At 39.4% G+C, this 72,089-nt stretch overlaps 3 protein-coding genes and 1 long non-coding RNA gene across 7 annotated transcripts in view; 2 read left to right on the forward strand and 2 right to left on the reverse strand.

Annotated features, from left to right (window-relative positions):
• The first annotated feature begins 4,571 nt into the window (after positions 1–4,571).
• On the forward strand, positions 4,572–8,845 carry LOC145423241 (PAN2-PAN3 deadenylation complex catalytic subunit PAN2-like). The gene is made up of 12 exons (XM_080295501.1): positions 4,572–4,755; positions 5,163–5,718; positions 5,848–5,990; positions 6,169–6,275; positions 6,372–6,470; positions 6,568–6,696; positions 6,961–7,098; positions 7,187–7,246; positions 7,337–7,585; positions 7,730–7,873; positions 7,972–8,299; positions 8,661–8,845. Exons 2-12 carry the CDS (start codon positions 5,639–5,641, stop codon positions 8,843–8,845), a joined length of 1,662 nt encoding a protein of 553 aa, XP_080151627.1. The 5' UTR covers positions 4,572–4,755; positions 5,163–5,638.
• Positions 8,846–12,797: 3,952 nt separating this feature from the next.
• Positions 12,798–39,317, reverse strand: LOC113019085 (adhesion G protein-coupled receptor F5-like). The gene is made up of 19 exons (XM_080295312.1): positions 38,615–39,317; positions 37,791–37,946; positions 37,527–37,694; positions 37,035–37,064; positions 36,349–36,504; positions 36,069–36,236; positions 35,279–35,940; positions 35,118–35,170; positions 21,065–21,177; positions 20,722–20,940; positions 19,759–19,962; positions 19,428–19,556; positions 19,155–19,333; positions 16,356–16,532; positions 14,939–16,252; positions 14,803–14,844; positions 14,279–14,329; positions 14,092–14,158; positions 12,798–13,857 (listed from the first exon to the last, which is right to left on the reverse strand). The coding sequence occupies exons 1-19, from the start codon at positions 38,928–38,930 to the stop codon at positions 13,799–13,801; spliced, it is 4,263 nt and encodes a 1,420-aa protein (XP_080151438.1). The 5' UTR covers positions 38,931–39,317; the 3' UTR covers positions 12,798–13,798.
• A 19,807-nt stretch (positions 39,318–59,124) lies between these two features.
• On the reverse strand, positions 59,125–62,061 carry LOC145423156 (uncharacterized). 4 transcript variants are annotated; one of them, XR_013904263.1, is made up of 5 exons: positions 61,407–62,061; positions 60,798–60,918; positions 60,439–60,546; positions 60,212–60,333; positions 59,125–60,091 (listed from the first exon to the last, which is right to left on the reverse strand). It is a non-coding gene; the product is annotated as an uncharacterized LOC145423156 (long non-coding RNA). The 4 variants fall into 4 exon arrangements; XR_013904261.1 differs by having other exon boundaries at positions 60,439–60,918; XR_013904262.1 differs by having other exon boundaries at positions 59,125–60,135; positions 60,439–60,918.
• A 3,346-nt stretch (positions 62,062–65,407) lies between these two features.
• LOC145423148 (gonadotropin subunit beta-2-like) overlaps positions 65,408–72,089 on the forward strand; it is a 7,436-nt gene continuing 754 nt past the window's right edge. The window contains exon 1 of the mRNA XM_080295342.1: positions 65,408–66,480. Coding sequence (XP_080151468.1) covers positions 66,463–66,480 — 18 coding nt within the window. The 5' untranslated portion in view covers positions 65,408–66,462. The remainder of the gene's footprint in view (positions 66,481–72,089) is intronic.

Below are 72,089 nucleotides of genomic sequence, written 5' to 3' on the forward strand. Positions count from 1 at the left end.
AAAAACTGATTGCGGCTTCTACCTTGTTACACGAATGTTGTTTGTGGCTCAAGATGACTTTATGTCATCCATGAGGGATGCATTTGACATATGTTTCACATATTATAGCCCAACAAGTTACTTATAGCAGTTTAAATACGAGCAATCAGTTTTTGGCAAATACCGGAAATCAGTTTTTGGCAGACAATCACTTTTTGGCACAACACCCGCCTGTCTGTGCAAGCAGCCCGCTGTTTTCCAGCAGGGATCAAATGTGGAGCAAGGGCGCCACCCGGTGGACAAATAAAAAAATTACAACTCTAAGGCCTCTTCTACAAAACAAAAACGAAACCTAAGCCGTCACCCAGATGTTAACGGTAATAATTCTGCAGTGAAAAATAGCGTTTATAATGGAAGTCAATGGGCCAAAAATGGTCCCTAGGGCTCTAAGGGGATGTGTATTGTTAGCTTAGCCACTGAAGCTAATTTTAAGGAAGTCAGACTTGAATTTTGAAATGAAATTATGCCAAACTTTTTTTAGAGAATTTGGCTATATTCCATTCAACACAGTGCAAATGGCTTGTAACCGAAAAACTAAAGGGACCAAAAATGGTCCCAGGGCCTAAGAAGGTCTCCCAACGTGCTTATTTATTGGTGTTGCTGCTGAATCTGGTTCCACTCACCAAACGACGGCCATTCTGGATTTTATGATCACTTGAAATCCCTCCTCCCGTTATCTTATTTCACCTCTACATCATCTCTCCCGCCAGCTACTTCTGCTCTCCTTTCACTTCCGTCACATCACTTTCCCGCCTGCTGTCCAGTCACAGCCTAACCGGCCAACCGCGCCCCTCCCCCTCCACTCCTGCTCTGCTGTGAGTTGTTGTTGTGTGGCCAAGAGACTAAACAGACGCCTTTGTTTGTTTGTTTTTGGTTTACAAAACTTATAGAGACAGTGTAAACAGGTCCGTACAACAAACCTGCGACATTACCCACAAACTGAAAGGTTAAGAAATACACTTTATTAACCTTGTTATTGATACAGTATTTATTACAGGTGCTCCATGCATTCTCCTGCTGTATATCATTAAGCAGGGCTGCCCGTTTGTCACCTATTCTGTTCGTAATTATTTTTATGGACAGAATTTCTGGGCGTAGCCAAGTGGCGGAAGACTTTCACTTGGGTGGTCTCAAAATCTCATCTCTGCTTTTCGTAGTTGATGTGGTTCTTTGGCTTCGTCGAGTGATGGCCTCTGGCTCGCACTGGAACGGTTCGCAGCCGAGTGTGAAGCGGTGGGAATGAGAATCAGCACCAAATCTGAGGCCATGATCCTCAACAGGTGGTGTGCCAAAAAGTGATTGTCTGCCAGAAAGTTGCTTATAAAGCTGCAGCGCCCAGATTACGCACGTTGACAGCTACTTCCGTGCGACTGATTATGAAAAAACAACAACATTTATGCATTTGTTATTAGACACAGGTATGCAGTTATGAAACTTTAACGTTTCTTGTAACCGAATTATGACGCTTGTCAGAAGTTTGCTTTCAGTGTGTAGCGCAGTCACGAATAACTACACGCATGAAATAATTAATGCCTACAGGTTTAGTATATATACTCTCGTTTATTATATTTGTTTTAATATTTTATATTTCATATGCATTCATTTTGTTTTCTTTGTTCTTTTTAAACATACTGTAAGAAGTTTGTAAGAATAAATCATTCCCATTGCCATACACGGGAGGTAACTCTAAAGGTGGTGGAAATTACGGCGGCTGGCTCGAGTACATAATGTCAGTGGCACAGGAAGGGCGACAGTATTGAGTGACCTCAAAGTGATAGTGCAGTAATGCGCCGAAAAGGATGCCAGTTGCCATTAAGCACCGAAGAAGAAGGGGGGAAAAACACTCGAGTTGGTATGAAGGAGCAAAAATGTCGCGATTAAGAAATATTTTTTCTTATTCTAAATTGAAAGAAAACATGTCCAAAAGAACTCAAAGACAGAGAAAACTTTCCGGAAGCTATATAGAAGGGTAAAATGGCCTGGGTGTAGGACCAAGTTCGTCTAGAGCCTCTAAACAAGAGTAATTCACTTTTTTTAAATAAAAAAATGGCAACTTTGCTAAAGCTAAGTTTCGTCTTTGTGTTAATTATTTTTTTAATTATATTATAATTTAAAATTATTGTTTTTGATTGTCAAAAAGACTTCTGAATTATCAGTTGGTTTCTTTTTACTCAGTTCAACAAACTTCACTATTATTCATTAAAGTTCTGCATTCTACATTTATAAAATAACTTTTATCCTCAAAGTATGCAAGGTTTTATTGTTATTAATTATTATTTTGGGGGCGGGCGGGGGCTGAAAAACGCAACACTTTTGTACAAACACAAACACTGCAAGAAATCTACAGTGAGGGGAAAAAGTTTGACTGGAAGAACCTAACGCTAGAGTTGTAGAAATATCTTGGACTTCTACTATACATGGCTGTCATACGGCTACAGATATTTTGCTACGTATAACGTTAGTGTTTCTGAAAATCCTAAAAAAAATCTATTTATTAACAAAATAAACTAAAAATAGACTTTATTATATTTTATAGTTTTAAAATTGGATAACAACTGACTTGAACATAATATGAAAAAATGTGTTTTCACCATGGGAACACTGGGAACATTGATTGCTTTAATAAAGTTATCTATATTTTTATTTTCGTACTTTCCATTTGTATTTAGATGGGGCGATGCATGGCAGATTCTCTGATGTTTCTCTGTTTCTACCTGTACTGATGCTAGCACGACTAAAACTAGCCAAGCAGCATTAAATATGTGAAGCAAGGCAGAAGGATATACTCATAAAATGAACAGAATCATGAGAATATAACACCACAACACTGCAAATGTAACAAAAATATGTCAGTATCAACTGCTATGTTATTTAAAATCTATATGAACACTCAACAGCTTATGCTCCGCGGCTGCTGAGTGACCCCTCATCTGGGACTCTCCTCAGCTCTTTCTGGGATAGTGGTGCTGCAGCCCCTCTTTTAGTCTTCCTTGGTCTCTTGTGTTCTGAGGGCCTCTGGATGTCTGGAGTTTTGATCTCCTCCATACCTGCTTCATGCCCTGGTGGACGGGGCTGTGGCCCCCCCACACCCTCTAACAGATCATTACATGGAACCTTTTAAATACAAGCGCGCTCATGCTCACAGGTGTACACACGGGTGCTCATACACACAAACTACACCCTTTTTGGCTCCTACCTTAAAGCACACTGTGCGCTGTCGATCTTACGTGCTGCACAGTAATGTTTAACATTTAGTATTTACTGTTATATTCCCATAGATCATCGTGATGTTGTTTATTCTATTGCTCTAGTCTTCTTCTGCTTCTTTTCTTTTTTCTTTCTCAACAGGTGATCCAGGAAAAGAAAAAGAGAAAAAAAAGGACACAAAGACAAAAGTGATGAAGCAGATTTTCATTGTCTTTTCTCTCTATCTCTTTTCTCCTTTTTCTTTCCCTCTCCTTCTGTTAACTTTCTTCTGAACTTTTCTTTTTGTTTTTCTTTCCCGTCCACGAGTCTGGCCTGATTACAATAACTTAGAATAAAAATAAGTAATAAAGATCAAATAAACTATGACAATCAAGTGGACCAGTATAGCAAAAGGCCCACTTGGGAAAGTAAATCTGTTGGGCATTTTTCTTGGCCTTCAGACAATAATTCTGATTGCTACAGTGCCAGACAGGACACACACACACACACACACACACAAAAAGACTATGACATTAGAGGTTTTGTGCTTTGAAGTGATTGGTTACATGTCAATGGAACAGCCTTTGAGCTTTAAGTTATCTCATGTGATGCCATCACAAGCTTTTCTTTTGATGTGTGTTGATTGGAAGTATTGCAAAATAGTTGATTATATAATTATATAATTATAAAATAATAATTGTCCAGAAATAGGCTTTTAAAGGCTTTTATTTTTTTTAGTATATGCTGAATTAACAGTATAAGAGCCTCTCTACCAGAGTATCACTAAAATATAAAGCAAAATAAAACGTTTAAAGGAAAACATGAGGTTTAATAAATGCTTAGGGTTCCCCCCCCCCCCCCCCCCCCCCAATTGAATGCTTTCTTTTAATGACATCGTTAACATTTCTCAACAAAAACACATGAAAGTATCACGGATAATTCAACAATAAAATCGCTTCATGTTGTGGCCATCACACAGTGTTTTCCAAAGTGATTCACGAGCTGAAAGTGCGCAGATTTAACGTATATAATCCTTTGTTAGGTTTATTATTTTCATTTCACACGTAAAACACATTTATAGATTCATCCACCACTCCACCACTGTTAGTTTTGGATGCGCTCGGCTCCAACCAATCAGACCAATTTATGCAGACGGCGCACTAATCCCGTAACTGCACACTACCCATAATCCTCAAACGCCGTTGCTATAGAAATGAAGATAACAACAGCTTGGTGCTACCCGTTATTCCTTTATTTACTCTAAAATAATAACCAGCGATAATACGAAAATAAACTGGCCCAGTGTTTAATTATGTAATTACAAATTGCAAATTTTATTTTTTTTATTTTATTTTTTACAAATTGCAATATTTATCTACAGCGCGCCTTTAGTGACATGTCAACAGATCTTAAGCAAGGCGATTGGATGGTTTTTACTGCAATGCATCTTGGGAGTCGTAGTAAATGTATCTTTCAACTCACGGTCCTGCAGCGAATCTTTCGACTCGACACGAGGCAGATCCTAGCTAAGTAAGTTGTAATAAACTGTGGGTAATTTGCATGTTAAACTGATATTAAACTTGAAATGTTTTCACAGAGCAGTCTGTGTACCAAGAGAACTACTTCTGCAAAAGTTTATTTAATTTTTTTTGGTGATGTATTCTCATGTGTAAGACACTTGCTTGGCCACCCAGCTAATGTTAGTGCTGCTCGATTTTAGCAATGTATCTTTTCTGTAATCAATTCAGTTTTTTTTAACCCTATTCACGTAATTAACTCAATATTAACGACTTTAATCTCGTAATTGATTTTTTTTCTAAATATGGTGTAATACTGCCTCGTAATATAAGTTATTTCTTTGGTCATAAATTATTTTTGTAATCATTTCACCAAAACAGACCTGAAATAATCCCTACATGTTCCATTTTCATTTGCAGAAATGACAAAGCCAAAAACCAAACCATGCCCTTCCTGTCAGGCTCCAAACACCTGCAACAGGAAGACATGCAGTGGATGTCTGGGCAGCCTGAACGTAAAGGAGGGATTGAAAAAAAACAAGAACAGTTTAAAAACAGTAACTGGGCTGCCTCTGTTAAAAACAACAGAAATGCGAGCAGGGTGGTTAATTCAGCCCAGTTGTCAGTAAGTTTAAAAGTTCTGATCTAATAAGTGGTTGGTCTGCTAGACAATTCTTTATTAATCACAGTTGTCAATGTTTTCTTGTATATCATGAAGTAAGAAACTAACAAGGCATGTATATACGCATAAAATATTAATTTATAAAAGAGCATAAATAAAAAAGTTATTCACATCAGAATAACATCATCACACTAAAGACATCAAACTAGAAAAAACTTGTTAAAAACTATGAGGAGACGACAGGAACAGTCAAGCTAGGTCGCTTAATCCAGAGATGGAATCACTTCATCCTCTACCAGCTCTTCCAGGAGACACAGGAGCAGGAGGATCCACGGGCCTACAGGACGACCAGGAGTAGGTAAAACACATCGTTGTTGACCTGCATTCTTACTGGACACTGTCCCAGTCTTATCATTATGTTTGTTTATAAATGCAGAGTTTTCCTTCTGGTTTCTGAAACTGTGATTTGTGTTTGTGTTGCAGTTCTCTGGGCTCCCCTGGCGACTCTGTCATTAGAGAGCTGTTTTGTTCTGAAGTTGAGAACCGCAGCCCGTGTCTCTGTGGCATAGAAACAGTCTACTCCTCCCTCGTGTTGCTGTTCAACATGCATTACCCTGACTCTCAAGGTGAGTCTGAGAGCACTGAGAGCATGGATATCTGTGACTGTGAATTACTCTGTCTTTGAAACTTGAACTATTAATGATTACATAATGGTTTGAATTAATTTAGTTTTTGAATGAGCAGAGGGAAATATCTGCTTGATTTGATGTATACACTGATATTCATTGTACTTTGACACTTCAGGAGAAAGAATAAAGGAGCACGACTTTGCTGAGATCCTGAAGAAAAGCATCTGCCTGCAGCAGAGATCTCACACATGGTGTGGAAACTGTGACAAGTATCAGCCCACAGTGAGTTACAGCTTTCATTCACTCATAATGACAATTCATTTATGGTTGATTGTTACCTGTTGTGCAGGGTAATCATTTCTTTGTGTTACACTGTAGGTGCAGACACGCAACATTCGACGTCTCCCAGATGTTTTGGTGATAAACTGTGAGGTGAACAGCAGCAAAGAGGCCGAATTCTGGAAGGTTCAGGCCGAGGTAAGCCACTGATTCACTGTGTTTAAATACAGTTAAAAGAAAGTAATGATTTATCTGTTCATTATTTACATGATTGCCCATGTTTCTGTTTTTATAGTACACCTTCAACAAATCCATGCAGAAGACAGATCAGGATCAGCGTCACGTGTGGATCCCCGCCACTCTCAAGATGTCCCTCAGCAAAAGTCAGAGACTGGAGATCAGCAGCTGGCCTGAGGGCGAGGAGGTGAGGACTTTAGATTTTCAGCTGATCTTTGCACTTGAAGAAATAACTGAGTAACTTTTCATTACTGAGTTAAAATTTCACTTCAAAATTAAATCCATATTTCCAGGAGCAATATTTTTAAAACATTATTACACTAATCTGAAGCATTGTAGATATTGAACTATGGGTTGGTTTTAGTGTTTTTGTTTCTGTAACACATGAATTTCTCAACTTTTGTGAAATGAAAAAGTTTATCTTACAATTATTTGCACTTTCTGTTACTAGTTAAGTGCTGCTGAACAGGCGGAGGGAGCTTCTCTGTATGACTTGGTGGCCACGGTGCCGCACATCCTGGACGCTGGCGCGGGTGGTAATATGGTCGCACACATCAAAGTGGGTGAGACCTACCATCAAAGAAAAGAGGTGAGCGACGCTTAGATAAGAAAAGTTTGACATCTGCTGACTACAAAAAGTTTCATTTTTAACATTCAAAATGATTTTATTATTTCAGGGAGTCTCTCGCCAGCAGTGGTACCTCTTCAATGACTTCCTCATTGAGCCGATTGAGCAGGTAAGGATCCTAGATAAGATTCCTGCTTGTTTATTCATGCTAACTTTAATGTGTGCAGTCATTTAAAAATGTTTCTCCTTTTGTTTTCAGACTGAGGCTGCACAGTTTGATGTGAGCTGGAAAGTGCCAGCCATCCTGTGTTACGCCAAGAGAAACTACCACACCAAATACGACCTCCGCAGTGAGTGTCAGCACAATCAGTCTGAAGTCAAATCCGACTTATATCGGACTGAGAAGCATAGCAAGACAGACGCCACTTTCATCCCACTCACAGTCAGTGAGATGCCGCAGGCTGGTGACCTGGTGGGGCTGGACGCTGAGTTTGTAAAGCTCAGTGAGGTAAGTCTGGCTATGATACCATCATTTATTATAATATAGGATCAAAAACAATTTTAAATATTCCTAGTACATATTTTCAGTAGTTCAGCTAATCTGACTCAAGTATTTAAAACAAATTTGACCCCTGAATGTGTGCGTTTGCAGGAGGAAGCAGTGCTGCATAGCGACGGCACCAAATCGACCATCACGCCCAGTCAGATGTCTGTGGCCAGGATCACCTGTGTGAGGGGTCAGGGGCCCAACGAGGGGGTCCCCTTCATCGATGATTACATCTCCACTCAGGAGCAGGTGAGAAGCTGCAGAGAGAAAAGACCACGATGACCTGAAAGAATGAATATATAATGTTTCAAGGATCCACCCGCTAACTTGTCAATTTGTTCTTCCAGGTGGTCGACTATTTGACAAAATACTCTGGAATCGAACCTGGAGACCTGGATGCCACAGTATCCTCTAAGCACGTGACCACGCTGAAGTCGACCTACCTGAAGCTACGCTTCCTCATCAATGCAGGAGTTCGCTTCGTCGGCCACGGCCTGCAGAATGACTTTCGTGTCATTAATTTAGTGGTACGTTATTTCATCTGTTATATATTTCAAATTAGTTCATATAGTTTAGAGATGTTTTTTTATAGATGTGCTTTGATTTTAATGTTTTTTATTTTCTGTTTCTTAAGGTTCCCAAAGATCAAGTTATCGACACGAAATTCCTTGCTTGGTATTTTCTTGGTAAGTTAGTAGAAATAAAAAAAACAAAAATCTAATCCAAATATGAGTCTGTAATCGAATTAAATCACATTATTACAGTGAGAGGGATTAGGATTTAAATATGTAAACTGGATAATCCGCTCATATTACTGTCAGTATTAAGTTAAGTATTCAGTATTAAGTCAGTATAGTTCATGATGTTTTAGTTGTCATCAAACTCATCTTGGAATTAAATCTGAACAACAAAGTATTTAGAGGCTTTTTTGAGTTCATGCACTAAAGCGTACGTGTCAATTCCTCATATCCACACTGTAATCTGAAGCTGAACACTTTCATTTTAATCATTCCTGACCTTTTTTTCATGTCCACAGGCCTCAACATCCAGGGAGAAACCCACGACAGCACGGAGGACTCATGCACAGCCCTGAAGCTTTACAGGAAGTACCTGGAGCTGTATCAGGAAGGAGGGAATCATTACGTGATGAAGGTGCTCTACGAAGTCTACGACAAAGGCTTCCAGTTGAACTGGAAAGTCCCTGATTCGGACATGAGATAGTCCGTCTGAGTGGACTGAATGCACTCTCCTTCCATCCACGGGTGCTGCTGTGCTTCCCTCTGTGATGGGACTGTGAGCAACACCATGACCTGAGGATGCTCGGGCTGCTTATTTTGTATCATATTTTATAGTTATTTGCTTTGAGTCAGTGACTCAGTTGTTTTTATCATATCTAAATATAAGCTTTTTATTTCAGAGAGGTTTACAGGGGGGAAAGTGATCATTCAAAATATGAATTTGAACCTTTTTTTTTTCTTTAAAAGAAAAAAACAAAATTGTTGCATGTAAATGAAGTCATCCTGAGCACTGTGTTACAATCCAATGTTGTCAGTGTTTTGTTTAGGCGTGACTGTTATGTGTTTCCTGCTTTACTTTGAAGGTCTGTCTTATCTCAGTGTGTTCAGTTTACGCTTCCTTGTCTCGTCAGTTCTGATTTGCCCCAGCTGTGTTTCCCTCCTGTTGTCCATTCCCTGATAGCTCCCTCTATGTATTTAAGCCCTATATTTCAGTTTGTCATTGTTGCTGTTGTGGGCAGCACGGTGGTTAGCACTGTTGCCGCACAGCAAGAAGGTCCTGAGTTCAATTCCACCATCAGGCCGGGTCTTTCTGTGTGGAGTTTGCATGTTCTCCCTGTGTCTGCGTGGGTTCCCTCCGGGTACTCCGGTTTCCTCCCACCGTCCAAAGACTTGCAGTTTGTGGGGATAGGTTAATTGGATAATCCAAATTGCCACTAGGTGTGAATGTGAGTATGAATGGTTGTCTGTCCTTGTGTGTTAGCCCTGCGACAGACTGGCGACCTGTCCAGGGTGTACCCTGCCTCTCGCCCTATGACAGCTGGGATTGGCTCCAGCACCCCCCGCGACCCTGAAAAGGATAAGCGCTAGCGAATGGATGGATGGATTATTGCGATCTCCCCCTGTGTTGTAAATAGTTTGTTGTATATAGATGTAAATAGTTGTCGATACTTTGTCTTACTTGGTAGCTGTAGGGGTGAGAAGCCATTTTTCTTTGGGAACCTTTTCTCCTGTTTTTGGTTAGGGAGGCAGGTAAGACACCTGTAATTTTCGTTTGGGGTTTTCTGTGAAGGTAAGCCAGCTGTATTTCATTTCTAGAGTTTTTGTTTGTTGTTTTGGCCATGCTCACCCTGACGCCTGCTACCTTTTGGGACTTGATAAATTGACAGGCTGTTGTGAAATCCGTGGTAGCTGTTTTTGTTGGTTCGTCTTCCTTGAGAGCAGGGAGTGTGGGGGCATTTCTCCTTATTTTTATTTTTCTTCTGTTGCACGCCAGTTTTCCCTGGGCTGGGGTGTAACAACTGTAAAATGTTTGTTGTTTGATACCAGGAAGTGGAGAATGTGCATGAATCCATGCAAATCTTGATTAAAACAGATTCCAACCACAATGAATTTAGTTTGTTTGTTTCACCAGCTTCTGTGAAATCTGTTGCACTGTTCATTTTACAGCTGGATTTTTATTTTTATTTTTTTAGGTTTCTCAGAATTCAGATCGATTTTTAATTTTTCAAAAGCTGTTATTTCTCTTCTATAAATGACACATGTAACATTTTTGGGGGAAAAAAATGTCCTCAATATTTCACCTCGAGCTCTTTAAAAAGCCCTAACTGGTAAGGACTGTGCTTCAAGTGCAGCATTTACAGCCACCACCTTTGAAAAGTAGTAACCATACTTTAATAGATGTGTTTAATTTAACCCTGTCAAGGCAGGCGTTGCAGATTTGCAACAAGTAAAAGCTAAACAACCTGATTACCCCACATACATATTTTATGAGGTTTTTTTTTTTTTTTCCCCTCAGAAGTACCACTGGAGGTATTCTTTTGTACATTAGCAACAAAAACTTAATTTGAGCCTGAGAAGGTTAATAAATCTTTAAGTCACATTTGAACGATTTTTTTTGATATAATGGTGCCCTCTGCTGGATGATCTGCATACTCTTACCGTTTCCACACAGTTGTTTTTAAAGGTTTGTCATTATTTTCATTGTTTGTTTTTTTTGGCTTGTTTTGTTTTGGGAACCATAAAATTTTTCGAGCTCCTTGTCTGGTCTTACAACAACTCTACAAGTAAAACCAAACATACAGTTAGTAATGATCCAGGAGATATGTTAAAAATCTACACAACACAATGGATTTCGATGTTCCACGAAAGAATTTGTAAATCTACACAGTATAGTAATCCTGTTCAGCTGGATATGAGGAGGTCAGGGATGAATGTGTTGTGTAGTCTCAATAATGTTAAAGCAATAGTGTGATCACAAAACTGATAACTGGGAGGCTTAAAAACGAGCTCTCAGAAATATTGTAACATCGAGTAAGTAAATGCATGTATTTGGAAACATATACTTCTAAAAATACTTTTATTGCACCATGTTCATTCACTCATGAGCTGCTGTAACATGAATCAAATGGCTGAATTTCCAACTCAGCATGCAGTCAAGTTCTATAGTCTTGCTAATGACCTACTAGGTGTGTTACGCGTCGGGAGTGAGAACGGGTTGTGCAACAGGGACACATGGAAAAGTTGCAGGACGGCGGCCCTCGAGGACTGGAGTTTGAGACCCCTGCCGTATGGTGTTCATGCAGTTATCTACCCCACAGTGACAGCATGTCTGACTGCCTGTTCAGCATATGTAAAAATATATGATGAGTTTAAGCATGTGATGACAAACATGGTGTTTGTCATCACATGTCACATACATCTGGATGATCATTTGGAATAAACAAGAAACTAAAAACTTGTTGCTTCATCTTTTACCGTTATTATCATTATTATTATTATTGATCTTATTTTACATTTTTCATTGTTAGGCATTAGGTTTATTTTTTTTTCCTTCCAACTTCTTTTCCTCTTCCATGTTACTGTGTCAGCTTGTCAGCATCTATTTGGGGTTGGGAGCGGAACAGAAAGTAAGGAAATCCAAAGTGCCATTTAAACCAGGAGAGGTTCTTTTTCAGAAGAAGGGATTAATTCAAAAGAAATGAATTTACACAGGTGTTGTCGAGTTTGGCGGGCCACTCAAGCGGCCCTACTACGCACAAAAGAGAACAACAAACGCATCGCAGATCGGCACCGGACCCGTTCCCTGTGCAACTGTGACTGAGCAAGAAGAGTGGTGGAGAAAAGAGGAGCTGTTTGTGTGTGGAAACCCCCTCCCCTGGACTCCGGCCCCTTTCACTCCTGGACCCTGGAACCCTGGCCCTTTCCCCCAAACACCTTTGTATATATATTGCACTGTGGCAGATCACTGTAAATAAATTCACTCTTGTTCGAAAGGAGTTTGTGGTCTGCGCTTGAGTCTGTCCCTCTACTCCTCTTCAGTTCGCCTCAACATAAGCTCATCATATTCTATGATTTACTCTCAGGTGTTTGACGAGGTTAATGGTGCTGTCACAACACCTTACTGTCTTGCCACATGTATCGCAAACCGCGTCTTAGCTGTTTGTGGAGGTAAAATACATCCACACATGACTCCGTTTATGCTCAGCCATTGCTGTGAGTGTGCATGCCAGAGGCTGCTACACATTTATCCAGCCGTATTTCACAAATGACTAAGGCGTAAGAGGAAGTAGTTCCTTCCAATTTAGACGATCCGAATGATATAGTTTATTTCCACTGTTCCTGTTAATGAAACACTACAAATTTACCCCAAAGTACTAAAATATCGATATTTTAATATGAGAATCGATTCTAGAACATAAATTACTGGTATCGGAAGAATCGATATTTCAATATCGATCCGCACACCACTATTAGGAACTTCGTCTGTGTGTCATTCCAATTCAGGTTTTTATTATTTTATTTTATTTATTTATTTATTTATTTGTTTTAGGAATTTGGATTTTAGGATACTTCAAACAAATCTGCCAGATTAACAGGGTGTGTGAAGCTGGAGTTTGACACAAGATTGGTATTTTTAAAAGATTTAAATCACCAAATTCTGAATAAAAGTTTAACAAATTCAGGACATAATTAGTAATAGAAAGTAATAGAAAGCTAGTTGTATACATTATTAATCAGGATCAAAATTAAGGCATGTCAAAGCTATCCAAAAACATACCACATTAAATGCACAAAAGGCGCACAGAAAGCATACTTAGTTAATCTTTGAGTAGCCAGTAAAGATTATGAAGGTGCTAATTAGAATAACAGTTATCTGTTCTGCAAAGAAAAAAATAAATATGGGTAAAATTAACATGAGTATGAGAAATTTCAGCATTAAGATCTACCTAATGTGCAACAGTTCCCTGACATCTGTTTCATCTTTACAACACATGGCTACTTCACAAAATGCACAAAATAAAAGATTACCAGAAATTATTGAATTACAAATGAATGAAATTGTTACAGCTCAATTAACAGTTTTCATGTGGATCTTTGTGGGACTGTGTGCCATGATACATACTGACACAGAATGAAACGGCAAGATTTTGAGTAGATGTCCCCAACACAAAAACGTTTTTTTAAACAAAGGTAGTTTGTATTTCTGTGTATATTGCGAGTACAATGTTTTACTTATGTTTACATCAGACATCAAATCTACTCACTCTTTAGAATATAAGAACACTCAACTCTTTTCTTTAAAAACATCTATAGATTGATAAAAATCTATTAGTATAACTACAAATCTATGCTCTGTGCTGTGTTGATAATCATGCATGCAAATCAAAATCAAAGATGAAAACGATGACATAATTTTTTTTAAAGTTTGATTACAATTCCAAAATTTATTATGCCATTCAAAAATATTTTGGTGAGCACACATATTTTTCTTTATTTGTTTTCCTTAAAAACCAAGCCAAATTCTTCTGGGATTAAATATTATATAAGCTATTAATAAAAACACAACAGATTAACTCACTGATACTATGGAAAAAAGGAACAAAGAAAAGCCTGACTTCTTGTTGGTTATCTGAATAACCACAGATTTCTGCATTCATTATGTGTTGCTAGCTGAATGTAAATCACTGGATGCACTGGATGTCATGTTGTAGCCATCTAAAAAAAACAGAGCAGTATAGTTAATCTGTGGCAAAAAAATAATACACAGTAGACACTGAAGTAAGAAGTAAAATAATTGTATGAATAAATAAAATTAAAAAAATTAATTTGTGTTAATGTGCAACCCATCCAATTGTTTTCTGTGTTGGACTGCCTGATTAAGGTACAAGCACACCTAACAACACACAGCTTTTCCTGCATCTTTATGTTAATTTTTTAATTGTTATTTACCTCTTCCACGTCTCCAGTTCCTTAAAAATCGAAGTCCACTTGACGATGAGTTTCCAGCACTTGTGCTCTAAAATACAATACAAAAAACAAATCATGCAATATTTGAAAAAACAAAACAAAACAAAAAACAAGTTGGCTGAGATCCAAAAATAAGGAAAGAAAAAAGGAACACGAAAACTGTTCTTACCCCTGTCCCACTTCTGGACGGTCGTGCATATGATGATATTGCTGACCGCACCTGGTAAGTGAAATCTCAAATGTTACACTACAATGGAAGTTGCACAAGTTAGCTGTAAAAGTAAATTAATTCATGATGCCCAGCCAAACACTAAAAGGAATCTTTTTGTAAGTCTATGGTGATGTTTATCTTGCTTTTTTGTGTGCTTGTGTGGGATACGAACACATACATATAACTGTTATTTATTGAAGTGTGGGCCCACCTGCTGTTTGCTACTTTCACCATCAAGTCTGAATTAGTCATTTATATGGATTTACAGAGAAACCATGAAATGGCACTAAAAGGCAGAAGTTTGACTTGACAAGAGGATTTTAGTGTAGTATTATTACAATTCATATTCCTTCGTCAGTAAAGGTTTGTAGACATTAAGCACTTTGTTGGTTAAACCAAATTATATCATTTAACATTAATTTAAAGTAATTCAACAATAAGCACTTATTCATTAACTTGACTTAAAATTGAGCTGTACATACCTTACCATCCAGCAGTGTTCCAAACACCAAAATAAAGAAGCCCTTTTTTAAAAGACAGAGTAATGTCCGTTATCAAGGATTCAGTGATTAAAGATTCTGCTATTATGGTATAAAAAGGTAAAAAGTTTATTTGTACCTGTAGCGAATTGAAGAGTGCGAATGCAATATTGATTCCTATGTCTCTTGGATGCACCAGAAGTCCAGCTCCCAAACCCCAAGTTATTCCAAAAAATGGTGTAAGCACAGCCAAGCTCTTGACAATAACCAGTAAAACGCTCTTTTCACCTGCTTGTGCAGCAGTTGTTCCAACCCTTCTCCTTATAATTTTGTACAAAACCACAACCAGGATAATGAGATTTATCAGCACTATTGAAAGTGCAGGAATCACAAACGCCAGTAGAGCTTTGGACTCATCCCAGTTGAGCCAGCAGATTACATTTTCTCTGATATATTTGTTGTCTGGTGCAGTTGCAGCTATAGTTACTGTTGCTATGATTAGAGGAGCTCCGTAGCCTAGAGAAAATCCAATGGCCAGCATAGATGCTTTAGACAAACCCCCACCAAAGACATTAGTTGTACGGTAGAGCAGCAACAAAGCTGAGGCAAACATCCAGAAGAACAGAGCTAGGTAGAACAAATGGATAAAAAAGGTAGTTGCAGTGCATGCTGAGTGGTTTTTATGATTTGCATCTGAAATGGCTGCTCCAATTATAAACCAAATATCTGCAATCAGGAGGGACACAGCAATGTTAACTTCAATGATGAGACATATGACCAAGGAACCCATGGAAATGCCAACTCCGATGTAGGTTATATAGTCCAAAATTGGGCTAATTGGACTGTTTGGTGACATCAGGATAGAGAATGAGGTCAGGTGGTTGCAGTTGCAGGTGACAGTTCCAGTTTCATTTGTATTTACCACTTCACAGCCCTCATCGTCCCATCCTCCGAGACCATTAAGGAGATTGAAGTTCCAGAAGACACATTTTGGATCTCTCAGTGTATCATTTAAAATATCAAATGTCAAAGAGATATTATTGATTTGGCCACTGGACTGAACAAGTACAACCCTGCCACCGATGACCTTAATCGATGAATTGTCTATTTCTCTTGCAGGGAGTACATTATTCAGCGAGGCAAATGTTATCACTGTGATTGACTTATTTTTACCCTCATTCTGTGGTATTTCTATCACCACTGAAGAATTAAAATCACCAATGATAGGGTTTGTGTATATAGTTCTGTTCAAGATGATAAAAGGCGTGTCAATACCAGAATTATTGAAACTGGCAAGGTGTTTTGTTATTATTTCAAGAGACTGCAATAATGATGAACTAACACCGTCAGGGTTAGAGATGCTATACGAGATACTTTCATTGTTTTTGTTCAGAAAGTTCCATGAGTCCCTTGCCTGATCTGTGGTGAGAACACCTGCAGTTATCAGGATATCCTACAGTAAAAAAAAAAAAGTATTAGATTGAATAAACAAATACAAAATTAAAAAAAAGCATGTATTATTTAGAATACTCAAACTTCAGTAAACTAGCATGTACCTTCATTGAGTTTTCATTGATTGAGATATTGAATAATTCTATTCTGTTGGCTACATTTCTGAGGATTTGAACAACAGCATCAATATTTTTAGGTGAGTTAACCACTTGCTCAGAATTCCCATTAGTAACATTGCTGAGCTGTTGCAAAAATGCTGGCAGTGTAGTGGCAGTCAAGACCTGCAAGAGTTGAAGAGAAAAAGTATTTAGTTTCACAATTTAACTCAATGTTTAAGTTAGAATGACAAACTTGGGCTTCCTATTTACTAATTCCTATCTCAAAGGTTTTTGTTTGTAGAAATCCTCACAGAATCTGGCTTACGTTTATTACAGTCTTTTAACCTTAATCTGCCTGCAGTTATAAACCGAACAGTGAATACCGTGTAGTGATGCGCGAATCATGAACGAATCGTTCAATACTCGAGAATCACTTTACTGACTCATGAATCATGATTCACAAGCCCAACTGACTCACTGACTCATCCCTGTTGCTGTTAGCAGCAATGTATCTAGCTTATAATTAAAATTGTGGAGAAAAACACAACATCCAGTATCGTAACAAAAAAACTTCTGCTCTGAACTGGAAGAAAAAACCCTGAGTAGAAGCTCACATCAAGAAAATAGCTCCTCGGTTCACAGTAGCATCGCTCTGCCTAAGCGAATCACTTAGGACTCGCTCACCCCCTCCCTCCTGGCTCACAGCTTCTTCTTCTTCTTGGTTGGCAACCAATGTTAAGGCGCATTACCGCCCCCTGGCTCACAGCTCAGTGGACATTTAGATGAGAAAATATATATTTAACACATTTAAGGAAAATACTAATAAAATAAAATAAAATAAATGTTTATTAAGCAACTTTGATAGGAAATTGCTTAATTTTAGAAATGTTTTTGCTCTTTTTTGCTCTATAAAATAGTTGTTTTCTTTTAGAATCATTCATCTTAGCAGTAGGATTTACATGAAAAGGGAAACAAATTAAGTTTGATTGAAAATGTACATCTTTTGCACTCTCTGGTCAACTGACACAGTGAATCAAATGACTAAAAAATCGATTCACTTTGGTAAGTGACTCATTAAAACTCGATTCAGTAAAAAGAATCGAATTTACCATCGCTAATACCGTGTTTCATTTGTGCTTTCCATGTCTTCTGATCACAAATTGTAAATAGTGCTGTAGTGGCAAAACAAAGAAACACTACTTACTTACTTTGTGGTTATTTATTGAAAAAGTGTTTTTTTGTGCATACTTTATAAACTTAAACTACCTGCTTACTTTGTGGTTATTTATTTGACAAGTTTTATTTTTATTAAATGGGTGACAAGTTTATTTTGTATTAACAGTTTGTCTGTCATCACAAATTGTATTAACAGTTTGTCTGTCATCACAAATGGTATAAAACTGTAAAACATGTATTGCACAAAGTTAAAGGACTTGATAAGCATTGACTCATTGCAGCTTACTTTAATTTCTGTTGTGCGGGGTTTTTTGGTGCAGTGGTTATCCTTTTTTATCTTTTTTTTTCTTTTTAACTTTCTGAGGTTTGTACTATGAAGCAGAACTTTGTCTTATCCGGGTAACTTTGGGGTGAACCAGGGTTTTCTGTAGTGATGGGATTTCCGGCTCCTTTTAGAGAACCGGCTCTTTCAGCTCCCAAAACTCAAAAAGCACTTACAAACTCCAAAGCACGTACAATTTAGGGGCATCTATTTGTACTTGTGGACAATATAAATTGGTTACTTTAAATTAGGGAATATTACATTTCCTACATTTTGTATTTGTATTTTACTTATTCTCAGACTATTAAACAACATCAAGGTTCCAGCTGAAAGAATAATAACTAAAACTGCGTTATGCAAATTTAAACATTTATTTAACTCTTTTTTTTCACCATTGGCACAGCACCTGCCCCAGCTCTGATGCTTTCGGAAGGAAGAGAAGACAAGCTTTATGGTGATATTTTAAGTATCATGTTAGCACAACGCATTCAGAAGGTACTGTTGTCTGAACACAGACAGAAAAATCAGCTTCTACTAGATACTAGTTAACATGTGCAGTTCACATCACTGTAATGCTTTAACCATTTTGGGCTAGAGAGAGAATTCAAATGTTCCTTGAAAGAGGAGAATTATATCTCTAATTTTATAGCTGAAACTTAGTTAACTTAGTAGTTGTGATGTTTGACGTTAGGGCAATTGAATCCAAATAATGGAAAGAATCCCTGTATATATTTAACTTACTTTGTAGTACATAGAGCCCTGGAACTTGAAACTAACACTAGAAAACTAAAGTCAACTAAAACTCAAGTATGTTCACCAAGAAATAAAAACACCACTTAATCCTAAGACCATGATCGTTTTGCTGTCTAACAGGATACCATCCATTTGGAAACTGGTTGAAGGAGCTGTAATAATTTGAGAGGTGGATTCATCTTCCATTATAGCCCAGAATAGAATCAACAGGATTGTGTTGAGAACCATTTATATTTTACATTACATTACATGGTCATTTCCATCATCAGCAAAATTGAAATGTAGAGTAGAAAAAATTAGTCATTTAAGAGCCTATCTTATCATTTGATATAATCTAGTTTTGAAATTTATAGTCACAGTTGTCAAGTAAAACACATAGCAAATTAACTTTAATTAAAAGAGTAACTTAAAGAGAGGTTTGTGTAATATTTTTGTGGCTTCACTTAGGTGAACTTTCTAAACTCTTTAAAATATGTAATATTGTGATTTATCTCTAAGGTACATTTTCCACAATACAAAGAACTAAAAAGAACATGGCAGTTTATATAAGTCACCTCAGATTGGTCAAGCAGCTCCTTAATGGGTTGCAGTATGCAGGTGTCTCGTATTTCAGTATATGTTGTGATGTTGCACAATGCACTCTTTTCTCCTACCTCATTGTTTGCACAGGGTATTCTGGCTCTGGAACCACTAACTGCCTTTCCAAATTCTTTATCATCACACATTTGAGGATCTAATAAAACAAAAACAAAAAAAAAGACCTTATTAAATGTAGATAATTTTTAACCTGAATTTAATAAATTGCTTTATAATGTGTTAATACTCACTTCCTTTGTAAAATCTGAGTGTTATTGTTTCTTTGAATTCAGGATAGGTAGTTGATTGACAGGTAATTGTATCCTGCTCTTTGTCTGTACAGCTATCAGTTTTATATTGATAGGTAATGCTTTTTTTACCTTTGGATAAATCGCAGAAACAACAAAGTCAATATGAATAGCAATACAAGCTAAACATTCAGATCTGATGTAATATTAATCAGACTAGTTTTTAAAAAGTTTTGTCTCATATTAGTAAATAACGTAAGTATTGCAAGATGAGCAGAGAAATTATTTCCCAATAGCTGATTTGCATTTTGTTGATTCTTTGTTTCAGATTTACCGCTAATATTCACGTTTGTGAAATTAATATTGTAGTCATTGTTGACAGTGCAGCTTAGTGGCACATTTTGACCACTACAATTCAAAAATTTTTGAATTGGGTCCACTCTGATCAAGGGTTTCTCTTTGAGTGTGAAGGCTCCATTGGATCGTTGTCGATAAAATGATTCATCCTTTTCCCGTATGAGCCTGCATTCATAATTTCCTGGAATGAAAGTAAATTATTATATACATAAATAAAATAGTGTTGCCAAACAAAAATAATAATATATGGGTTGACAGTGTCACTTATTTCTGTATTATACAGTTGTAATATGGCTGGTTCTCCTATGCAGATTCAGTGTTTCCTACAAAAAAGCAATAATGTAGCTGATAACGAGTTTTTGCTCCATTTTGTTTCAAGAATACCATTCTCTGTCTAGCAACATTTTATTTTACTGTTATATTATTAAGAGCTCAGCAACCACTTATTTCCAAATTTAAATAGGATTTCTAATATGAATTAGTTGACATCTGTGTTCACACAAGTACACATTTACACTGGCACTTGTAATTTGGTATTTCTTTCTCTTGAGAAAGGCTTGTGCAACAGCAATGGTTTAACTATTTAAATCAAATGATTTCAGTCCTTCTGCACTAATATTGATTGCTCCATTGCAGTAACAACGTTTTCCTTAACCCTCTGGGGTTGCAGCGACCCAGCGACTCCATTTCAACTTGGGTCAGAAGTGCGGACTTCAAACTATATACCAGATTTTAAATTGTGTCGATAGGCCACGTAAAAGAGTTATGATAAAAGATACATGTGATGTTTTTTTCTGAACCAAACAAGTTTTACCCTTAAGCCAATCAGAATGTTGTAATTGCACTTGCTGAATCACTAAAAAATGCTGAGACTACACTCGCATTTTAAATGTATATGATTTGTGAATTTCCCCATGGAATGCAGTTGTTTGCTTCTTACCACTGTCAGCACGAATGAACTGTGACACAGATAAGACTGAGTGACTGTTGTTTTTTGAAATGGTATGTACTCCATCTGCAACTATGACATTGCCATCACATCTCCACTCTGCTCTCCAGTCAGTACCAAAGAGATCCAATGGTGGATGGCCACATGTTACAATGACTTTATCCTCCCAAAATCCACTACCTTCAATTTTAAAATCCAGAAAACGTGGCTCTATAAAAATGAACATAAATATAAAAAAATGATTAAACAATCATCTGATCTCATGTGTTTTTTGATATGACATTAAACATATATGTAAAATTGAATAAAATCACAAATGTAGACAAGTGCTTACCATCTGATATCATAGAGTAGATTTTTGCTAGCTGGTCAAAAATTCCATTGTTTAGTGTTTGGATGACTGTAGTAGCAGCAGTGACATTATATTCAGCGATGGTGCTTCCACTCCTATAATATGGAAAAGGATTGGAAACGCTAACATTTCTGGCATGTAATGTACATTTTCACTCTCACACCTACAGATAAGTCAATGATAGTTGAGTCATAGTTTTATATTTTCAGTCTACTAGCACTTGGAATCCAATCCCCTAAATAGCTTTGCACTATACTTAACTTAAAAAGAATTCTCCAAAAACCTCACATTTTTCTTCAATTTACGAGTTAGTAGTTTACCATTTGGTAAAATCAAGTTATTATTATTATTATTATTATTATTATTATTATGACCACAACATATTACTCAAATGACTGGAGAACTGGGCAGGTCTTTCAGGAACTGTACTAAACTGGTTCAAAACATACGTAGAAAACAGGAAATACTTTGTATCAATAGGTAACTTCACATCTGAGCAGACAAGTATCACATGTGGAGTTCCCCAAGGTTCCATCTTGGGACCCCTTCTGTTTAACATTTACATGCTCCCACTGGCACAGATTATAAAGAACAACAAAATAAACTACCACAGCTATGCAGATGACACACAAATATATATCACAATGTCGCCAGGAGACCGAGGCCCTGTACAGGCTCTTGGTAAATGCATTGAGGAAATTAATGACTGGTTGTGCCACAATTTTCTCCAGCTAAACAAAAACAAAACTGAGGTAATAGTCTTTGGCGCCAAAGAAAAACGATTACAGGTCACCAGAGAACTTCAATCTATACACCTAAAAACCACAAACCAGGCGAGAAATTTGGGTGTAGTTATGGATGCAGACCTAAACTTAGAAAAACACATTAAGACAATAACAAAATCAGCTTACTATCACCTCAAGAATATTTCAAGGATAAAAGATCTGATGTCTCAACAGGACCTGGAAAAACTAGTCCATGCATTCATCTTTAGTAGGCTTGATTACTGTAACAGCATCTTTACAGGTCTACCTAAAAAATCCGTCAGACAGCTCATTCAGAACTCTGCTGCTCGAGTCCTCACTAAGACCAAAAAAGTGGACCACATCAGTCCAGCTCTGAGGTCTTTACACTGGCTGCCTGTCCGTCAGAGGATAGACTTTAAAGTTCTGATGCTGGTCTATAAAGCTCTGAATGGTTTAGGACCAAAATACATCAGTGACCTCCTGACCCAGTATGAACCTTCCAGATCCCTCAGGTCATCTGGATCTGGTCTTTTATCAGTTCCCAGAGTCAGAACCAGACACGGAGAAGCTGCATTCAGCTTTTATTCTCCTTATATCTGGAACAAACTCCCAGAAAGCCTCAGATCAGCTGAAACACTCAGTTTATTTAAATCCAGGTTGAAGACTCACCTATTCTCAGCTGCATTTTAATAAAGCACCAAATCCACACTTTGATTGATTGATTGATTGATTGAATCTTTATTTTGAACATGTTGAAAAAGTATAAAAAAAATAGAATTAAAAGAGACAAATGAACAAAGCAAACAAAAGGAAAACGAGCAACCACAACTCCAAATAACGTCCATGTTCAAAAAGGAGCAGGAAGAAGCATAAGCTTATTTAATCCCACCCCTTTTCCACTATCTAGTATCAATAGACTACAGAAATACCTCCTTGCAATTACATTATATGTTATGTGTAATTTTTATTTTTTATTTTTTAAATATATACACATATATGTTTCTATCTATCCATACATACGTATATACACACATACGCACATATACACATTTTCAATAACCCCATTAACACCTCAAGGATACACAGCCTACAATTATATATATATATATATATATATATATATATATATATATATATATATATATATATATATACCCATACCAACAAACCCGTGCATGTGCACACACATGAAAATATTAGACAAGAACACCCTATCAAATCTCTACCTTTTCCCTGTACCCTGTAAAAACCGTATCCTTAAACCGCTTTTAAACTGCGCCATGCTTGGACATTGCTTCATATCTTTACTTAGTCTGTTCCACAGCTTCACTCCACTCACAGAGATGCAAAATTTTTTTAATGTTGTACGGATACGAGGATGTTTTAAATTTAATTCCCCCCTCAAATTGTATCCCCGTTCCCTTTTAGAAAACATTTTTAGAATATTGTCAGGAAGCAGGTTATTTATTGCTTTATATATAATTTGTGCTGTGAGAAAATGAACCAGATCTGTGAATTTTAGAATTTTTGATTTTAAGAATAGTGGATTTGTATGATCTCTGTAACCAGTTTTATGGATTATCCTTATGGCCCTTTTTTGTAATATAAAGATTGATGATAGCGAACATTTGTAAGTATTGCTCGAAACCTCTGCACAGTAATTCAAATACGGTGCAATCAGGGAACAATAGAGAATGTGGAGTGATTTGTGGTCCAGAATGTGTTTTACTTTACTCAAGATTGAGACACTTCTTGAAATTTTGTTATGTATATGATTTATATGAGATTTCCAGTTTAATTTATCATCTATAATCACACCAAGAAACTTATGTTCAAGTACTCTTTCAATTTCCACACCATCTACATGAATCTGCACTTGTGCATTTCTAAGGGAATTCCCAAATAAGATAATTTTAGTTTTACTTAGATTTAGCGATAGTTTGTTCCTGTTAAACCATTTTTAAATTTTGCACATTTCTGAAGTAATTGTATCCAGCAGCTCCTTTAGATTCCCCCCAGAACAAAAAATATTTGTGTCATCTGCAAATAATACAAATTTTAATATATCAGATGCCTTACAAATATCATTTATATAAATAATAAATAATTTTGGACCCAGTACAGAGCCTTGTGGAACACCACAAGCAATGTCCAAGCATGATGAGGAATGGACACCCAGCTTCACAAATTGTTTCCGGTCACTTAAATAATTTTTCACCCATTGCAGTACAACCCCCCTAATCCCATACCGTTCCAGTTTATTAATTAATATGTCATGATTGATTGTGTCGAATGCTTTCTTGAGATCCAGAAATACTCCAGCTGCATACTGTTTCTGATCTATAGCATTCGTAATCTCCTCAATTGATTCGATTAATGCCAGAGATGTTGATCTTTTTGATCTGAATCCATATTGACTGTCAGAGAGTAATTTATATTTATCTAAGAATTTGTCTAATCGTTTATTAAACAGGTTTTCTAGGATTTTGGAGAATTGTGGTAGTAAAGAAACAGGCCTGTAATTTGTGAAGTGGCGTCTATCCCCGGTTTTATACAGCGGCACAACTTTAGCTATTTTCATTTTGTTTGCCACTTTTCCCGTCTGAAATGATAAGTTGCAAATATATGTTAGAGGTCCTACAATTCCTTCAATGACCTTCTTGACGATTTTCATGTCAATATCATTACAATCAGTAGATGTTTTATATTTACACATGTGTACAATGTCAATTATTTCTTTTTCCTCCACTGATGTGAGGAACATTGAGTTAGGGTTCCTATCAATCAGGTTTTCACTACAGTCTACTGATGGCAGTGACTCAGGAATTTGTTCTGCCAGTTTTGGTCCAATATTTACAAAATAATGATTAAAGCTGTTGACCTTATCAGCAGTGTTTTCCATAATATTGCCATTATCGATAAAGTATTGTGGATAACTTTGTTGTCCAGAATTATTTTTAATGATACCGTTTAAAACATCCCATATTCCTTTCATATTATGTTTATTGTTGTTCAATATTTTACTATAATACTCCTTTCTACATACACGTATAATATTGGTCAACTTATTTTTGTATTTTTTATATTTATTTTCAGCATCTTTTGTTCTTTGTTTTAGGTATTCCCTATAGAGTGTATTTTTCTTTTTACATGCATTTTGTAAACCCTTAGTGAGCCATGGTCTATCTGAATATTTGTGCTTTCTGTTGTATTTTATTGTTGGACAGTTTTTATCGTACAACTCCATGAATATTCTTAAAAATATGCCATATGCAATATCAATATCAGCTTCTTTGTACACATTGTCCCAGTCCTGATTTAATAGATCGTTCTTAAATGCAGTCATAGTTTCTTCTGTCCTTACACGTCTGTATCTCAGTTGTTCTTCATGCTGATTTTTCTTATAATTAGTGTCATAAACTGCAAAAACTGGTAGGTGATCACTGATGTCATTAATTAATAATCCGCTCACAATGTTGTTTTCCATATTGTTAGTGAAAATATTGTCAAGTAAGGTGGCACAATGTGGTGTAATTCTGCTAGGCCTGGTTATTTTAGGATGTAAACTCAAACTGTACATAGTGTTTAGGAATTCGTCGGTCATTTCTACTTTTTTCACCCGTGTCTGGGGACCCAGAGCAGAGATCCTTTGTTTACAGTAAGGATCAGCTGTTAGCGCTGAGTCCTGCAGCGGTACTGCCGGCGGACAGACCCGATATTCCCAGCGAGCTGAGGAGGAAAAGACGGGGGTGTCGTGCTGGAAAGGAGCGCCGTCGCCCGAGAAGGAGACGTTATCGACCATCTCTTCCTTCTGTAATTATTGGAAACGTAAGATCTTTGCCCAATAAGATGGATGAGCTCATGTCGCTAACCTGGTCACAGAGGGAGTACCGGCAATGTAGCATCATGATGCTAACGGAGTCGTGGCTAACATCGCTAACTCCGGACACAAGCGTGACACTACCGGGATTCCAGCTGCTGCGAGCGGACAGGACCAGAGACAGCGGTAAGAGGAAAGGAGGGGGACTGGCAGTTTTTGTGAACGACAGATGGTGTAACCCTGGGCACATCACTGTAAAAGAGCAACTCTGCAGCAGAGACATTGAGCTGTTAGCCATTAGCATGCGTCCGTACTACCTGCCCCGGGAGTTCTCGCATGTTATCGCGATAACAGCGTATGTCCCCCCCTCGGCCAACGCGGATGCAGCCTGTGACTCTCTCCACTCTGTGGTCAGCAGACTGCAAACACAATCACCGAGAGCCCTTCTCATAATATCAGGGGACTTCAATCATGCCTCACTGGACTCCACACTGCCCACCTTCACCCAGTATGTGACCTGCCCAACCAGAGTCAATAAAACACTGGACTTACTGTATGCCAATGCAGAAGAGGCATACAGTTCATCACCTCTCCCTCCCCTGGGCAGATCTGATCACAACCTGGTGCACCTTGTCCCTGTGTATGAGCCCTTAGTGCGCAGGGAGCCACCAGCCACCCGCACAGTACAGAGATGGTCAGAGGAGAGCGAGGAGGCTCTTAAGGATTGTTTTGAGTCGACTGTGTGGGAGGTGATTTGTGATGACCACGGTGAGGACATCGACAGCCTTACTACATGCATTACTGACTATATAAACTTCTGTGTGGATAACACTGTACCTACCAGGACTGTACGGTGTTTCTCCAACAACAAACCTTGGATTACCCCAGAAATTAAAACCGTCCTCAAGCAGAAGAGGAGGGCCTTCAAATCCAGAGACAAAGAGGAGTTGAAAAGGGTGCAGAGAGAGCTGAGGGGACTGATAAGGAATGGGAAGGAGAGCTACAGGCAGAAGATGGAGAACCAGCTTCAACAAAACAACGTTGGTGAAGTCTGGAGAGGCCTCAGAACCATCTCGGGCCACAAACAGCAGAACTCTCTGCCTGGGAGGGATGTGAGATGGGCAAATGAACTGAATCATTTCTTCAACAGATTTGACTCAGCCATGAGGCAGTCTGCAACATCGGCTGCAGACTCACCCACCCCCACTGCTGCTGTTCCACCTCAGACACTTCACACCTCCTCTATTCACCCTGCTCACTCCCCCCCACCCCCAACAACAGCATCCAATACACACTCAACACAAGGCTCCAGCCTGTCTCTCTCAACCACCCAGGTTAGGAGGGAACTGAGGAGGATTAATGGCAAGAAGGCAGCGGGTCCAGATGGCATCAGCTCGAGGGTCGTCAGGTCCTGCGCGGACCAACTGTGTGGGGTGATGGAGCACCTGGAGACCGCTGGAAGCACTGTGAGAATCATGTTCTTTGATTTCTCCAGTGCCTTCAACACCATTCTTCCCTCGGTTCTAAAGGACAAGCTGGTGAACTCTGGAGTGGACCATCACCTCACTACCTGGATCCTGGACTACCTCACCGACCGACCACAGTATGTGAGGACTCAGGGCTGTGTGTCGGACAGGGTCGTCTGCAGTACGGGGGCCCCACAGGGAACGGTTCTGGCTCCGTTCCTCTTCACCATCTACACTGCAGACTTCTCCCACAATTCCACCCAGTGCTTCCTGCAGAAGTTCTCTGATGACTCTGCAATAGTCGGCCTCATCACTGATGGGGACGACAAGGAGTACAGAGGTCTGACCCAAGACTTTGTGGACTGGTGCCAGCTGAACTACCTCCAGATCAACGCCAGTAAAACCAAGGAACTGGTGGTAGACTTCCGCAGGCACAAGCATTCTCCACTGCAACCACTGAACATCCAAGGTATGGACATTGAGGCTGTGGACAGCTACAGGTACCTTGGTGTTCATCTGAACAATAGACTGGACTGGACTCATAACTCAGACGCCCTCTACAGGAAAGGGCTGAGCAGGCTGTACCTGCTGTGGAGACTCAGGTCGTTTGGAGTGGAGGGCCCACTCCTGAAGAAATTCTATGACTCTGTTGTGGCTTCTGCTATCTTTTATGGTGTGGTCTGCTGGGGCGGCAGCATCTCTGCTGGGGACAGGAAGAGACTGAACAGGGTGATCCGAAGGGCCAGCTCTGTTCTAGGATGCCCTCTGGACCCAGTGGAGGTGGTGAGTGACAGGAGAATGGCGGCTAAGCTGTCATCCCTGTTGGACAACATCTCCCACCCCATGCAGCAGACTGTGACAGCACTGAGCAGCTCCTTCAGTGGGAGACTGCGGCACCCACGGTGTGGGACGGAGAGATTTCGCAGGTCTTTCCTCCCCACTGCTGTCAGACTCCACAACAAAGACTTTAACTGATCAAGCACACACATCCATACATATGCAATAATACTAAGTGCAATAATCCTTTCTGTCATCGTTGTATTTTTACTCAGTTGTATATAGTATTTGTATTTGTATTCTATTTTTATCTTATTGTATATTTATTTTATTTTATTCTACTGTATATAGTATTTTATTTTATTCTATTCTGTACAGTTGTGTACTGTATTTATTCTTATTGTATTCTAATTTTTGCCTCATAACTTTTGCACTGTCCACTTCCTGCTGTGACAAAACAAATTTCCCACGTGTGGGACTAATAAAGGTTATCTTATCTTATCTTATCTTATTTTATGCTTTTTTGGATTCAACAGGTCAATATTAAAATCACCACAGATAAACATAACTTTTTGATTTGTTTTAGAGAATATTTCCTCTATGAAGTCATTAAATACTTGAATACTAGAGCCAGGTGTTCTATATATACAGCTAATTATTACATTTTTTTCTTTTTCCTTATAAATTTCAATTGTTATACATTCTAGTAAATTATCAATTACAGTTGTCATACTTTCTACCACCTTGTAGTTTAGGTTTTTATCCACATACACAGCTACTCCCCCTCCACTCTTGTTCCTTCTATTTACAAAATTCACTTCATATCCCTCCAGTCCAAAGTCCATTCCTTTCTCCGCATTGATCCATGTTTCAGAAATGGCAATAATTCCAAATGGATTTGCCAACTCATTTAGATATTCCTTTATATTGTTGAAGTTGGCATACAGACTTCTGCTATTAAAATGGATTATTGATAATTTATTTTCCGTGTTGATGGTGTGCTTAAACTGTTCATCAGTGAAGTAGCAGCAGTTACAGCTGATGTTGTAGAAGAAAACTTTTAAGCTTAAATTTCAAAACTTACATTTAACTACTGATTTTATCTATTGTTCTGATTTTATCTGTTTTGATTTTATATACTGTTTTGTTTGTTTGTTAATTAGTTTGTTTGTTTGCTTGTTTTAATCAATTTTAAATCATGCTTTTTATTTGTTTTTGTTTCTAATGTCTCTGTAAAGCACTTTGAATCACATTGTTGTTGAATTGTGCTATACAGATAAACTTGCCTTGCCTTGCCTTGCCTTATTATTAATAATAACAACAATAATAATAATAATAATAATAATAATACATTTTATTTATAGGTGCCTTTAAGACCCCCAAGGTCACCTTACAATAATACAACAATACAATATAATAAAGTATAGCAAAACAAAATTTAAACATAAGGTAAAAAAAAAAACAAGCATGAAAGTATATAAACAAGTATAAAAGGGTATGGAGTTCTGAATAGATGGGTTTTGAGACGTGTTTTAAAAGTACAGAGAGAGTTTGTAGTTTGAAGAGCTGGTGGAAGTGCATCTAAAGTCTTGGGGCAGAGCAACTAAAAGTCCTGTTAGAGAATTGTGCATCAATATGGTTGTCATTGTGCAAGATGATTAGATCTTTAGCAAGGTGATTAGATCTTTAGCAAGAATGCTCAGCTCTGTTTTCTAAACACTGGTTCGTTAAAATGTTACGCCATATATGGGGTGACTGAGGATATTGGTGACATCACATGCTCACACATCGCAGACACACACGTCCCATGTTCACAGGTGGGTGTCTTATCTGTCGCATGATTAATGAGATGTTTGTGTAAATACTGATGTTAATAAAAGGACTGTGAGAGGGGTCCCAGAGTTTGGAGTTGGCTGAGATCAGATGAAGAGCTCAGGCTCCCCTTGCAGCAAGTAAAAGACAAAAAGCACTGTGGTCGTACACAAATGATTGGTCTCTGAGCCAGCGGCGTTTAAGTGTTAGACCCAACAGGTCTGTAGTCAGGCATACATATGGAGAAGATCAGATAAATATGGAGGAGCGAGGTTATGAAGCTCTTTGAAAGTAAGAAGCAGGATCTTGAAATTGACACACAGGTGAATTGGAAGGAAATGGAGCTGTTTAAGGAAGGAAAGGAAATTGGATCGATACTTTGCTTTTATCGTTCAAGTTGAATATGTAGACCTATTTTCCTTTGGAAAAAATAAACCTCAACCATGCACAATGAAAAATGTCTGAACCTTTTTGTGTGCTCTACAGACAGAAACACTGACATATACCAGGTCGCCAAAAACCCAGTTTCAAAACACATGTAGATCACAGTGATCACAATCACAGTGATATAGTGGTGATTAAAATGTGTTCAGAGATTTCATCTCATAAGTCACGGCACACTACCCTTTCCCCAGTTAGCTGCCTGATTGCCTTTGTAGTGTGGCAGAGCACTTCTGTGAATGAGTGAAAGTGTGAATGTTGAATGTTTTTGTTGAAATATCCAGGCAAGTATATACATGTAAAATGAAAAGATATACGTGTTCAAATAGCGTCAATTAACACACAACTTCAGGTTTTTTAATTTCTATGTGATTATTCTTATAACTAAACAATGAGAACAAGTAGTCTGATGTCCTGTAATCATTATGAAGCTATAATTTGAAATACAATAACACATTAAGTTTTTGAACAAAGTATTGGTATTGGTTGAAAAGGAGACTCTGGGTTGCTGCATCTTGTTGCTGTTTCATCTTAAATTGGTCATGCGATTTTGACGTGCCGGCGTGTCCGTCGACCCCAGTGGGTTAAATAATTTTTTGAATAATAATTTTGAAAAATATTTCTTCATGTCATTATGCAGGCCGCAAGTAGGGGTGACATGGGCTGCAAGATTGAGACCCAGGCATTAGATCCTCTTAATGCATTTTTGTTTGGGTTTCCACTGGCGTGGAATTACCAAAAATAGAGAGGGCATTGCCTAACATATGAAACAGGAAAAGACCGCTGTGTAATTCCTTTATTTGTAACTGTATTCTGAATATCATCATTTTAAATGGTAACTGTAATGGAATACAGTTACTCATGTTTTGTATTTCAAATACGTAACGCTGGTACATGTATTCCGTTACTCCCCAGCACTGCTTAGTTGCAACAAGTGGTTATTTGAGTTGCTGTTTCCCTCCTATCTGCTCAAAGCAGTTAGGGCACTTTCCTCTGAGCTTTGATATTAGCAATGCATTTTTAAAATTCATTCATTTATTTATTTATTACAGAGAACTGTCGCTCACTAGATACACAATATTGCCAAAGGTTTTCACTCCCCCACTTAAATCTTGGGCGCAAGCATTTCCCTACATGTTGAACTGTGTATGTGACAAATAAAATCTGAATTTGAACTCTAGCATTTGTGAAAAAATGGGTCATTCTCAGTGAATTCTAGAATGGTACAGCTGTGAACCTTTCTTAGTACTGAATATTCTAGAGACAATTATTAGTGGCAAACAATCAGTGGGGATTTTATGTGATGGGTAATATAAAATAGTGCTCAGATGTTGCCAAGTTTCAGCAGAGTCAATTGTTACAGCCAATGACTTGTCAGATACTTAGACAAATCTGTCTAATCTTCATGTGGCCTCCAGGTTAGCTCAAGAATAATGTGTAGAGAGCTTCATGGAATGGGTTTCCATGGCCAAGCCTTACATCATCAATTGCAATGCAAAGTGTAGGATGTGGTGGTGTAAAGCATGCTGCCAGTAGACTCAAGAGCACTGGAGTGATTAATAACGCTTCTCTGTATACGATCTTGCTCTGGTGGTTGCCAGAAAAACTGTATACGACTGACTGTTGAAGAGACTGAAATCCTCAAAGCCTCATCCGCCTGAGTCGGTCTAAATAAGGTGCTGAATCTTTAGCCGTATAATTATTGGTAAAGTATGGAGTTCTGGAATATATAAAATTTGTTTGCGCTATGGTTATTTTCTTAAAATTCAGGATTATAAATGTAACAAAATAAGTGGAAGTAATCATTCTGTAATGATTCTGAATGAATGAAGTGCAATAGTATCATGAATAGGAGGTGTTTTTGTACAAAGGTCACGATGAACAGTAAAAAAAGGATTTAAGCATGGTGCAACTGGTGTCATTTGGGTCAAAAGTGATTTCAACAGGACTAGGGAAAGGGGAGAGTAAAGTTTGTGAAAGCGTATAAAGTGATGTTTCTCTTAATAAAGAACTGCTCTCTGGATTTTGTCACAAGCAGATGAACCATTTAGAGAGCAAACTCTTCCTCAAAATGTTCCATCTGCTTTGTTTTTAAAGTGAGGAGCACTGAAGGATTAGGCATGGCAAAGCAAATGCCAATCTCCATTTAAAGTCTAATATTGTGGACAATCCTTTTTTTTCTTTTAACTCTTTGTGAAGCATCAAAATTAAAACTAGGGTATGAATATCACATCTCATAATGCTTCTTACAGGTTGTTCTAGCTCTTAAAATTAACAGATCTCTGGGACCTATTTTCCTGGGCACTAAAGTTTAACCTTGCTATTCACCAAGTCCATAGATGACTCAGGAAAACTGATTTTATAGATGTGGCAGTTGAATGTGCCTACCTCTACGATTGCTCCTGGGTTGCCTCATCTGGATTTACGTGAATTTCCTCACCACCAGCTTAGGCTACGTCTACACTAATCTGGATAAATTTGAAAACGGTGTTTATGTCTAGAAACACTCCGCGTCCACACTATCATTTTCAGTTGTTTTCATCCACACTGAAAAAGCTACGTTCCTGTACTGCGTATGCATGAAACGTCTGCCGTTTATTTACTTTACGGCTCTTTGAAATGTTGCGGCAAAATGTCGAGGAAAAGTGCTGAGTTTTATCTGAAGGTTTCTGGAGCATGTAGAAACTTATATTATTCTTTACAGTTTTTTCTGAATGCTTAAACCCTAACTGTGATTCCTGTAGCACAATCTCTAAAACTATTCAGACTTATAGCAAAACCACTCACTGAGTTTGCAAAACTAAAAGCACAAAAACTGCTTTGCACTCAGTTTGCAATTTTGTAACACACACTTTGCAAAACTGTAGGCACAATTCACTGCACAACACTCAATTACCAAATTTCCAACACACTCCTAGCAAAAGTATACACATGTATGGCTATCATTAACACTAATTTGCCAACTGTCTGGCACACTTTCACATGTGAAAACTTTTTTAGATAATTAGTTCACTTTGCAATCAGCCTAAGCACTATAATACAGGTAAGCTGTGTGTGCGGAGTACAATGGAGGGAGCAGAAAGAGTGAGAAGTAGAGGAAGCCGAAGAAGAGGACGTGGAGGTGAAGAAGTAGGATGAAGAGGATGACAAGGACAAGGAGGAGCAAGAGGAAGACGAGGAGGGGGGAGAGGAAGATGAGGAGGGGGGAGAGGAAGGGTAGGAAGAGTAAGAAATAGAATTGCTGATGACATCAGAGCTACAATAGTGGACCATGTAATCAACCGTGGAATGACCCTGAGGGTAGCTGGCCAACGGGTCCAGCCTAACTCGAGCCGCTACACTGTAGCAAGCACCATAAGGACATCTTGAAATGAGAATCGGTTAGTACAGTCACTTCGCACAAAGATTTGTAGCACTGCCATATGCCAATGAGAAACACACCAATACCATTGATGTAAAAATACTGAAATTGTTACTTTACAGAATTGCTAGATGACCAGATGCTGGGGCAGAGGAAGCATGTTCACTGCAGACCAAGTAACCCATATAGTCATTATGGCGATTGCAAATAATCCTATACTTGGAAATAAACACTTGTGTTTGTTTTGATGTGTTTGAATAAACACCAGTACTTGAAGTTTGGATCCCTCCATGCTTATGGATCTATGACAGAAGTATGAGCTCAAACTGACATAGCCTACCTTGTGCACAGAGAAAGCAAAAGCCAGATGTGTTTTGTATTCATACCATCAATGTGCAGTTGGCGCATTGTGTGCTTAGTAGATGATGGCTTGTGTGTACTGTTTGATACGGAAACACCATTTTTACGAAGGTGTGAAGAGTTAATCTAGCTGTGTTTGCTTTTGCAAGAGAACTACAATGTTTTGATTATTGGGTGACAGGTTTTCTTATTTGTGTGAAGAGTTTTGCAAAATTAGCCAAAAGTTACAAAAAATGTGCTTAAGCAATCAGAAAAAACTGTAAATCTAAAAATGCAGTTTAACCAGCCACAGCTGATTCTCATTGTAGATGAACATCTACACAGGTGTTACTCCTTCAATTTTTCAACTCCTTCAATTCTGGCATGCCAGAAGATTCTTTCCTAGGTGTATTTCCCTAGATGACATAAGATGTGATGTGGATGGGAACCTGTGGCCAAATGGAGAAGACCGAGTAGATTAGCATTACTATTGTATGTGTATCAGTGGATGGTGTGTATACAAATTCTTGTATTTTGGGATTACTTAGTGCAAAAAACTAAAAATACATAAACAAATATTGACGAATTCTGCATGATGTCTAATTCATTCCAGTAACATATATTGAAATTATAAACAGAGATGTGTCCTTGTTTTACACAAGAAAACACTGTGTAATGCTACATGTTGCTAGTGTTTTTTAGGTCATTGTTTTGTGGGTGACAAAGTGTGTTTGTCGGCTGTCAACCTTTGCTAGTGTTCAGGAAGAATGAATTTATTTGAGACCTGAATAAAGTGTTTTGGTAGTTGTAGTGCATTTTGAACGTGAAATGAACTGCTTTGCCAAGCTGAAGGTCAGTTAGGAGAATTGTGTGAAGAGTTTTGCAAAAGTGACCTAAGTATTGAGAAATGTGTCCTAGCGGCTGTAAAAAACTGTAAGTCAAGTTCTTGGCCTGTATTAGAGTCTCAGTCTGCCTCTGTATAAGGTGATGATTATACAGATGTTATACTAGATGTTTTTGCCAGTATGGTGTGTGTGTAAGTGATTCATGGGTAGTGGAACTTTAGGTTGTAGTTATCCCTTTTTTGTAGGGCATTTATGTTAAGAAGCTTCAAGGTAGCCACATAATGATATTTTCTTTTGACTTGCAGTGTTGACACAGAGGAGAAACTTTTCAAAGACTGTAACAACTGTAAAAAAACAAACAAACAAAAAAACCTAAACAAAGAAACAATTGTTAGGATTGGTATATTAAAAAAGATAATGTGACTTACCGGAATTTAATTAATTGTGCTGTGATTTTGTTCTTCTGTGCTTCTGCTTGAATCTGTTTGAGATAGTGACATTGCCAAACATGAATTAAACCACCTGAATTGAGTAGTTTGAGATTATGTGAAAATTGAATGACACAAAGATGGGGCTAATTGAGACTTACAGCAGTGCTAACATTTCTGAAAAAAACACTGTTTGGATTATTGTATGTGTCACTAAATTCCACATTTATGGTCAATTGATCTGTTGTAACAGAAGCAGTAGTTGGTGTTATTGTAGTAGTTGTGTTTGCTGTTGTTGTTGTAGTTGACATCGCTGTGGTTGTAGTAGTTGGCACTCTTGTAGTACTCGAAACCCGTGTTGTTGTTGTGTCTGTCATTGGTGTGGTTGTATTTGGCATCAGAATTGTTGTATTGGTTAGAATTGGTGTTGGTGCAGTTGTTGGTAATGGTTTTGTTGTAGTAGGATCTGGTGTAGTTGTGTTTGGAATCAGTGTTGTTGTGTTTAGCATTGGTGTTGTTGTAGTAGGATCTGGTGTTGTTGTGTTTAGCATTGGTGTTGTTATAGTAGGGTCTGGTGTTGTTGTGTTTAGCATTGGTGTTGTAGTAGTAGGATCTGGTGTTGTTGTGTTTGGCATTGGTGTTGTAGTTGTAGGATCTGGTGTTGTTGTGTTTGGCATTGGTGTTGTAGTTGTAGGATCTGGTGTTGTTGTGTTTAGCATTGGTGTTGTAGTAGTAGGATCTGGTGTTGTTGTGTTTGGCATTGGTGTTGTAGTTGTAGGATCTGGTGTTGTTGTGTTTGGCATTGGTGGACAGGGAATGATATCTGTGGAGAAACATTCAAGAATTCCTTATATTGTTTTAGTGACACGGAGAACACTCATGACGCAAACTTGATGAATTTAAAGTGAATAAAAAAAATACATCTTGTTATAAAAACGACAAGGTCCTTACTTGTGACTGGTTCACAGAATTCTCCATCAGGAGGAAATCCCTTTATGCAATCACAGGTTTGTGAGGTAACATTACTGCATGCGCCGTACTCATCACACTTGCCACATGACCAAGCAAACTGGTCTTCACACTGACACTGGAGTCCTCCAGTGGAGTTTGGATAGCACCCTTTTCAAGACATTTAAAAGAATAACAAAACACAGTTCACAAGTCATACAGCACCATATGAACAGCATTAAATGTGTTGGAGTGCAAAAGTCAAATAAGATCAGGTCCTTACATGTGGTGAAGTTCAAGTCTTTCAGTGTTAAAGACCCAGTGATGATTTTGGGGAAGGAGAAATTTCTCAGAATATTTCTGAGCACAACACTGAAATTCTGGGGCACACTAGATGCTGGGATGTGCAGTTCAAGGTCTATATCAAAGTCCACTGGTGCTGTGAAGGAGAAAAGGGGAAATCCATCACATACAACTGTTGCAATGATGGGAAACTATATTTACGTGAAAATGTAAAACTGACCCAAGTTCGACTCATGCATGTTACAGATTTTCAAATACCTTTATCATTTAAGAATGCATTACTTATTAAAGTATGTTACTTGTCCAGGTTTATCCATTACCAACACATGGGTTTAGGTCAATGCCTAAAAAGCTACTTGGTAAGTTTTAGAAAATTAGCAGCGGCTGAGCTAAAGCACAACAGTAGCCATATCTTTTGAAAGTGTTTTCTTTGTTGCCAAATTGATGGCCTCCACGTTTTTCTCTCTAAATAACATATTGTATACACTTTCCATTGTAAAAATAACTTCTTACATATTGATATTTGATAACACACCCAAAATACAAATTAAACATAACAAGATCATTTGTGTCTTTGAACACAAACAATCAGATAATTTAATACAGTGTGTATAGAATGAATTGAACTGTGCTTCCACAAATGAATAACAAAGATGTTTGTCATACCAGGAGGTGGTGTTGGGCAAGGAGCGACACCTGTGGAAAAACATTACATGTTTAATTATTTAAATTTCAAGCCAGAAACTAAACGCCATGACTTTGGTTATGTCATAGAAATGTCAGCAAGGATAATGAATGCAGTGTTAGGTGTGTTAATGTTTCTTTAATACAGTGAGTATAGAATTAATTGCAGTGTGTTTCCACAGAGCAATTCATATCTAATGTCTAATCACTCTCATAACACAATGTTAGGTAATCAGACAGTTGAAAAGTTCATTCATCTATTTGATAAAGGAAGTAGTCTGTTCATCCAACAGCTAGACAATTGCAGTTCTTACTTGTGATTGGTTGCCAGAACTCCCCACTCAGAGGAAGTCCATAACTTTTGGTTATGTCATAGCAATGTCAGTAAGGATTTTGAACGCAATGTTAGATCTGTTAATGTTTCTTTAATATGCTTCTAAAATGCTTCTATTTCTTCAGCTGCAAGTTTCTTACTTGCGTTTGGTTCACAGAACTCTCCATCAGGAGGAAGCCCTTTGATGCATCCACAGGCTTGTGAGGTGACATTACTGCATGCACCGTATAGGCCACACTTTTCACATGACCAACCAAAGTGGTCCTCACACTGACACTGCATTCCTCCGGTGGAGTTTGGATAGCACCCTGTTAAAGTCATTCAAAACAATGACAAAACATACCTCATAAACCATGCACCAGAGTATGAACACATTTAAATCTGTCCGAGTACAAAATTCTTACATGTGGTGAAGTTCAAGTCTTCAATTATTAAAGACTGAGTGATGGTTTTGGGGAATGACAAATTTCCCACATAGTTTCTGAACAGATCAATGAAATTTGGGGGCAGGCTGGATACTGGCAAGAGCAAGTTAAAGTCTATATCATACTCCACTGGCACTGTAGAGGAGACAAAAAACAAGCACCCCATTTATTTAAGATGTTTCTACTTCTGTTGCAACTTTATATATATAATATACATGTGAAATACATATATCACATGTATATTAAATTACATGTGATATATCATTTAGTGATATAGCTGTTGGTGTAGCTAGTGTTGACACTGAGAAAACATTTCTCAAACATTTCATAAATTTTAAATATCTCTCGTAAACAAGAAAATTGCGACTACAGCAACTGAACCTTTGAAACAAATTTCATACAAATGGTCAGAGGGCCCGGTGGCGCCAGTGTCCGGCAGCCTCGCCTCTGTCAGTGCGCCCCAGGGTGGCTGTGGCTACAATGTAGCTTGCCATCACCAGTGTGTGAATGTGTGTGTGTGAATGGGTGGATGACTGGATATGTAAAGCGCTTTGGGGTCCTTAGGGACTAGTAAAGCGCTATATAAATATAGGCCATTTACCATTTTTATACAAAGTTATGGCTTTAGGATAGAATTCAAATCAACATCCTTTACACTTTAAAAAAAATTACATTATTAAATCCTTTCACAGAACACAGACGTAGAAACCTCAGTCTAACTACATATGCTGGATAAATGTACTTACATTTACATTACATACTTACTTACCTATCACATGTGATACATGTTTGCCTAGTCCTACCTGGGTTGCTGGTTTTTAACTGGCAATATTGCCCATCTGCTGGAAGTCCATTAATGCATCCACACGTATCACCAACGATGGCATCACAGGCCTCATAGTCAATGCATTTGTTATATGACCAAGCAAAGCTCTCCTCACATGTGCACTGGTATCCAGTTATGTTTGCAGTTATGTTTGGTGAACACACTGAGAAGAACACAACACAATGGTTCAATGTGACACTTTGAGTGAATAAGATTGGCAAGCAATGGAGATGCAACATAAATGGATGTTTTACCTGTTGTTGTATTAATGCTTGTAATCTCACCAGTGGCATTGATCAATAAAGGAAAACTGAGAGTGTTCAGTATCGACTGGAATTGTTCCAGATTTGAGACGCTTATAACAGCTTGGAACTCATACTCAGTGGAATTTGATGAAGCTAAAGGTAAAAAAAAAGAAAAAAAAAGAAAAACCCAAACAAACCATAAAGCAATGATAACACTGATAATCTGGACTTGGTCAGATACTGTTATTGCTATTCAGTTCTGCTTGTTCATTGAATATCCTCCCTCGTCTAGTTTTTCAAAGCACTTTGCAAAGCATGTTTTTTTTTAATAAATACAATTATTATATAATTATATTATTAGTCAACAAACATGTGTTACGTTGTAGTAACACTGCTAAAATTTTACTCACTTTCTCTTTTTTGTCTTAGATGAATGCTGGATTCTTCTGCACTCATTAACTCCTGGAAGAAAATCCAGGAGGAAAATGATTTGTTTCACTGTATTTTTTCATCATTATACATTCATTCATTTTTATTCTTACCTCAAAGAAGCCGTTTAGAAACTCTCTGTGTCTCTCATACTTAAGACAGTTCCATATGACTAGGAGAATAACGATGCATAACGAGACCTTTCGTAATGTCATCCTAACTAAAGAGAAAAGAACACAAGTCCTTTTAATAAAATCAGTCATTATTCACGGTGTCATGCTGCTGGCATTCCTTCTGTAAATGGGAGCCAACAGGAAGGCAAAAGGTTTTCTGCCTTCCAGATAATGTGCTGCTCAACTTGTTTAAATGTATTTGGATCATACCAGCCTGTCAATGTTTATTTGTTAGCATGCAAACAGAGTTTTAAAAATGTTTAACTTCAAACATTGTCAAAGTCAACAACTTGTAATACTAAGCAAAAAAACAAAAAAACAAAAAACTGATGGTCTATATACAGTATGAGAATTTTCGAGTGCCAATAATCTTTCCTGTTCTTAGATAAGAAAATAGTAACTGATGTTTTAATTTTCTTATCACAGTTGTGTCACGGTATTGGGTCGTGTGACCCAGCGTTCTGAGTTTTCCTTGTATTTTGATATTCATTGTTTCTTTCTTTGGTATTAGATTCTAGGTTTCTTTAGTCCTTGTTTAGTACGGGCGATCGTGGCTTAAGAGTTGGGAGTTCGCCTTGTAATCGGAAGGTTGCCGGTTCCAGCCCCGGCTTGGACAGTCTCGGTCGTTGTGTCCTTGGGCAAGACACTTCACCCGTTGCCTACTGGTGGTGGTCAGAGGGCCCGGTGGCGCCAGTGTCCGGCAGCCTCGCCTCTGTCAGTGCGCCCCAGGGTGGCTGTGGCTACAATGTAGCTTGCCATCACCAGTGTGTGAATGTGTGTGTGAATGGGTGGATGACTGGATATGTAAAGCGCTTTGGGGTCCTTAGGGACTAGTAAAGCACTATATAAATACAGGCCATTTTAGTAGATCCATTTATGTAGTCATCCCTGTGTTAAGTATTCCCTGTTGGCTCGTGTCCCCATGGCTCCTATTTTACTTTGAAAGGTCTTGTGTTTCTTTGTACTACGTGTTTAGTCTTACTCTCCCCTTTAATGTCATTATGTTTCATTCTAGTCAGCTGTGTCCTCATGTGTCTCCACTTCCCCTGATCACCTCATGTATGTATTTTTGAGTGCCTACTTGGTAAATCCTTTTGTAAATAGCTTTTCTGTTTCCATGAATACTCATGGTCTTCAAAGAGTTCAATGTAGGAGGTCAAACAACTTGAACAGCACAACCTCCAAAACAACTCCAGTACTATCGCAAATCTGATTTTGTTTGTAAAAATGCACTAATTTTTTTATTTTATTTTATTTCTTTCAGGACCAATGGATTGGTGAATGAGTGAGAAGCTGTGGTTTGCTGCATTTGTTTTTCCTATAAACTGTAGGGGAAAAAAAGATAAACTGGCTTTGTTGTACAGGTGATTTAAATTATAGCTTACTTTCATTATCCATCTGGACAAAAACACTTGGGGCCACCATGGAAACTGAAGACAAAAATAGCTGTGTCCCAGGTTGGTAACCCAAGTGGGCCCCAAGTATCAGACCTGCTTCTATCCATCTGGGCCCCATACTCATTTGTTGTCTGGGGCTGATTTGGGACCCATCATTAACCCATCTGGGAAAACACATTTGGGGACATCATGGAAACTGAGGACAAAAGTAGCTGGGTGCCAGGTGGGTAGCCCAAGTGGGCCCCAACCATCAGACCCGCTTCTACCCATCTGGGCCCCATACTCATTTGTTGGCTGGGCCTGATTTGGGGCTTATCTCGGACCCAGCATAAACCCATCTAGGAAAACACATTTGGGGCCACCATGGAAACTGAGGACAAAATTAGCTGGACCCTAGTTGGGTTTCCCAAGTGGGCCCCAAATATTAGACCTGCTGCTCCCTATTTAGGCCCCACATATGTGTGTTGACTGGGAGGCAACCGCCTGTGTTGCCCGTATCAAAAACCGCTACTGCATCTGATGATTAACAGGTGTGCCAGGTTCAGTGACTCACTGCCCCGCCTACCTATACAAAAAGGGAGGCACCAAAAAACACATACAGACAAAAACACCACATAACCAGAACCCAACTCCTAACAGTGCAAGCCTTTTACCTCAAACTTAGTCACTGCTCGGTGACATTCGTCTATCCTGGCCTGAAAGGAGACACTACCCGTAGACTGCAGCGAGAACTGCCAGCATCTGAGCCAGCCAGACTCTGACCATGATGAGAGAGGCTCTCTCTCATCATGGTCACCTAAATGCAACACACAGTAATGGCAGGTTTTGTAATAAGGCAGATCGCGCTAACATAATATGCACTGTTAGTTGATTATTTACCTGCTGCATTAACGGGAGAGGACGTGCAACGTCACCGCTGCTGCTGGGTTGTGATTCACGAGTCCGGGGCGGAATTAACCGTCTCGAGGCAGGCGTTGCCGATTTGCAACAGTTAAAAACTAACAATCTGATTACCCCACATACATATTTTATGAGTTTGTTTTACTCAGAAGTACCACTGCAGGACTTGGTTGTGCATTAGCAACAAAAAACTTAATTTGAGCCTGAAAGGGTTAAAAACATGACATTCATTTAAGGTCATCGCGAGCAAATGCTTTTGCATATTCATAGTGTTTCCTCCCTTAAATGAAATATCTACTTTGCAAGTATTGCAAGTTGCCCTGTTCTCATAAAGTATAACAAAACATTTGAGCATTTGAGCTGCTTAGGCGCCGTGTTTCCTGACAGGTAAATGACGCTCCGCAACGTGGTGACATCATTCGCGGTAACTGGAATCGATAAGGGAATCATTTGCAAAAATGGCAAACAATTTCAAGGAATTGAAACAGTGGGAACCGGTTCTCAACAAGAACCGGGTTTCGATACCCATCCCTAATTATGTCAGACTTTGAAACAAAGACACTGTGTTGTGCAATACATACTAAGTGCATTAAAATAAAGTTTATATGTACAGCAGTGGTAAAGAATTTAAACACTCACTTTTGACTTTAGCAGCACAGTGTGAGTAGAATTTCGTTAAGTTAGAGAAATGACACAGACATAAAAACGTAACAATGAGATTAGTCTAAGTTTAGGTGAAGATGGCGTTTGGTTTGCTGAAATGTGCCCATGTTTATTAGTTGTTCTGGATCATGAACTCGATAAATGTTTCACAGTTCTTAGCAGCATTATACCCCAAGAGTTCAACCTTACTAATAAGATTTTTGTCTTATAATTTATTTTAAAAGGAAACTAATAAGTTAATGCGCATGTGTACCCCTGAGACTGTCTCAGATCTGTTATTGATGTTATTGATGTTTGTTCCTGAATTGAAAAGTGTATTATCTCCAGTCATCCATCCATTAATCCATCCGTCTTCCTCAACATACCCTATTCGGGGTAGCAGGAGTTGTAAGCTTGTCTCAGCTGTCATTGTCACAGTACGGCTGTGTGCAGGCAAAAGTAGGACCCAAACGCAAACTCACAGAGACAAAAGGTAAACTCAAAAAACACAGCTTTATTGCTGGCGTGGAGTGGGACACGAAAAACAATACAAAATAGACTAAACTGGGAAAACTAAAGCACAAGGAGCCACAGGGAAAAATCACACAGCTATGGTGGAGACTACGACACTGACAAAGAGAAACACAGGGCTTAAATACACAGAGGGATAACGAGGGAATGAGACACAGAAGGAGGGCACAGCTGGGAGAAATCAGGACTGGACGAGACAGAGACGCAAAACTAGAAACACTCACATGAGGCATGGACCTTCAAAGTAAAACAGGAAGTATCACACAGAGACGCGAACTAGACACAGTGGAGACAGCAACTAAGAAACAGAGACAAACCATAAGGCAGAGGTCTAAGAACCAAAATACACAGAGGGAAATACTCAGCTTTGAACACAAGAGACTAGACTAGAGGGAGTAACAAAAGACCAACCATGAGAACATAATGCACAATGCAGGGTGACAGAAAACAAGAAACTCAAACATGCAAAGACACACCATAAACAGAACAGAGGGGGCACAGAGAGACATGAAGGGCAGGGGAGACTTAACATGGGTTGAAACACAAGGGGGAACTAATAAGCAAATCAACATAGGAGGCCTAATGACCTAAACATACTATAAACATCAAAATGAACTAAAACTCAAAACACTGGGTCCTAGGACCCAGGATCGTGACAGTCATACGATAACAGATAGCAAACATTCAAAATATTTAATTTATTGCTGTTTGCTTGCAAAGTTAATTATTTGTTTGTTTTTAGCAGTATTGAATAGCAGTATGCTATTCAATACTGCTTATTGAATAGCAGTAAATGCAAAATAGCTAGATATTAGATATGTCGGTAAACATTCTAGGATACTTTTTTAAAATTGGTCTGAAGATATGAGGAATAATAATACAATATAAAAGACACTGAGTAATGGAAATTCTACATTAAGTTGATTACCTTTTGCCGTTGTTGCCGTCTGTAAAGCCTCTTGTCAGGAGAGCATAATCATTTTGCAGCACACCTTCACATACAGACTACAGCATCAAATGAGAAACCAACTTCCTTGATTGCTTTTTCTGAGTCACAAACCTGTCTGTCTGGTTTCTTTGAGAGAAATGTAGATCATACACTTGATAAACTTCAATGTGTTGATGATTGTCCTTGTTGAGGCAGACAGTGCTTCATGGTCTTCGTTCAGTACCTCAAATTGGCTGACTGGTGTTTACAAACAGAAAACCAAACAGGGGTGCCAAATCTGAAAATTTCTCCCATAATATGCATGAATTTAGCTCCTGGATCCAGAAACATATCTGCTTTATTTTATTAGTTTGTGATATTTTCTTAGGATGTCATGCAGGTTTTTTTTTAAATCATTATTTGTCATTCAATTTGTTTGATGAAAAATTTCACATTTTATTGTTCATTGGTAAAAAGCAAATAAATGGGCTTTCCAGTTGTATAAAATTTATTGCCAAGAACCATTGTTGCAGAAAAGAAACAATGAGCCAAACATGGTTTATGTTTTGTGGTAAGTTTATGTGAATTATTATGTATTAGGTATTATTATACATATTACCAGTGCTATAAAAGTTCCAAAGTTGTGGTACTCATCTGATAGTTATTTGTTTAGATATCTGTGTAACTAACATCATAAAGTGGATGAAGTGAACTTCTGATGTGTTCCTGTAAATACACAGAATGTATTCCCTTGTCTGTTTTCCTTTTTTCATGTTAATTGGACTCTGTGGGTATAATCTCACTTTATTCAGATCATTAAATGGCCATTAATTGGTTTGTTTTTTTAGTTTTCTTATTGCTGGAAAAGAGTGAGGCCCCATGTTGAACACCTCAGATGATCTGGGGAAGGAGAATATATTTGTGTTTTGTTGTTTGGTAACATATTAACTCAGGGCCCAGCAACACTCACACTATATAATCACACCTTTAATTGAAGGCTTTTGAGACATAATTAACACATGAGTTTGCATTTGCGATATCACATATTAAACTATTTATTTTAAATCATGTTGTATATTACTAGTGCTGTTATTTATAATAATTTTAGGAAAAAATAGAAATGAAGCAAAAATGTAATATTACAAGAAAATAATAAAAAAAAGAAAATCTCAAAACTGTAGGTTGTGATTATTACATGTTTTGATTCATTCAGTTCATTAGTGAAGTCAGCTACATGTTACAGTACCATACTACACTAAGTTGCAGTAAAACTAAGGTCCCCGAACCCAAAAACTGTACGAACCTGATTAAAACCTGTTTGCAAAATTACAAAATGAAATCAAATCTGGTGACTTTTTCTGGTGTTATTGGAGACTTATTTATGACAACTTTTGACGTGAAAGTATGTATTGCTCTTCTCAACAAGCAGCGGGTGCTGCCGTGGGCACCTCGCCCGTGCCAAAGCGCTCACGGGCAGAGGATAGTCCTCCCCCAGCTGCTATCAGGGCAGGAAATGTTCCCACCTATGCGTCCAAACTGCAAATGATCGTGCATGAGTGAAACCTCTGCTCCCGCAATGACTGTAACGCAATCAATTCTTCTTTTACTGTTATGTTGTTTTGTGGCTCACAAGGTTTAAAACTACTTAAACACACACACGCACACACACACACACACACACACACACACACACACACACACACACACACACACACACACACACACACACACACATACACAAAGTAACTCCACCAGAGTGCCTATTTCGGGTCACTTTTGCCGGTCCAAGCCCAGATAAAGGAGCAGGGTTAGAATTGGGACATTAAAAAAAACAATAATCGCTAAAAGAAATTTAATTTGTAGTTCTAAATAAATTCTAAATGCATTTAGGACGTTTTTTTACTCACTTTATGTCTTTATGTCTAGTGCTTTTATCTGAGCTCAATCTGTGCTCTCACCTTAGCTAATACTGTAACACGATCTAATCTGTTATTTACAAATTGGCTGATAACATATGTTTACAAAGTACACTATTCTTTTAGACAGCTCATGAAATGAGGCATCCAAAAACAAACAGAAAAACAAACAGGGCTGTCAGGAACTAAATTCATAATATGCATGCATTTTGCTCCTGGATCCAGAAACATATTTGCTTCATTTTTTAAAATTTGTGATATTTGCTTCAGATGTCATGCAGTTTTGTTTTGTTTTTTAATCATTATTTGTCATTCAATTTGTTTGATGAAAATTTTCATTCTAGAAGCTAACCTCATGACATTAAGGAGTGAATGTGATATCAAACAAGTGATACACAACCACGAGCACTTATAGCAATGATATCGGAGTGTAATTGTATGGTATCAATGAGAGGGAAAGTAGTCACAACAAAGGGCATTGTGCTATTGGAAGGCAAATCCAATCACAAAGGCAAATCATGAAAAGGCTGCTAGGAAAGCTGCAACATACCTGCAGAGGGTCCGGCAAGTCCTGAGGAGTCAGCTGAATGGAAAGAATACAATTAACACCTACGTCCTGCCGGTTATCAGATACCCTGCTTAGATAATAAGATGACCAAAGAAAGAGGTAGAAGCCACTATCATCAAAATAAGAAAGCTTTTTACCGTGCATGGAAGTTTTTACCCCAAATCCAGTACCCTGAGATTGTATGCTAAGGAAGGTGACTGAGAACTAGTGAGTGTCAGAACCACTATCCAGGATGAAACAACGTGGTGGAGGGTGAAGGCAACAGTGGGGCAACAGTGATCCCTGGTAGTCAGAGCACTTGGGACAGTGACCCATGGCTGGGCGAGTTGCTCCAAAAGATCGCAGGAACAACGTCCAAGATCTCTGTCCCAAAGAGCGCAGTCCTAGGAACAGCAAAGATCCTGTGCAGGACCCTCAAGCTCCCAAGCCTTTGGTAGAAGATCCAGGCTTAAAGGATAAAGACCACCTGCATGGCGAGTGGCGAGAACTTTTTAAAATATATATAGAGAGAGATTTACAAACCTTTGTCACTCACTAGTGGGTAATTTTCCTCAACAAATAAATGAAAAAGTAAATTTCCTTATTTGTTAATGAATTTTACTGTGATCTAATTTTAGACTTTTTTTTTTTTAACTTTTGGGGTTTGAGCCATCATAGGTGACAATTGTAACCCTAACTCTACCCTAATTCTATATTTCGAACGGCACAATCGACTCTTTAAAAGTGTGATTGTTTTTGATATGTAACTGTTAAATTTATTATTTTCTTTGTTACCTGATTACCAACAATTTAATAAAAATATTATTTTTTTTAAACAAGAGACTTAGTGAAAGATCGGGGCGACTGGGTTTTCTGTTCGACAAAGAGGGTTACCTAGATCTCTGAGACAGTCACCTGAGTAGTGAAGCTGCATGCTGGCAAGTTATCTTCAACAAACTCTGAGTTTCTCTCTGACTCCTCCTGTCCTGCTACAGCTGATCCAGCTGACTGACTTGGTTTCATTTCCTCATTCACACAGCCTTTGATAAAATATTACTCTGCAGAAATTCCCATCTTTGCAAACATAATAATCTGGTTAGATGTTAGTTTCTTGTTATATTTAACATGACAACTTTTATTATTGGTCACTGGATAGCACTGATTTATTATCAACTCAACCCCACCCATCCCATATATGTCTTAACTTTAGCAATTACAGTTTAAAAAAATCTTTAGGATATGGGGCTCTGATTATTATGTTTTCAACACGCCCTTTTTTTCACAGGAAATTTTACAAACATTTACATCTGAATTCAAGTGTTATGACTGAATGTTAAATTGAAATATTTACTAATATAAAATTGATATTTAATCTAAATATTTCTTAAATCTAAATACACTGGCACTGATTAGTGATCAGTTATTTAGATATTTCTTTAAGCAACACTGAATTGTGCCCTAACCCTAGCCCTAGTTGATGGTTGGTCTGTTTTCATTCAGCACTTCCTGTACCAAAATAGTACGTAAGGAAGGTGACAAATCAAACTTAATGTAATTGATATTTGGAGAGACAAATTTCCTGATGATATATCTTTTACCTGGAGTAACCGTTCTGGTTCAAGGAAATCACGTATTGATTTCTGGTTAATATCAAGTAGTCTATCAAAGGACAGTGTTACGGTCAATATCCTTACAACTCCACTTACGGATCATAGAGCAATATATATTAATCTGCAACTCTTTCCTACTATTGCAATTAATAGATCCTCCTATTGGAAATTAAATAGCTCGCTTCTGAGCCATACAATTGTAAAATCTGAAATTACACGACTGTTAAAACACTTTATACACAAGGCTAATATTGAGAATTCCTATAGCACAAACTGGGAAATTTTTAAATTTGAGACAAGTAAAATGTTGAGACAGTATGGGGCAAAAATAGCTAAGTCAAGGGCAGCAGAAGAAGAAAATCTAATTGTTCAAATTTCCGCAATATATCAACTCCCACCAGACGAGGTCTCGGAGGAGGATAGATTACATCTTAGGTCCTTTCAATCTAAACTGGATGAGATTTACCGCCAGAAAGCTGAAGGAGCTTTTGTTCGTTCAAGAAAAAGGTGGATAGAGGAGGGAGAGCAGAATTCTGCTTATTTTTTCCACTTAGAAAAACATAGATCTAAAACCAATACTATTCATAAATTGAATATAAATGGTACGGTCAGTGATGATGCAAAAATTATCTCTCAATTTTGTTGTAATTTCTACTCAAAGTTGTATGAATCCAATTATAACGCAAAGGTCGCTACCCAATTCATTGACTCTGTAAACAATGTTGAAATGATTAAAAGTGCTGATAGGCTTTTTTGTGACAGTCCAATTACTGAAAAAGAGATATTGACATCTATTGAATTTCTTAAAAACAACAAATCTCCGGGCACAGATGGGCTGGTGGCTGAATTCTATAAATCATTTTCTTGTCAGCTTGCACCCTTTTTGTTGCAGGTTTATAATGAAAGTATTAAAAGGGGCACTCTTCCTCCCAGCCTTACTCAGGGACTTATTACTTTAATTCCCAAACCTAAGAAGGACCTACTTTTTATAGACAACTGGAGACCAATAAGCCTCCTAAATAATTGTTGTGATATTTTGATACCATGGTAGCATTTACAGGATATTGTTTTATAGTGATATTATACAGGAAAACTGTTACTCAATAAGGCCCATTTACTAGTTGTTTTTCTCTTTCTCTGTAACCTAAGAATTAATGTGTAAGAATCACAGGTTGGTACCTCAAGGTCGAAAATACCACAGAGACCACTTCCTTACTCCCATCCCCCCTTCTTTATCTCCTAGAAAGGAGCTTGTTAAAGGCCAGGTGGTTCGTTTCAGAATTCACTAATGAAAGAACTCTGTATTCTATGTCTAGGAGTGTATTTTGCTGGGATGATCATAAATTGTAGCTGAACTGATAAACTACACAAAGGATACTTCTTTGCTCACAAGGCAGGAAGACGTTTCCTTATTTGGTCTGTACCGGTTTGAACTGAGAATCTGTTGACACACGAACCTTTTTCCTCTATATATACTGTTGTAAGATGAATAAACCTTTGAGTCAGTTTGGAATGACAACCTAGAACAGTCTCCGCGTCTTCTTGTTTTTCCAAACTGCTCCCGGTACTCCAGCTGGTACCGTGATTAACCATTGATCATGCATGAGAATATTTTAATTTTGTTTATGTTAAAGGATGAACTCTGCTTATCGCTGCCCATGTCTCGAAGGAAACCCGATCCTCACAGACGGAGTTTTCTTTCAATAATGATTATAAAATATTAGCTCTATTGCTAGCTAGAAGAATTAAATATATTTTGGACGATATTGTAGACGAGACACAGTCTGGTTTTATGACAAACAGACACATCTCCAATAATATTAGACTCGTCTTGGATATTCTGGACTACTCAGCATTAATATCTGATGACTCATTTATCCTTCTCCTGGACTTCTATAAAGCCTTTGACTCAATTGAGCATGAATTTATATTTCTTACACTTCAGAAATTTGGTTTTGGTGATATCTTCTGCAGAGCTATCAAAACTCTGTATTCCAATGCTAATAGTTCTATTAGGCACGGTGGTTAGCACTGTTGCCGCACAGCAAGAAGGTCCTGAGTTCAATTCCACCATCAGGCCGGGGTCTTTCTGTGTGGAGTTTGCATGTTCTCCCCGTGTTTGTGTGGGTTCTCTCCGGGTACTCCGGCTTCCTCCCACCGTCCAAAGACATGCAACTTGTGGGGATAGGTTAATTGGATAATCCAAATTGCCACTAGGTGTGAATGTGCGAGTGAATGTGAGTGTGAATGGTTGTCTGTCCCTATGTGTTAGCCCTGCGACAGACTGGCGACCTGTCCAGGGTGTACCCTGCCTCTCGCCCTATGACAGCTGGGATAGGCTCCAGCGCCCCCCGCGACCCTGAAAAGGATAAGCGGAAGCGAATGGATGGATGGGAATATCTGCAAAGATACAAAAGACAGAATTTTACTAATTTTTCCCCCAATTATTAAAAAATCTCAAACCAAATTAAATCAATGGTTGCAGAGAGATTTAAGTATAAGAGGAAGGGTATTGCTCTCAAAAGCAGAAGGTCTGTCTCGACTGACTTATGCAGCAATTTCTCTGCATGTGGACGGCAAAACTTGTAAGGATATTGACCGAATGCTCTTCAACTTCCTTTGGAAAAACCGGACACATTACATCAGAAAAAGTGTATTGATGAATGACTATGAACACGGTGGTCTCAATGTTTTGGATTTTACTACTCTAAACAATACATTTAAGATTAATTGGGCTAAACATTTTCTTAAAAATCCGGTATCCATTTGGAATTTTATTCCTCACTACATTTTCTCTAAGTTTGGTGGTCTAAGTTTTATCTTAGGTTGTGATTATAATATAGATAAGCTTCCAGAAAAGCTCTCGATGTTTCACAAACAAGTTCTATTAGCTTGGTCCCTTATATATAAACACAACTTTACACCCCATACGTATTCAATTTGGAATAATAGGAACATAGTGTATAAAAATAAATCATTATTTTTTTCTAGGTGGGTTGAGAAACGGATTGTTTTAGTGAATCAGCTGTTTAATCCTAATGGGCAGCTCATGTCCTATTCAGAATTTTTAAACACCTATAAATTTCCAGCCACACCCAAAGAATATGCCATATTATTTGATGCAATACCTACGGGTATTATAATGCTTTTTAAAGGTATTCAACCTTGCATATCATCTGTTTCTCTCCCCAACCCTTTAGATTCACACATAGGAAGAATCTGTCTAACAAACCACAGTAAAAGTAATAAGAATATTCGTGCTTTGTTCCAGACAGAATCTCTAACTATCCCACATGTGGTCTCTTATTGGAATTCCTTTGTCAGTGACATTAACTGGAAAAGAGTATGGACAATTCCTAACAAGTATCTGGTAACGAATAAAGTGAAGGAAGTCTCATTTAAAATATTGCATAAATTTTATCCTGCTAATCATTACATGACGAAGTTCAAAAGGGACATAAATGTGAACTGTGGATTTTGTGGAAGCCATCCTGAGACTGTGCAACACCTCTTCTGGATCTGTTCATACGCTAGAACATTTTGGAAAGACTTCAGTAGATTCATTGCTGGACATCTCTATAATGACTTTACTGTGAAATGGGAAAATGTTGTATTTTGTTTCTTTCGAAGGCAAAAAAAAGATGTTTACTTTATAATAAACTTATTAGTTATCTTAGCTAAATTTTATTTTCACAAATGCAAATACAGTAACAGAAAACCTAATTTTAAACATTACTATAATGATGTTTTATGTTACATAAAATTGATTAGTGGATCACTTAACAAAAAGGCTATGAAAACTATTACTATTTGTAGTAATTACAAATTATTTGAATGTATGTAATTCTTTGTATTACACCCCCTGGCATATGTTAATTTTGTTCTGATTGTATACATGTTCTGTATACTGTTTCTTAATAAAGTTTAATATTTTGAAAAAAAAAAAAAAAAAAAAGGAAATCGACGGCGCATTTGGAGTATGCATTTGAAGTACACTTCGAATTGGGACAGCCGTCGTCGCGTGGCGGTGACGTAACCGCACTTAAAATGCGTACTTCAAGCATGCAGTCTCTTAATTGGGACACAGCCATGGTCTCAGTGAACAGTCATGGTCACACACTGCATGTGGTTTTAAAAGCAACATGTCTGTTCACCACAACAATGGAGATGTGTAATATTAGTGCAGCTACGGTTTGTTTTTGAACATCAGTTCTGTTTTCTACTTTGATCACTTAGACCAAAAAAGTGTTGTTTTCAGATTCTTTCTTTTACATCTATTAACCCTTTAAGACCTACCATAGAACCAAGTTCGCCAGAGCTTATATTATATTTTTACATGCTGTGGAGCCATTTTTGGGAGCATTTCAAGTTGCTATACATCAATACAACCATTATAGCCCAAACTTTAATAATATGTCTGCATTAGGTGCATAGTAATTACATAAATTGCAAAAAAGTGCAATAAACTACAAAAAAATTGAAAATCGTTTTTGTTTTTTTAACATATATTTCTAGTTAGAGAAATTTAAGAGGCTTATCCCTCAAAACTGTAAATACAAAAAAGTTACACAAACTAGTTTCCCACCACAGGAAATTTATTTTGAGTGTCTTCATAGTTTTATTTTTGAAATACACCAATTTTTATATACTGCAGGAAAAACGAAAATAAATATTATAGTGCAAATTTGCAAAATAACAGCATATGCATCAAAATAAACTATTTCCAGCAGTGCAATATGAGTCTTAAGCATCCCAGAAACGACACAGAAAGTCATAAACTCAAACATAACTTTTTAAAACACATAACAAGTAAAACACAAGCTCATAAGGGCCCGATCGTAAAAAACTACATTTCCGCAAAATGACGTCACTTCCGGTTTCGGGCAGGTCATGCGGTCATGTGATAGTTCCCGCTGATGGACGTAGGAAGTGTTACAAACAGCTGATGGATCGGCGAAGCGTGTTTCTGGAATATCATGTTTTTGTTGCTGCAAGTGATTTTTATGCAGTTTTTGCAAAGCTATATGTGGAAGGAAACTGTGACCTAGGACAAGCTGATGGCATAAGATGTAAGTACAACTCCTCCAGTTTCATATGCAAAAAAAATTATTGTGCTAGCTTAAGTGGTTGCAGAGCTACCGGGATTTAAAAATAGTTACGCAAAACAGAGCGTGCCCGCTCCGATCGGCTGTAAAGGGTTAACCACCTGTTCATTTTTTTATTACAATTAGTTTCACATAAATGTTAGTGTTTTCTTTTCCATCCATCCATCCATCCATCCATCCATCCATCCATCTTCATCCGCTTTATCCGGGGCCGGGTCGCGGGGGCAGTAGCCTAAGCAAAGAGGCCCAGATCTCCCTCTCCCCAGCCACCTCCTCCAGCTTATCCGGGGGAATACCAAGGCGTTCCCAGGCCAGCCGAGAGATATAATCTCTCCAGCGTGTCCTGGGTCTGCCCCGGGGCCTCCTCCCGGTGGGACATGCCTGGAACACCTCACCCAGGAGGCGCCCAGGGGGCATCCTTGTCAGATGCCCGAACCACCTCAGCTGGCTCCTTTCGATGTGGAGCAGCAGCTGCTCTACTCTGAGCCCCTCCCGGATGGCCGAACTTCTCACCCTATCTCTAAGGGAGAGGCCAGCCACCCTTCGGAGGAAGCTCATTTCCGCCGCTTGTATCCGCGATCTCGTTCTTTCGGTCACTACCCACAGCTCGTGGCCATAGGTGAGGGTAGGGACGTAGATCGACCGGTAAATTGAGAGCTTCGCTTTTACACTCAGCTCCCTCTTCACCACGACGGACCGGTGCAGCGTCCGCATTACTGCAGCTGCAGCCCCAATCCGTCTGTCAATCTCCGGCTCCCTTCTCCCATCACTCGCGAACAAGACCCCGAGATACTTGAACTCCTCCACTTGGGGCAGGAACTCATCCCCGACCCGGAGTGGGCACTCCACCCTTTTCCGGCTGAGAACCATGGCCTCAGATTTGGAGGTGCTGATCCTCATTCCCGCTGCTTCACACTCGGCTGCGAACCGTTCCAGTGCGAGCTGGAGGCCCTCACCCGATGAAGCCAACAGAACCACATCATCTGCAAAAATCAGAGATGAGATTCTGAGGCCACCAAAGCGAAAGCCCTCCGCCACTTGGCTGCGCCTAGAAATTCTGTCCATAAAAATTATGAACAGAACCGGAGACAAAGGGCAGCCCTGGCGGAGCCCATCACCCACCGGGAACGAGTCCGACTTATTGCCGGCAATGCGAACCAAGCTCTTGCAACGGTTGTATAGGGATCGAATGGCCCGTAGCAATGGGCCAGACACCCCATATTCCCGCAACACCTCCCACAGGACACCCCGAGGGACACGGTCGAATGCCTTCTCCAAGTCCACAAAACACATGTAGACTGGTTGGGCAAACTCCCATGCACCCTCAAGTATCCTGGAGAGGATAAAGAGCTGGTCCAGTGTTCCGCGACCAGGACGAAAACCGCATTGTTCCTCCTGTATCCGAGGTTCGACTAACGGACGAACTCTCCTTTCCAGCACCCTGGCATAGACTTTCCCAGGGAGGCTGAGGAGTGTGATCCCCCTGTAGTTGGAACACACCCTCCGGTCCCCCTTCTTAAAGATGGGGACCACCACCCCGGTCTGCCAGTCCACAGGTACTGCCCCTGATCTCCACGCTACATTGCAGAGGCGTGTCAACCAGGACAGCCCTACAATGTCCAGAGCCTTCAGGAACTCGGGGCGGACCTCATCAACACCGGGGGCTCTGCCACCAAGGAGTTGTTTAACTGCCTCAGTGACCTCGCCCCCGGAAATTGGCGGGTCATTCCCCTCATCCCCAGACTCTGCTTCCTCCTTGGAAGACGTGTCAGTGGGATTAAGGAGGTCCTCGAAGTATTCCTTCCACCGCCTGACAATTTTCTCAGTCGACGTCAGCAGCGCTCCGCCAGCACTATACACAGTGCAGGTAGAGCACCGCTTTCCCCTCCTGAGACGTCTGACGGTTTGCCAGAATCTCTTCGAGGCAGTCCGAAAGTCTTTTTCCATGGCCTCTCCGAACTCCTCCCACACCCGAGTTTTTGCTTCAGCCACTGCCCGAGCTGCATTCCGCTTGGCCTGTCGATACCTGTCGGCTGCCTCCGGAGTCCCACAGGCTAACCAAGCCCGATAGGACTCCTTCTTCAGCCTGGTGGCTCCCTTCACCTCTGGTGTCCACCATTTGGTTCGGGGATTACCACCACGGCAGGCACCAACCACCTTGCGGCCGCAGCTCAATGCCGCAGCTTCGGCAATGGAGACGCTGAACATGGTCCATTCGGACTCAATGTCCCCAGTCTCCCTCGGAATGCTGTTGAAGCTCTGCCGGAGGTGTGCGTTGAAGATCTCGCGGACTGGGGCCTCTGCTAGACGTTCCCAGCACACCCTCACTACGCGTTTAGGTGCACCAGGTCTGTCCAGCGTCCTCCCCCGCCACCTGATCCAATTCACCACCAGGTGGTGATCAGTTGACAGCTCAGCCCCTCTCTTTACCCGAGTGTCCAGAACATATGGTCGCAGGTCTGCTGATACGACTACAAAATCGATCATCGACCTACGGCCTAGAGCGTCCTGGTGCCACGTGCACTTATGGACACTCTTATGTTCGAACAGGGTGTTCGTTATGGCCAAACTGTGATTAGCACAGAAGTCCAATAACAAAGCACCACTCGGGTTCAGATCAGGGAGGCCGTTCCTCCCAATCACGCCCCTCCAGGTCTCGCTGTCGTTACCCACGTGAGCATTGAAGTCTCCCAGCAGGACAACAGAGTCTCCAGGTGGAGCACCCTCCAGCACCCCCCCCCACCCCCCCCCCCCCCACCCCCCCCCCAGGGACTCTAAGAAGGCTGGGTACTCTGAACTGCCACTCGGCGCATAAGCGCAGATGACAGTCAGGAACCGTTCCCCGACCCTAAGGCGCAGGGAACAAACCCTCTCGTCCACCGGGAAAGACCCCAACGTACCGGCAGCAAGCCGAGGGGATATTAGAATACCCACCCCAGCCCGCCGCCTCTCACCAGGGGCAACTCCAGACTGAGACAGAGTCCAGCCCCTCTCCAGGAGACTGGTTCCAGAGCCCAAGCCATGCGTAGAGGTGAGCCCAACTATATCTAGCCGGTACCTCTCAACCTCACGCACTAACTCAGGCTCCTTCCCCACCAGAGAGGTGACATTCCATGTCCCTATTGCCAGTCTTGGCAGCCGGGGGTCAGTCCGCCAGGGCCTCCACTCCTGGCCGCCACCCGGCACACAATGCACCCGACCCCTATGGCGCCTCCTGCGGGTGGTGGGCCTGCGGGAGGATGGGCCCATGTCTCCTCTTCGGGCTGTGCCCGGCCGGGCCCCATGGACTAAGGCCCGGCCACCAGACGCTCGCCCTCGGGCACCCTCCCCGGGCCTGGCTCCAGGGCGGGGCCCCGGTAACCCTATCCCGGGCAGGGTAAACTGTTCCCTCGGTGTCCTTTTCATAAGGGTCTTATGAGTGTTTTCTTTTATGATCTTTTAATGCTTACACTACACTGTACATGTCTACATTAGAGACTGTTGTGATATTTTGATACCATGGTAGCATTTACAGGATATTGTTTTGTAGTGATATTATACAGAAAAGAGTTACTCAATAAGGCCCATTTACTAGTTGTTTTTCTCTTTCTCTCTGACCCAAGAATTGATGTGTAAGAATCACAGGCTGGTACCCCAAGGTCGAAAATACCACAGAGACGAGACCACTTCCTTACTCCCATCCTCCCTTCTTTATCTCTTAGAAAAAGGCTCGTTAAAGGCCAGGTGGTTTGTTTCAGAATTCACTAATGAAAGAACTCTGTATTCTATGTCTAGGAGTGTATTTTGCTGGGATGATCATAAATTGTAACTGAAGAGATAAACTACACAAAGGATACTTCTTTGCTCAGAAGGCAGGAAGACGTTTCCTTATTTGGTCTGTACCGGAACCTGCTGACACACGAACCTTTTGTTCCTCTATATAAGCTGTTATGTACTAAATAAACCTTTGAGTCGATTTGGGAAGGCAACCTGAAGCAGTCTGTGTTTCCTTGTTCTCCCAAGCTGCTCCCGACGTCGTAACTAACCCAGCTGAGCGGCATACCTGAGTGTTACTTTGAATAATTAGGAATCTTATAAGGAAAGGACAAAACTCTGCTTATCGCTCACGCCTTGGAGGAAACCGGGGACGGAAATTTCCTTCAGAGACATTTCTGTTTCCTGTTTCTGTTGACTCAGAGTTGTGAAATGTTCTTTTATTTGATACACAATATGAAGTTCATAATTTTCTTACAAATAAAACTCTAATGACAAACATGAACAGCTGTGCTTATTTCTGAGACATGAGTTTTTGAATGTGTTGATATTTAGACAGTGTGCATCTGTATGCTGAAACTGTAATGGTGAACCTGAGGTGATGGTCAACAGAAGGCAAATATATATCAATATAAAACAATATTGAAGTAATGTCTTTACCCTCTGCAGCGTGTGGACGCTGTGCACACAATCACCTTATTCACTGTAGTAAACATGCACCGCTAGCTCACGTGACTGACTGTCTCCATGGTTACATCGTATATTATTAGCTGTGTAAACAGCTTCCAAAGATACCGCCATAGCTCTCTGCAGCTGTAACACTTTCACACTTTGCAAATCATTTCATGGTTTTGATAGTTATGAAGACAGAATATGTTTTTAAGGTCATGCTAGGCGGTTGCTATGGTGGTTGCTGTGGACTTGGGTGGACCGCGTCCGATTCCTGTTATTAGCTGTCCGCCGTAGGAAGGCTGCGTTCCATTTACAAGTAGTGACAGTCTGCCGCAACTCGAACTCAAACCCCGCTTTGTTCTTTAATTATAGGCCTTTTATAGCCGTTCATGACACGCACACACACACATAAAGCATTTTGCCTCACCATGAGAATGCAAGTTTACCTAACCTAACCTTAAAGTATCTGATATAGGATAGAAAAACGAAGCAACCAGAGATTTAATGATGAAGACTCTGGGTTCTGTAGTTCACGTTTTACAGTCCTGAATGACTCTTTGCATATGATTTATTGAAGAGGACTTTAGAATGCACTTTACATTTAGACTGTTGCTGTTTCATTTTTTACATTGTCGCGGTGTTATGTCATGAATAAGGTTCACCTGCTGGGGGTTTGATGGATCAGCTGGACAATTCAGTCAAAGACAGACTTCATTCATCATATGCAAGAATCCTAGTTGGATTTTTGTTGTCACTCATATTTTTGAACCAAATATTGAAAACAATTCTGACAGACTGGATACCTGGTCAGGGTGTACATTACCTTGTACTCAAGTATCCCAGGACAGAGCCCTGCCCCACCATGAGCCTGGGTGGATACGTGGTTATTAATATAAAAGGACCAATACTGAATATGAATATTTCATGAAAATTGAATTATAATACAAATTAGTAATAAGGGTTTCTCTGCGCCCTTATCTACTCCATACTCAGCTGCGGGCAGAGAGGGTGACAGGCGAGGATGGCACTGAAGAGAAGATGCTCGGTTTCTGGAGTCTCCTGGTCCTGTCAGTATTAGTAGGATGCATCTGCTGTGTCTTCTCGTGGATGCTCACCTACCTTGACTCATTCCAGCCTGGTATGGATTTCCCAACACTGTGGACAGTGGCCCACGTCAGAGACGTTTAATATTGATTACATATGTCTGAATTGCTAACCCTAGCTCAACAGACCACAATGCCCTGGACTGTCAGTATAGTTACATGCTGTGAACATAAGTACCTTTGATCACAGTTTGTGTTGTAAAAGAGAAGGAATATTGAAAAAAAGATCAACATTGTGATATTATTTCTTCCAAACTGACCAGAAACATGCTTGTCAGACTCTCACAGCAAAGGATCAGACTCACTGTGCATGACGGCTCAGGCCAATGATGTCTGTTAAGATTGTCAGTTGTTTACTGCTTCTGTACAGTTAGGGTCACGTCTCTATTTCAGAATAATTAATATGCGGAAAACACTAAAAGTTGATTGTCTTCCAATATTCTAGCATAATTAAAAAACTTTGACTTTGTAAGTACATATTATTAGTCCTAATGCCAGTATGAGTCTTCATAACTCCTGCTTTGAAATACTGAACTTTGAAATTTACCTGATGAAAGATAGTTTACAGTGGCACTCTGTCAGGATCATTCTGACTATAAGATCACTGTATTAATCTGAATCCTTCTGAAATGTGCTGTGAATGAATGCTGATGCAACTCACTGTGGGAAAGCTGCTAATAAAATGAATCTGTGACACATGCAACACGTTCACAGAGGAAGAGGACTCAAAGGGAGGACACGCAGAGGCTGTGTTGAAGTCAGAAATCCAAATCTTTATTAAAAAAAACAGGCGGCGGTTACAAACAGGAAGACAAGCAGTCCATCAAACAGTCTACAGGGTCAAACATTCAGAGAATTTAAACAGCAGTAAAAAATAACTGGACACTGAAAAACTTAAAGCAATGTGTGACGCAATAGAAGGAAGCAGTGTGTTACTGTGTTGTGTTGTTTGTTACGTTGTGATGTGTCATATCGTGTTGTGTTATATGTAGTGCCGACGTAGGACAGTTTTTCCAATTTCATTGTACTACTGTACTATGTATGACTGTGCAATGACAATAAAGAGTTATCTTATCTTATCTTATATTCACTGAATTATCATCAATTACAAAAGAGAAAAATGACGATTTCTAAGGATTATTTTCTTAAATGCAATTAGAGTGTGGCTGGTAAAGATGGAAACATACAGAATGTAAACTGTGTGAGTTTGGTGAACTTTGTTAGTAACAAATGAGGTAAAAAAAACAACCCCAAAACATACAAAACACAGAAAGAGGCTCTCAGTATTCATTAATAATTAGAAAGAAAAATTCTGGTCGTGGATTTTTACAGTCTTAGTTCCGCTCGCTGTCATCATTATAATCATCATGATAAATGGCGAGGTCCTGAGGTGGGTGGGGCTGTCTCTGTGATGTCACCATGAAGGAACAGCATCTGGCACGTGTTGGTGAAACATCCCAGTACACTGGTGTAGTTTCCTCTCCAGCTGTTTGACATGTGACACTTGAATAGTGTTAGGTCAGGTGACCACATGGTTTCTAAAGTAACTGACAGGAAGTAACCAGGCCGTCAGAAATGGATGGCATGTGTGTAGAGTTACTGGAGTTGGGTAACTCTACTTACCAAAAGCAGAAGCACACAGATGAAGGATCAGATGCTGAATGTTGCAGGAACATGCTCATGTGTGGTGGTCATTCAGTGCTGCTCCGGCAGGTTAGACAGTCCAAGACTGATATGCTGCCCATCTGAGAGTTTGAAAACACACATGGAAAGATTTATTTTGTGTTACAGTCAAAGTTGGATGTTCATTTTTGTCCTTTAAAAATGTTTGTGTATTTGAAAGCACTAACATTTAAGGATGACTTGGATTGTCTCCTTTAAAGAGGAGACAAGTGTATCCACTGATCTACGTCACTTTACCTGGATAATGACTCCTCCCCCCTCACTCAGAAACACTCCTAATATAACCAAGCAAATAAATAATATTGAAGATTTACTTACATCATTACAAAAACATCAAAAACATCTCCCTTTGATTCTATTTCTCCATTCCTGCTGAACATCAGGCAACAAATATCTCAATAAATCACAGTAAAATGTAAAGCACATGTTTTCTCTGCTTTGTCTAACCTCTGCAGAGCCTCTGTCAAGAAAAACATAACTGTAAGCATAAAACAAATATACATTCATAACACGTCACTGGACAAACCTCGGTCAGTTGATTTCCTCTGTGCAGTGCAGATGAGCATCAGTCAGCAAGTGACTCTGCTGGTTCTTCTGAGGAAACACCACCGTCTCTCCACACCGTCACCATCTGTGAGCACAAACTGCTGCTCTGCCAGCATGTAGGAATCACATATCACACACACAGGGGTGAAGAAACATCAGAGCTCAACTTTGGATACTTTAGATCTAAACAGATCAAAGTAGCTCTTAGTTTCAACAATCAGTGAGCAGACAAACAATGATACCAAACTGATTCTGTATGAATACAATATGGTATTTTCAATACAGGTGTCAAATTAATTTATTAAAACTAATACAGATATATGTATATTTTTTTTTGATAAATTAGTTTGCTAAATTATAAGAATATATATATTTTTTCATTTAACAATTGCAACTAAAAGAAATTAAATATTGAACAAAAATATATTGTCACATTCTTTGCATGCTCAGCATGCTGAAAGACTTGAAGTTGCTACAGATTTTAAGAAGTGATAATTATAGGGAAGAAACTTCTCTTTTTCATCCGTTTAATCAAACATTTGATGCCTCAGCTGTCTCAGTCCTATAGCGTTCTGCAACTACAACTAACCTGAGGCTTGGATTTGGCTGCAGGTGCCCCTGTACATCCTTCTCAGCAGCACACATGTGGGTACCATTTAATCCCACTTCTTCCTGAGCTTTGCTTCATCACAAGACCAAAGGTGGCATCCCGTGTCACAGTCTTATCATCATCCAGAAGAAACATTTGAAGAAACATTTACGCGCCTCCTGGTTTTGTTTTCTGATCCTGCGAAAAGACTGAGGACAACAAAGCCCAGAGAACACGAGATACACAACATCCAACATTCAGACTCAACAGCCTCCATAAATGAAGAGCACCAGGTTGGTTCAGTTATAGTAGATATGAGCATACTTCACATTACTGGGTATGAATAATAATGAGGAGGCAAACTTTGACGATGCAGAGCATGATGTCCCATCATCAGACTGTAAACAAACATCCACCAGGCTTCTTTGTTGCCAAAATTGATGATTCTCCTATCAGGGATCAGTAGCGTGTATTAACCTGTGGTACAAGCAGCAGTCACTGAAATATTACTGTTTCAGATAAGAAATCTAGGACATAAAAGCCAGAGTGGGAGGGATCTCTGCAAACTGACTTAGGTCTGCAAGTGTGAAGCTCAACAAAAATCTGACTCTCCAGTCACAGACAAACAAAAACTCCAGCTGGGAGATAGAAAATGCTGTCTGGAGGAGCCCCCTGGTCTGTCATCCTGCCCCCCCCCCAGTAAGGGGGACTCCCCACAACTATGTATGCATACATGTTTTCAGTTCATTCCAGACTTCCTGATGCATTTTAATCAGTTATCACTGCCTTGTTATTACATTCCTGCTTATTACACAGAAAGTGTCAGAGGTGCTCTGGCCCTTTATTGTCATTTTACATGTACAACGAAATTATGAGTGCTCCATAGCAACTGTGGGGGGTATAAGATATAAATAGTAAAACAGCAGGAATAAATAACAAACAGGAGAAATATATACAATCAAGCAAAATATATGAAAGTTACTGAGACCATGGGTCAGATTGGTGAGGTGAGTGGGCAGGGGTGGAGCGTAAGAGGATAGGGTTTGTTAACAGCCTGAATGGCCCAGGCGAACAAGCTGTTTGTGAGGTAAAGACCCTACATTAATAGAGAGAAAACACTGAAAACCCCAACATGATATGACTCCCTATGAGAATGTGCTTTGGCAACAATGGGAAAGAAAAACTTCAATTTATCAGGAAGAACCCTCGTGAAGAACCAGGCTCAGGGAGGAGGAGCCATCTTTCGCTCTACATTATTATATTCCTTTCTTCTGGTATTATTATTATTAATAATATTGTTGTTGTTGATTTTGTTGCTGTTGTTTTTGTTTTTGCACTCATTACAAAACTTAAATAACCACGTGAGGTCATATGCATATTCACTTCTGTAAACACTAGCTAGTCATTTTATTGGAGGGGTCATTCACAAGCAAAAAGAACAGAAACATCCTTGCTTATGATGTTTCTGTTCCATTATGATCTCTCTGTTTGTAGAAAAGTTCAGTTCTCTGTAATGTAATGTTTTTGGTAAATTATTCCTGTCTGTGTGTGTGTGTGTGTGTAGTCAATCCATATGCTGGCCATTATTTTAACTGCGCTATGGCAGCTTCTCTGTACTGTCATAGAGCTAAATTGTGCCTAGTTTTGCCTGTAGGTGTTCTTTTTTTGTTTGTTTTTGTTTTAGTTTACAGCTAAAAAAAAGAAAATACCTTAGTGGTTAATAACCAAAGTAATATGCTTACTTTCTTGCTGAAAGTAAGATGTGAAGATGGCTATCAGCCTAAAATCTGTGTGTTATACAGGCCTCTTCATTGTTATTATTATTTATATAGCACCAAATCACAACAACAGTAGCCTCAAGGTGCTTTACAGGGAGTGCAGAATTATTAGGCAAATGAGTATTTTGTCCACATCATCCTCTTCATGCATGTTGTCTTACTCCAAGCTGTATAGGCTCGAAAGCCTACTACCAATTAAGCATATTAGGTGATGTGCATCTCTGTAATGAGAAGGGGTGTGGTCTAATGACATCAACACCCTATATCAGGTGTGCATAATTATTAGGCAACGTCCTTTCCTTTGGCAAAATGGGTCAAAAGAAGGACTTGACAGGTGCAGAAAAGTCAAAAATAGTGAGATATCTTGCAGAGGGATGCAGCAGTCTCAAAATTGCAAAGCTTCTGAAGCGTGATCATCGAACAATCAAGCGTTTCATTCAAAATAGTCAACAGGGTCGCAAGAAGCGTGTGGAAAAACCAAGGCGCAAAATAACTGCCCATGAACTGAGAAAAGTCAAGCGTGCAGCTGCCAAGATGCCACTTGCCACCAGTTTGGCCATATTTCAGAGCTGCAACATCACTGGAGTGCCCAAAAGCACAAGGTGTGCAATACTCAGAGACATGGCCAAGGTAAGAAAGGCTGAAAGACGACCACCACTGAACAAGACACACAAGCTGAAATGTCAAGACTGGGCCAAGAAATATCTCAAGACTGGTTTTTCTAAGGTTTTATGGACTGATGAAATGAGAGTGAGTCTTGATGGGCCAGATGGATGGGCCCGTGGCTGGATTGGTAAAGGGCAGAGAGCTCCAGTCCGACTCAGACGCCAGCAAGGTGGAGGTGGAGTACTGGTTTGGGCTGGTATCATCAAAGATGAGCTTGTGGGGCTTTTTCGGGTTGAGGATGGAGTCAAGCTCAACTCCCAGTCCTACTGCCAGTTTCTGGAAGACACCTTCTTCAAGCAGTGGTACAGGAAGAAGTCTGCATCCTTCAAGAAAAACATGATTTTCATGCAGGACAATGCTCCATCACACACGTCCAAGTACTCCACAGCGTGGCTGGCAAGATATATATATGTATATATATATATATATATATATATATATATATATATATATATATATATATATATATATATATATATATATATATTTTTTTTTTTTATCTTATTCTTTCCCAGTTAAATTTACCCTTCATTCTAATTTGTGTTGTACAGTTATTTCATTTTTAACCTTAATTTATATTTTATTCCTTCCTAGTTAAATTTACCCTTTTTAATTTTTCATATTTATTTCCTGTCTTATTCATAGCCTTTTCCTTTTTTGTTTTCTTTAGGTCACGAGCAGTTGTCCAAGCATTTCACTACATATCGTACTGTGTATGACTGTGTACGTGACAAATAAAATTTGAATTTGAAAGGGTATAAAAGAAGAAAAACTAATGACATGGCCTCCTTGTTCACCTGATCTGAACCCCATTGAGAACCTGTGGTCCATCATCAAATGTGAGATTTACAAGGAGGGAAAACAGTACACCTCTCTGAACAGTGTCTGGGAGGCTGTGGTTGCTGCTGCACGCAATATTGATGGTGAACAGATCAAAACACTGACAGAATCCATGGATGGCAGGCTTTTGAGTGTCCTTGCAAAGAAAGGTGGCTATATTGGTCGCTGATTTGTTTTTGTTTTGTTTTTGAATGTCAGAAATGTCTATTTGTGAATGTGGAGATGTTATATTGGTGTCACTGGTAAAAATAAATAATTGAAATGGGTATATATTTGTTTTTTGTTAAGTTGCCTAATAATTATGCACAGTTATAGTCACCTGCACACACAGATATCCCCCTAAAATAGCTAAAACTAAAAACAAACTAAAAACTACTTCCAAAAACATTCAGCTTTGATATTAATGAGTTTTTTGGGTTCATTGAGAACATGGTTGTTGTTCAATAATAAAATTATTCCTCAAAAATACAACTTGCCTAATAATTCTGCACTCCCTGTATAAAACTTTTATTCTTATGCTTTGAATAAACATGTCAGATTTTCATAAAACATTCATTTGTATGTTATAATGTTTTTCTACACCATGTGTAATTTTTATAGAACCTTTCTTTATTCTATGTATAATCATGTATCTTTGAAAAATAAAATATCTAATCTTATCTTTTGTACTTTGTGGTTATTGAATAAATATTAGCCACTGTGGTGGGGTGTGGTCTGCGGTGCGGCTGCAAGGTAGGCGGACGCATGTGGACGACAATCACACCTCGCTGGCTTAAAGTCTGAATTCAGTCCTGACTGTTTGTTCATGTTGGAGTTTGTGGCTGCAAGCTGGAAAGCTGCAGCCAGTGTGTGAACGACAAGCGTGAATAAAGTGCATGCTGAAAAGCATGGAAACATGGTCGGGTCTGCCGTAGATTAATTACAGCCACATATAAACTGATAAAAACAGATGGCTGAAAGAAATGTTTGATGGAAAAAGGAAAAAGAGTGTTGTGCTGCTAAACTTTGAGGTTCTAAGTCACCAATGTTTAAATAAGAAAATGCCAAGAGGAGACTAGCAGCCCTGAGTCTGCATGCAAAACATGAAAACTCCATAGCAGTGATACTTGTTCTTACATAAGTGCAAACATAGGTGGTATTGTTCAAGTGAAACAAGAACATATCATTTTACAGTACATTTTTGCCATCCTGTGATCTCATTTGCCACATTCTCCTAACATCTTAGAGCTATTTCCAAACAAGAATGTTTATGTTAGATTCTGTTTTAACATGTCACCAATTATAATTCTGACTTTGAAGTAAAGACACTTTTTGTTTTGGCTGTTTTTAATCAGTTCCAGTCGTGTTCAACCCCCATTTAGATTTACTTTCCCAAACTTTGTGGCACTAATGATTCTGTGTCCAGGTTTAAAACACCTGCTCTCTGAATTTGTACAGAAATTCTAGTGTAAGTCTGAGTTTTGGGCTGCTTTGGAGTATTAGTTGTTTTATATTACCCGAGTCCTGAGTAAAGTGTGGTATAAATGCAGGCATGGTCTCAGTGTTTTCTTCAGTGTTCTGGCTGATGTTGTTGAAGCCACAGTGAGCATTTTTGTCCGTTCACCAGTGTGGCGGTATTTGAAAAATATACATCACGGGTGAAATGAAGATGGTTAAACTGTTACATCGCAGCTTTAATTTGAATTAACGTGTTTGTCTGTCTGCAGGCTTCTCAGCCAGACGAGCTGACCATCGAGGAGCAGGAAATCTTGGAGGTCATCGATGATGGCGACATGGAGGACTGGGTCAAGGTACAAAAATAACACAAACACAGTTATGTAGCAGAAGCACTCTCATGTTTGAGGGTTGGTTGTTTTGTGTATTAGTTCACTCTCTGGCTCTTAGACTGTTTGACAAACATTTAGTTTCAGTTTTTATAAGACCTCGCACCGGTACGGACTATCTACTGGACGTTTTAGTGTTTCTCTGGGATCAGCTGGACTGATGTGGCTTCAGGAATTAGAATAATTCAACTAAAATGCGTGCGGTGCATTGGGGCAGGTCAGGTTGGCCTGGGTGGTAGAAGCTCTGCTGAACATAAAGACAAATCAAAAAATGTACAAATACACAGTTCTCTGCTTCTTTTTTTCGCCCCGCAGCTGTAAAGGGCTGATGGGAGATTCTCGTCACCCAGCCGGGCAGGCAGGTGGGCGGGCATGGCTGAGAGTCTGACAGGGGTCAAGTGGTGGAACGACACTTGACCCCCGACTTGAACGACACGTCTCCCTCATGCATGAATAACACGAAGAACTTTGCCTACTTGGTGTTCAATGCTTTTGCTGTGTAATTATATTGTCTTCAACGTTCCAGCGAATAGGTTCAAGCTACAAACCTATCATTAATTGGTCCTTCGAGAGCCGGAGCCCTGGAGTCGACATTCACCGAGGGGAGAAGAGACACGCTGAAAGACTGAGGTCAGCCAGGAAGTTCCTGTAGTAAAGTCCCGAGACGTGAGAATTTGTCATCGGGCAGGTGGATTAGCTGTCTGTTTTCTCTCCTCGATGAATGACGATCGGCGGGATTCGAGGCTGATATTACATGCTAAGCAACACCAAGTAAGTTTAAGTCTTTGCCACTGTGTGCGGCAAAGCACGCAACCACTGTGTGAGTTTGCGTTGAAATTCTTTATCACTGTGTGCGATAAAGTGCATGATCATTGCGTTGTAAGTCTTTGCCACTGTGTGCGGCAAAGCACGCAGTCACTGTGTGAAAACTGCGTTGTAATGGATGAATTGAATATGAAAGTGCAAGTCTATGCCACTGTGGGCAAAGCACGCAACCACTGTGTGAGGTTGCGTTGCGGTCTCTTCTGAGCTGATGAGCAAGCTACACATTATCAGATCGAGAGCTGGCTGAGAACTCCTCAAAGAGAGGGAAACAGAACTGTGATAACTGTGATAACTGGAGTGTGCAGCGTTTCCGTGAGCAGTTTTTCTGCATCTTGACTCATGTGTGTAGAGTGTTCATAGCATCAGCATCATGTTTTTGTTATTTGTTTTGTTGGGTTGAAAAATAAATAAACTTGTGATCATACTCATGGATCACCATGGCACATATCACCAGCCATATGATTTATTTATGCACATGAAAAAAGTGAGTGTGAATGTGTCTGACGTCACAGTGTTTTTGTGCGCTGTGTAAAAGTAATTGCCTCCAATTGTGAGAGCGGTGATTCTGCAGGTCACCAGCTATTGTAAAGAAAAAAAAGAGTGAAAAAGAGACAAAATTTACATTGTAGATGAAAAATAATCATAGGAAAAAGGTTTTGTGTTGATCAGCCAAGAACAACTACAATTTCATTTTCTGCTTTTAAGAAAGGAAACATGCAGGCCAAGTTTCTGGCTGACTTATTTACGGTGCCATGTGTTTCTCAAACTCACAAGCGAGCTCTCACTCCTCCCTGAAGACAAGGAATGCAGCTCCAAAGAGCAATAACATGGCAGATAAAGAGACAGCAGCAAAGTCCTGAGCAAAGAGTCCCAGCAAGCAGCAGCAGTGTGGACGAACAGCATCAGAGAAGAAGAGCAAACCCATCACCCTGCCTGATTGGATGAATGGCACTGTGTTTCCAACAAGCTGCAACTTCACTGTGCATGTGACAAGAACATTTGAGGAGAACTGAGGAGACTGTAGGAGTTTGACATTTGCCACTGTCGCGGTTCGAATTTTTGAGGAAGAGACATAGGACAGAAAGTCCATAGTGGGTCAACACAAATGATTTTATTAAAATACATATGTGGTGAAGATGGGCTCTGCAAAACATCAGGCTCAATCTCCCGCCTGACAATAGGTGGGTGTGATATTTATACTTATGATGACCAGTAACTCCAGTGAGGACATATTCTAAAAAAGGAACCGCTACTTCCTCTGTTCCTCCAGATGCTTCCTGTTATTCTACTCTCTGCACTTCAGAACAGAGCATGAGCATACCGTTTACAAGCAACACAAGTCTGTGTGCAGGCAGACTTATGTCTGTATTTTAACCTCAGTACATGACCTCACTCAACAAACAAAGACATTTTAGAAGTATACTTCCTGACTCCGTTTGAGTCATCTGTTACCAGGCAAACTCCAATGCAGCAGGCTGCTGAATGCACACAGGCAATATGTAGTAAATTATACTGTAAACATGTAGGCAACCTTTCAATAGCTGAACTTTGCTCCATTGATCGGCCAGACATCGCGCTGCCCGTAGCTTCAAACCATTAATTAACTTGACCAAGCTTCAACCCTTTAATTATGCAATATGTGTATAACATGATTACAGTTGCACCTGCAATGAAAGATTATTATGTGCTTATGCTAACACCTGAAATACAGACTTTAATATAACATCATCAGTTTCAATAAATGTGTCAATGAAATGACAATAATGATAAATCATAAATGATGCAACAGTAATAATAAGGATTATGAATAGTAACATAGATTATGAATGTAAAATAATATTTCATCTCTATACTCCTCCTCTTTGGCCTCGAAAAGGCCAACACTCCTCTTATTGTCTCACTCCTCGGGCCACGCAGCCACCTCCTCTTTGAGTGAAATGATGCTCTGCGATCCTTCTCTTCTTTCTTCAACTTCCCAGGTAGACTACTGGTTAGTCGTTGCACGGGTCAGAGGGTTTATTCTGCCTCTGTTTTGCCACCCGTGTTATTTGGAGATGAGCTTGTCTCCACCAAACTCTCATCTGCTACTGCACATTGAGACCAATGGAACTAGGTCCCGCCTGTCCCCTTCAACTGGACTGCTGTTGTGGTACGAGCCGTCACTTTTGGAGCTTGGCACGCTCCCTTCATCCCTCAGGTTCTCATGTTCCAACGCTGCTGAAGATTTAAGGCAGAGCACGTCGTACACCTTAGTTGTCTTCCTCAATGTCCACGATGAATCTCTCATTTTATTTAAAACGTTGCTGTGGGAAGACTCCTCTCAATCTCCTGCAAGCTCAGTAGCACAGCTGCCTGTACTATTTCTGCCGTTCCTCAAGATGATCACTGATCCTCCTCAAGCCTCTATCCTGGCCTCCGCTTCCATCCTGTAGGCGCCCTTCCTCACTCACTTCTCGTCATGGCACCTCACGACACCTACAAATTAAAATGACCCTCCTCTTGCACCTGGCTTCCGCCATGTGTCAACTCCCTACTGAGACCTGTACAAGAATGTTACACATTCTCTCTAAAACAATCTCCCGCCAACCTGTAACCCTGTGTAAAAACATTAGTCAGCAGTTACATGTTAAGCTCATTTAACTTCATCTGCTTCTCTCACCCCAACCGGTCGCAGCAGATGGCCGCCCCTCCCTGAGCCTGGTTCTGCCGGAGGTTTCTTCCTGTTAAAAGGGAGTTTTTCCTTCCCACTGTCGCCAAAGTGCTTGCTCATATGATTGTTGGGTTTTTCTCTGTATCTATGAAGCGCCTTGAGGCGACTTTTGTTGTGATTTGGCGCTATATAAATAAAATTGAATTGAATTGAATTGAATTAACTCCCAGCTCCACCTGGAACCTGTATCCTGGAAAACAAATCTGTTAAATCAAACATCTTATTTACAACCAACTATAAATCATGAAAGCGATAAAGTATTCAGCATAACAGACAAGTATCATGTTCAGGATTTCTCAAATCATTAAATCACTATTAGTGCCACAATTTATTTTATCCACAATTTAATCAGTGACTTCCTTAAGCAATGTCACTCCACTTGTTTTATCACTATGAGCCCCCTATTAAACTGTTCCATAAAAACTGCATCTCTTATTTGTTTTCTCATGTCCCTTGTCTGTTTTGTACCGAATCCTCCACATGCACTCTTAACAAAAGCAAAACAAACATTAGCAACACATTGACCATCTCGGGTTAGGCGTCAGCCCTCCACATTCCAGAGGTGCTATAAAAAGATTTCCTGTAAAAAGAATCACACTGTTTTCAAGACCGGATGTGTCTCCCCCCATATTCACTCCCCTGTAGTATTCAACATTTTCCCAAGAACACAGTTTAATAGCATCACCAACTCATAACCTATAAACACAGTTTCTTCACACATAAGCCCAGAAATCCTGTAGTAGGAAAACATTATTAGAAAACATTAACTATTTGTCCAGTTATAAATCACATATTCAAAGCACATTAAGAACTGTAATGCTGTAGAGAAGAAAATGCAAATGTTAACGCTGCACAGGTGTATACACCCTTTCTCACAGTAATCTCTGTGAGCAACACAAACCCCTGAACAACACACCTGTTAGATTCACAAACACAGAAAGTGGCATTTAAAAGTTAAATCGTCATGCAACCTCAGATGTTGCTGTCATCCTTCTGCTCCTGTAAAAAGAAACACACATAAATTCATCCACCCTTTTGGCCTATCTAGGTGGAGGTTAACCTTGAGTCGTGGTCAAGTCTTGTCAGCTTTTACCAGTCAGTCAGTTTGTTTTTATTTCCAGTCTTTCATTCATTCATTCATCCATTCTTTGCTGATAGTGGAAACCATCGCCGCATTTAGATTTCCGCGCTCAGCAAAATGACGTCATTTCAAAAAGAAAAACTCATGACTCATAAAGTCACAAACATGCTGCCAGCTGCTGTTTGCAGTAAAGTCAAGCTGTGTGTCTAGTATATTTGTCATGTGACTCCAGACCTTTATTATAAACATGTAAGTGACTAAACTGGGAAGAAAGTCAGTGTATTTCACCTGTATATGTGTCACAGATACTAAAAACTTTCTGGTTTCTCAGCAAAAGTAAAGGAATATATTAAATTTCAATTCTATTTAATTTATATAGCAACAAATCACAACAACAGTCACCCCAAGGTGCTTTATATCATAAGGCAAAAACCCAATAATAATACAGACAAAATCCCACCAATTAGATGACCCCCCCCCCCTCCCTTAGAGCAAGCACTTAGTGACAGTGGGGAGGAAGAACTCCCTTTTAACAGGAATAACACTCCAGGAGTTCCAGGCTCAGGGAGAGACAGCGATCTGCTGTGACTGGTTTGGGGTGAGGGGAGGAAGACGGGAAAAAAGACACACTGTGGAAAAGAGCCAAAGATTAATAATAAATAATGATTAAAAGCAGAGTGGAGCATAAGAAAATAAATCCAATAAAACCACATCATGGGAAGCCTCCGGCAGGCTAGACCTATTGTAGTGTAACTAAGGGAGGATTCAGTCACCTGATCCAGCCCAAATATATGCTTTATGAAAAAACCCCCCAAAAGGTTTAAGCCTTAACAGTAGAGTGTGTCTGACTCTGGTTGCACAGAAGAGGGCCCTGAAAGCTGAAGGCTCTGCCTCCCTTTCTACTTTTAAAAATCCCTCAGAACCAAAAGTATATTTGATGACTTTATGGTGTACATTTGT

Source organism: Astatotilapia calliptera, chromosome 20 (genome assembly GCF_964374335.1).
Source record: "Astatotilapia calliptera chromosome 20, fAstCal68.1, whole genome shotgun sequence".
NCBI lineage: Eukaryota > Metazoa > Chordata > Actinopteri > Cichliformes > Cichlidae > Astatotilapia > Astatotilapia calliptera.

Coding starts and splice junctions, on each gene's coding strand:
- LOC113019085 (XM_080295312.1), bottom strand. CDS start 38,930: ATGCCACTGGTGAGATTACAAGCATTAATACAACAACAGGTAAAACAT. Junction 16,533..19,154: donor AGCTGCTTGACCAATCTGAG/GTGACTTATATA, acceptor CAACTCTTGCAG/GTCTTGACTGCCACTACACT. Junction 16,253..16,355: donor TCAATGAAAACTCAATGAAG/GTACATGCTAGT, acceptor TTTTTACTGTAG/GATATCCTGATAACTGCAGG.
- LOC145423241 (XM_080295501.1), top strand. CDS start 5,639: ATGGAATCACTTCATCCTCTACCAGCTCTTCCAGGAGACACAGGAGCA. Junction 7,247..7,336: donor TCATTGAGCCGATTGAGCAG/GTAAGGATCCTA, acceptor TTTTGTTTTCAG/ACTGAGGCTGCACAGTTTGA. Junction 7,874..7,971: donor ACATCTCCACTCAGGAGCAG/GTGAGAAGCTGC, acceptor TTGTTCTTCCAG/GTGGTCGACTATTTGACAAA.